This window comes from Zea mays, chromosome 1, assembly GCF_902167145.1.
Source record: "Zea mays cultivar B73 chromosome 1, Zm-B73-REFERENCE-NAM-5.0, whole genome shotgun sequence".
NCBI lineage: Eukaryota > Viridiplantae > Streptophyta > Magnoliopsida > Poales > Poaceae > Zea > Zea mays.
The window spans coordinates 3,089,127-3,160,517 of NC_050096.1; the positions used below are offsets into that span (position 1 = coordinate 3,089,127).

General features: G+C 45.3%; 3 protein-coding genes across 5 annotated transcripts; 2 read left to right on the forward strand and 1 right to left on the reverse strand.

The window, feature by feature from the left end:
- Positions 1-6,021: 6,021 nt before the first annotated feature.
- Positions 6,022-24,700, forward strand: LOC100280063 (uncharacterized). Its single transcript, XM_008674832.2, has 26 exons — positions 6,022-6,561; positions 8,974-9,105; positions 9,236-9,361; positions 10,378-10,440; positions 10,523-10,620; positions 10,700-10,907; positions 11,560-11,631; positions 11,709-11,801; positions 11,888-11,989; positions 12,112-12,209; positions 17,755-17,836; positions 17,943-18,031; positions 20,474-20,579; positions 20,661-20,726; positions 20,986-21,092; positions 21,178-21,282; positions 21,376-21,496; positions 21,592-22,095; positions 22,219-22,299; positions 22,402-22,566; positions 22,652-22,738; positions 22,837-22,962; positions 23,119-23,199; positions 23,275-23,346; positions 23,926-24,005; positions 24,095-24,700. Exons 1-26 carry the CDS (start codon positions 6,430-6,432, stop codon positions 24,237-24,239), a joined length of 3,141 nt encoding a protein of 1,046 aa, XP_008673054.1. The 5' UTR covers positions 6,022-6,429; the 3' UTR covers positions 24,240-24,700.
- LOC118473258 (uncharacterized) lies at positions 14,929-16,623 on the reverse strand. The gene is made up of 2 exons (XM_035962428.1): positions 15,512-16,623; positions 14,929-15,347 (listed from the first exon to the last, which is right to left on the reverse strand). The coding sequence occupies exons 1-2, from the start codon at positions 16,464-16,466 to the stop codon at positions 15,304-15,306; spliced, it is 999 nt and encodes a 332-aa protein (XP_035818321.1). The 5' UTR covers positions 16,467-16,623; the 3' UTR covers positions 14,929-15,303.
- Positions 24,701-26,373: 1,673 nt separating the features above from the next.
- Positions 26,374-37,720, forward strand: LOC103630728 (uncharacterized). Of its 3 annotated transcripts, none has more exons than XM_008651794.3 (13): positions 26,374-26,965; positions 27,170-27,249; positions 28,344-28,528; positions 28,803-29,829; positions 29,902-30,029; positions 30,315-30,374; positions 30,474-30,524; positions 30,611-30,681; positions 30,969-31,114; positions 31,419-34,936; positions 35,393-36,611; positions 36,695-36,849; positions 36,936-37,720. In XM_008651794.3, the coding sequence occupies exons 1-13, from the start codon at positions 26,613-26,615 to the stop codon at positions 37,365-37,367; spliced, it is 7,425 nt and encodes a 2,474-aa protein (XP_008650016.1). In that variant the 5' UTR covers positions 26,374-26,612; the 3' UTR covers positions 37,368-37,720. The 3 variants fall into 3 exon arrangements, with proteins under 3 accessions (XP_008650016.1, XP_020400489.1, XP_008649999.1); XM_020544900.2 differs by having other exon boundaries at positions 31,419-34,320; positions 34,552-36,611; XM_008651777.3 differs by having other exon boundaries at positions 31,419-36,611.
- Positions 37,721-71,391: the final 33,671 nt, after the last annotated feature.

Below are 71,391 nucleotides of genomic sequence, written 5' to 3' on the forward strand. Positions count from 1 at the left end.
CCTAGAATATGGGCGTTTGGTAGCTAGAAGCGAATTCTGGCTACCAAAATACACCCAAAAGCGGCTCCAAATGGGGCCATATATATAGTACAAGCATGTAAGCTGTCCAACTATGACGAACGCCTCCTGCCGGACGTGTCACTGCATGCAACATGCAGGTGGGCGTCGTGTGGGCTAGCTGGTTTGTCTTGTGGACTGTTGGCTAATTGGTTGGATCTAGGTAAAGCTTTACCCTAGGTAACATATAGCGCCTATATATATGCATACATATAGGTTCAATATAGCAAGTAAACATTATTCATGTTACTAAGTTACCCACTCGTTGAGACTTGGAACAAGAATAAGCCAAATCCACATTTTATGATAAAAGGACAATGTTCAAAACAAAAGATTTTAGTTGAAATGCATTGTCCTTGCGTACATATGCATTGTCCTCGAAGGAGGGTGCCACGCGGGGACGAGACACGTACATGTGTCGGTGATGGAGACCGTTGCCGGCTACGGGAGAACGAGCGAGCGAGAAAGGAGTGTTTCTACTCATGAGCGACTCCATTCGATCAAATTTGGGGAGCGAGATGATGCAACATCTGATGGGAATATTTCCTTTCGGGAGCCACTCCATACTACAAGGAATTGATCTAAACAACATAAAAAAGGAGCAAAGCGACTATGTCCCACTGTACTCCGGAACCAAACTCTACCTAACTACATGTTCATGCATTTTTTGTTTGCAACATAAAACGAATTGCTTATACAATTCTTATCCGGGAGAAGAGATGGAAAAGGGAGGACGATGACCTTAGCATACAAAAAAATGCAAGTGCAGCGTTATTACAATTTTTCCTGTCTGGCACTCTGACATGTGGTCAGACTGTCTCCAAACGGCTTCTCTACACATATTTAGAAAAGATTTCCTTTTCTATAGTTCTAACGGTATCTTCTAAAGTGTTTGAATAACTCCGGAGCAAAACTCTAAGGAGCTGACGAGAGCCACCCAATTACAACTCCAGAGTTGAAAACTCTATAGAGTTTTGAGAGTTGCAGTACAATTTTTTGGAACATATTTTATGTTACTATGATATCCTTAAAAAGCATTATAGACATGTAGTTTGAAGGTATATGTTCGTTGTTGCCACTGGTTATGAGAAAGTAATATAGACTTTGTACTTTGAAGCAGAGATGCTACCTATAATTTTGAAGTAGCTACTCTAGAGTGGAGTAGAACCATGACAAACACTAGAGAACACTCCTCCAACCTCAATGTATATATATCCTCATATTTGTTTATTTTTGTACTTAAACATTGGATTAAGCAAAAACTAAAATATGTATACAACACTTAAGGGCACGATAAATACACACACAAAAACTAAAACAAAATATTTGTGCACGTAGTCTAGGCTCTACAAAACACATCAAGCAAAATACGAGACGGTCGGGAGCCCGGGGCCGGAGAAACATTGCTAGCAGCAGGCTCTGTTTGGATTTTAGAGATAACTAGATTTTTTGCATGGTGTTGCCACACACACTGTTTCATTTATATTGCATTTTTCTCTTAGTGTCTTTCTATTTGAGGTTACCATTGTTTTTGTAATTTTTGAATGGTTTCAAAATCATAAACCTATATGTTTTTGAAAGTGATAGTATCATAGATTTTCATTATATGTAAAAGGTATAATAATGTTAACATAACATCTAAGTGAGTTTGATGGTTAAAAACACTTCTAGGATATACCTTTATACATTGATGGCTTCTTGAACATAAAGTAGGTAGGTACATATATTACAAAAGAGTTTTAACATCACAACTGGGGTAGTAGATGCATGTTTATAATGGTACCACACATGAATTTGTGTTGATCCAAAACATTACATATACTCTATGGTTGGCAACCTGGTAGAAAATATTAGTGTATTTTTACAACATAACATTGTAGATTCATTAACAACTCTATTCTTTAGTGTGCCCAAAAGAGTTGTGGTAAATCTACACAAAATAAAAGTTCCATGATCATTTTTCAAAAATGGTCTTCATAGCAGAAATTGATTTTGTAAGTCAACATGAGAGAACTAAGCTTGGAATCTTTCAACCCATTAACAGGAAAAAGTTAAATTAGAATATTTTAAGGTTATGTTGACTGGCACAGTTGTTGCTTTATTGGTGTTGTACACACTATTTTCTGCAAACTATTTAAATCTTCCAAACTTAGAAACCAAGTTAGTTTTGTGATCCCTTAAAAAGCTATGGACCCTGGAAATGTTGCTAGTGCTTTCTAAACTGTTGTTGGATGCTTTGAAATAGCACCCATGGATGTTTGCTGACTTTGGGAAACTCCCATTGTCGTCTGATGTGCGTCTCCCATCTAGATGCAATGATATTTGGATGAATACTCTATTAGGAATTGATTGGATATAACGGTGGACGTGGAGGGGAGCTCCATGCGTCATGAATGAATATTGTTCACTACTTCAATTTTTATAGGTGAATCATCTTGTCTTGAGGTTCAATTTTGTTTTGTGAATTCACTTTTAACATATGCTTCATGATAGTGTTTAAGGATCCACATCCATTCAATTAATATATTTTTCCAAATTTTAACTCGACTGTACTCAGATCTGCAGTAAGAAGTAACACTTGAAGTAGTATTGAGACAATCAAATACCAAAACCTGGGCTATGTTAGTCCACAATAGTAAGCAATTAGAGTCACACATATTCATAACTGAAATCACTAAGGTGATTCTATTGCTGATGGCTAAAGTATGAGATGTTATTTAGAGAGGGCTAAGATCAAATAGCTCGAGATTGTATTTGGTGCTATGTTGTTTTCTATTTAGCAACTCCATAGTGATGTTCACAAGGAAGGCACTTAACGTGAGCCCTAAATATAGGTATGTAAGAGGATCTACAATAGTTTTGTAAAAAACTCCCTAAATATAGATGTGAGGAGTTGCTAAATGATAATAGAGAGTAAAAAATCTGTGTTCTCCAGTTGTTCTCTATTTTTAGTTGCCAAATATTTCAAACAATACCCGTTGGAAACTCCTTCCCTCTCACGTTCTAGAAAGTGTTATGTTCTTTCCATTAAGCATGATATTGATCTTGCAATGGTTCTGAAATCTACGTATAGAGTTCTGAAATATATGTATAGAGTTTTGAATTCTATATACAAAACATACACATATCTCTATGATTCATCACTTCCAAATATGACCTAAATTGTTTGATTGGATGCTCTCTAGGGAAATGTTACAAACTATAGAAATAAAAAAGTCTAACATGTAGCGAGATTCTTTTCAACGTAGTAGATCAGTGTTTATTAATAAAAACAAAAGAGAATAAAAACAGAAGTCATATGACACAATTTTTACACGGAAAGTGCTTTAGGGAGTTCCTCTTAGCTTGCCAAATGTGGGAACAAGAAAGGATAAGATAACAACTTTCTAAATTTAGCAACATCCTTTAGGTCCCGTTTGTTTCTTTTCATTTCGAGAAATTGGAATCTTACTAATGGAATAAGCTATTTTTTTAGAATATGACATTCCACCACTTTTCAAAGTTATCATATAAGCCTACCTCAAATTCTTAGGGCGAGAGATGGAAATTGATTCTATAGATTTACATGCTATTTTTCCATATACAGCCTATAGCACATTTTTTTACTTGCGCCTCTATAACATAAATGTAGTATATAACTATCTCTCTCATATGATTTAGGATAATATACAAATATATTACATATATAAATATATAAACTTAATTAGTTTTGTCTAAATTATAATTATTAAAATGCAATTCAATTCCAACGAAACAAACGGGCCCTTAGGGTATCATTGTACACGTGTTTTTTCTAATAACTCCTTAAACTGAGATTTAGTAATCTTTGTATATAACAGTTACAGATGCTCTAATGATGCTAGTAAAATTGATTTGAAGTAATGATAGGGATAGCACGATAGCTGTCGGCGTTTTGACCCGGGGGGTCCCTGGACCGACGAGTAAATTGTCGCTGCGTGTCCGAGCCCAGATGGGTCGACGCGAGACGGGACACAAAGGGGGGAGAACAGTAAGGGGAAACCGCGGCCTTCGTGTTGTCCTGCGCCCAGGGCGGATGGATGCGCTTGCAGTAGGGGTTACAAGCGTTCGCGTGGGAGAGAGAGAGCGAGAGCCTTATGCGTCGGCCCGTTCTCCCGCGCGGCCAACCTCCTCGTATGAGAGCCCTGGACCTTCCTTTTATAGGCGTAAGGAGAGGGTCCAGGTGTACAATGGGGGGTGTAGCAGTGTGCTAACATGTCTAGCAGAGAGGAGCTAGAGCCCTAAGTACATGCCGTCGTGGCAGTCGGAGAGGTTTCAGCACCCTGTTCATGTGATGTCGTGGCCGTCGGAGGAGAGCTGGAGCCCTGCGGAAGTACAGCTGTCGGGGCTGTCGGATCCTTGCTGACGTCTCCTTGATGACGTAAGGGGTTGGGAGCTGCCGTCGTCATGGAGCGTGCGAGGTGTCATCATTACTTGTTTACTGGGGCGAGCCAGATGGTACGCCGGTCTTGTTCCCCGTAGCCTGAGCTAGCTAGGGGCAGGGTAATGATGGCCCCCCTGGCGACGTGGCCAGTCCGGACCCGAGTTTGGGCGAGGTGGCGATTCCTCTGAGGTCGAGGTTGAGTCCGAGCCCTGGGGTCGGGCGAGGCGGAGTCCATCGTCTTCCGGAGCCGAGGCTGAGTCCGAGCCCTGGGGTCGGGCGAGGCGGAGTTCGTCGTCTTCCGGAGCCGAGGTTGAGTCCGAGCCATGGGGTCGGGCGAGGCGGAGTCCGTCGTCTTCTGGAGCCGAGGCTGAGTCCGAGCCCTGGGGTCGGGCGAGGCGAAGTTCGTCGTCTTCCGGAGCCGAGGCTGAGTCCGAGCCTTGGGGTCGGGCGAGGCGGAGTCCGTCGTCTTCCGGAGCCGAGGCTGAGTCCGAGCCCTGGGGTCGGGCGAGGCGAAGTTCGTCGTCTTCCGGAGCCGAGGCTGAGTTCGAGCCCTGGGCTCGGGCGAGGCGGAGTTCGTCGTCTTCCGGAGCCGAGGCTGAGTCCGAGCCCTGGGGTCGGGCGAGGCGGAGTTCGTCGTCTTCTAAGTCGTGGTTGAGTCCGAGCCCTGGGGTCGGGCGAGACAAAGTCCATCTTCCGAGGCCGAGACGGGGGCCGAACCCTGGGGTCGGGCGAGGCAGAGCTTCCTATGTCGCCTGAGGCTGGACTTAGCCGCTGTCGACCTCACTCTGGCGAGTGGCACGACATTCGGAGCAGGGCAGGCGGCGCTATATTCCTGTCGGGTTAGTCAGTGGAGCGGCAAAGTGACTGCGGTCACTTCGGCCCTATCGACTGAAGAGCGCGCGTCAGGATAAGATGTCAGGCGATCCTTGCATTAAATGCTCCTGCGATATGGTCGGTTGGTGTGGCGATTTGACCAAGGTTGCTTCTTCGCGAAGCCTACCCGAGCTGTGCCTCGGGCGAGTCGACGGTGCGTCCGTTGCTTGAGGGGACCCTCGGGCGAGGCGTGAATCTTCCGGGGTCGGCTGTCTTTGTCCGAGGTCGGGATCGGGCGAGGCGAGATCGTGTCCCTTGAGTGGACTGAGCCTTGACCTTAATCGCGCCCATCAGACCTTTGCAGCTTTGTGCTGATGGAGGTTACCAGCTGAGATTTAGAAGTTTTTGGGGTACCCTAATTATGGTCCCCGACAATAGCTTTATGAAGTAACATTTTTAGTTTATCCTAATCTTTTGCCACTTTTCCAATCTAGAAGAAGCAGGCTCTATACCCCTTTGTCTCTAGTGTTTCTCAGGCTTCACATAGGTACGTGGTAGCAGTTGCTGCTTCACATACATTTTTAAAATTGTATTTAGAATGATAGAATAGAATAGAATATATCTCATCTCAGAGATTGCAAATTCCATTTAATATGTAAATAATTGGATATTGAGGTTTATTCTTTTATATCTAGTCTAAACTATGCTCTTTATTCGTACTAATATCTGATAATTTATCCTATTAGATCATCTCTCCCCATTTCTATTAAATATATTTTTCCACGCAGTCACTCCAAATATTTTCCCACGCAGTCTTAAGACTTTAATCCGAAGCGCACAGTATTTTTCCACGCAGAAACCTTCCAGAAACGAGCGGAAAAGCGTCCCCCAACCCAGCACACGCTGACGACACACCGGCGAGGCAGACAGGCAGATCAGCCGCACCTCCCCAGTCCCCCTTCCCCACCTACGACGACCGCCGCGGACGAATCAAAAAAGCTTCCTCCTCCCGGCGTCGCCTCCGCGCGTGGAGGCGACGATCCATTCCGCCCCCCGTAGGATTTTGCTCCTCCCGATCCGGACGTCAGATCTCGAGTGGCGGCACGCGGATCTGGGGGTTTCTCTAGAGGCGGCGGCGGCGGCCGGAACAGGGGCAGATGGCGCTCTCGGGGATGCGGGGGCTCTCGGTCTTCATCAGCGACATACGCAACTGCCACAACAAGGAGCAGGAGCGCCTCCGCGTCGACAAGGAGCTCGGCAACATCCGCACGCGGTTCAAAAACGAGAAGGTCACACGCTTGCTCCCCTTCCTCTTGCTAGTTGCCAACACATTTGCGTAATTGAGGCGTAGAGCGCTCCGTATTTTGCTGAGATGACCGTGTCCCGCTAGGCGAGAATTGAGGAACTGCGTGGCGCTGAATTGGTGCTTGGCTGTGTCTTCTGTAGTTCACCAGCGTCTATTCGGGCTGTGCTAGTTTCAAAATTGTTTCCTGTCTGACAGTACGATGTTGAACTTCCCCCCCTCTGGCGAGGCTGCAAGGGCAATGCTGTCTCCTAAGTCTTAATCGTGAAATGGTTGCAACTGTGTTTACGACACTGATAATTCTGAATGACTTAGGTTCAACCTCAACCATTTCATCCTTTGGCTGTCCGGGCTTATCTGTGACTGTGAACAGTCTGCAACTATTAAATGATCAACTCACACCGCAACTGCTAGATGTGGATTCTCTTGGAAGTTAGAGATAGCGAGCTTTGGCATTGCTAGTCTCCTTTTGAGCCCCAGGGTCACACAACTAGCAAATTTTCTTTGACCCTCTCCAGCAGTGGCGGAGCACAAACGAAAAGCAAGCTATGGCAGTGGAGAACTGGAGACGCTAGGTAGTGCAGGCGCCGTTGTGTAGGGCTGCGGAGCCGCGCATGGCGCTGAGGCAGGAGCGCTCATGTCGTTAGGTGGGGCTGCAGAGCTGCGTGCGAGGCATGAGCGCTATGGGCCTAAGGCTGCAGAGCAGCGTGAGTGCAGAACCATCGATGGAGACTTGCGGTGCGTCTGTGGCAGAGCTGAAGAGTGAGACAGCGTCGTGGACGGATGGGAGGTGGGGTGAGTTGGACAGGAAGCAGGTGAAGACCTTGAGCGCAAGGCAGTAAATCGACGGGACTAGAATGGCATGAGGAGGAGCTCAGCGGACAACGCCATGGGAGAGTGAGGAGACACGCTTCATCATCGACAGCTTCGCCTCGCTGCCTCACTCTCGGCCCTGGTGTTCTCTGCCCACTACCGCCTGAGCCTGAAGCACCGGTTCCTCACGACGGAGTAAGGTATGGCGACATAGCTCGCCATATCGAGCGCTCCGCCACTGCTCTCCAGTTTTTGCAGCATCTTAGACCGTCTCCAGCAGATCGTGCATATGGTTGTGCAAGATTTTTTTGCACTGTGGATTGTACTGTTCATATAGTGAAGTTTGAAATAGGAGATAAGATGGGTAAGCTGGTGAAGACAGCCTTAGCCTTATGTTGATTTAGAATGAACAGTTCTCCCCCTTGTTAATAAATGATTTTTGTCCAGACACCATCCACTGCTTTGACCCTCTGTTTTTCTAGTTAAGTGTTATTTAAAAGTCGTTCACAAAATATAGTGTTAACAACAATTTTGTTGTGCAATGACGGTCGAAATTTGACAAGTTTGATTGCTTACATCCTAAAGAGAGACTTGTGTTCTAACTGTGGGATTACATAATCTAAATGGTTGTTGTAAGTTCAAACATTAATAGTTCAATAACAAACTCCGCCTATGTTGTCTCAACATAGCAGGTCCCAAGCCCTGGTAAAGGAGGAGGGTTGTGATAGGCGTTGGCGAGCCAACGTTTAACCTAGCCATTCTAATGAAGACAAAACCCAAAAGAAATCCACTGGGAGGGCGTAACCCTCTTAGTGATGTGCCAAATCGTAACACTATAGACATGCTTCAATTCATGGACCTACAATAGGGACCTTTGTAGTTATGCAATAAAATAAAATAGTACCACACTGTGCTATGCGACATTAATCATGTGGGGATATCAATTTCATCAGTGCATGCAAATTGCCCCATATAGAAAAATAGACAAACATGGTGACTACTTTTCTTGTGTATGAAAAAAACCTCGACCTACAGGGGGTAAGACCGCCCCGCCGCATTACAATTGAGAAGACCTTCTCACGCAGGTTGAGTAAACCCCTGAACTTTTGCCCCACCCTTACAAAGCGGTATCGTAGTCCATGTGAGAACGACAACGAATGGAGCTAGAATTTAGACCTGTGCTTTGGCGTGCGACAGACTAGGGGATTTCTTAACCCCAACCTGAAATTCGCTCCCATGGGGAGTTGAACACAGGACCTGAGGAGTGCTACTTAGACCACCTAACCAACTTAGCTAGAGGCCTTTTCACACTTTTCTTGTCTATGAGTGTACTTATGTTTTCGCCAATGCGTCAAACTATATGGACCATGGCAGGCAGTTCTTGTTAACCTTGTGTAGAAGTAGATTGCCAAAGATAACCATTTCCATCGAAGCTAAAACTTTGATCACCAAGGACCTGCTTTCCCTTGAAGTATGTTGTTATAACATGCAGTTGTAGCCCTCCCTTTAATGTTCCTGTAACCCCTAATTCGTGGGCACTACTTTGCAACCAATGCTATAAATCATGTGATTTCTTGTCTTGCAGGGCTTATCACCATACGAGAAGAAAAAATATGTATGGAAAATGCTTTACATTTATATGCTGGGTTATGATGTTGATTTTGGGCATATGGAAACTGTCTCGTTGATATCTGCACCAAAGTATCCTGAGAAGCAGGTATAACATTCAGTTATAATATCCTTTGCCACAGGAATTTTGCTCACATGGTATTCTTAAATTTGATGTAGAATGATCAAGGTTTCTTAGTGGAGCTGTTTACTAAATGCCAGTTTAACGCATGCTGCAGGTTGGGTATATTGTGACATCTTGCTTACTGAATGAGAATAATGATTTCTTAAGAATGGTAATAAATACAGTAAGGAATGACATAATCGGACGAAATGAGACCTTCCAGTGCTTAGCATTGACAATGGTACGTCATTCAGTCTTGTCCTTCTCTGTTTTATTTGTGGACTTGGTCCTATCTTCTCTAACTAAAAAGGACAGACCTAGTGCTGGCGGCTCCCATATGAGTGGGATTTGGGGTAGGAATAACCGGGGCAAGCCTTACCCCTGCATTTGTAGAGAGGCTGTGTCGAACATAAGGCCTTTGGCTCAGTGGGAAGGCTTCTCACCATTGCGCCAGGCTTGTCATTCCTTCCTTCTCTAACTATCACATAAATTTGATTTAGAAAAGGCACTTTTGTCGTATTAAAACTATCTTGTGGTGCAATAAGTTGTTATGGACATCTAATTAGTACAAACATCATAAAAGAAAATAAACAACTCAAACTTGAAAGCAATGTCTTCAAAATTGCAGAGCATGTGTTAAGATCTTCACTAGATTTTAGGCATATTCTTGTTATTTAATGGTTTTTTATTGCTATACCTTATATTGACTTTTATTGTTATTTTTTTTGTTGTAATAATTTTTTTTGTTTCTACGTCTTGAGCTTCATAATAATTATTTTATGAGATATCATATTGCACACCTCCTACATCTACCACACTAAGGGTCTGTTTGGTTCAGCTTTCTGAAACAGATTCGCTGTCAAAAATCTGGAATCCCAACCAAAGAGGTACCAAAGCTGGATAGATTCCTGAAAATCTACAGATTCTCTAGTTCAATCCAGAATCTCCTTCTACCCTAGATTTTCTAGATTTCTGTCATCCAGATTTTCAAAAATATTATCCATTTGCTACTGTTTATAGGATCGAATCATTTTATTTTTTTATTTAAAGGTCCTCACAGCCGTCAGCTCGCCGCAACTTTCTCACAACTAGAACCAGATTTTTAGGAATCTACAACTGAACCAAACATACCCTGAATTTAGTCCATTTCATCTGCTCTAAGACTTGATAGTCTAGCTCTTATATTATCCCCCCTGCAATTACACTTTTTTCCTGTCTCCTGTGTCCTGTGTCATCTTTTCTTGAAATATTTTTCAGGTAGGTAACATTGGTGGTAAAGAATTTTCTGAGTCACTAGCCCCAGATGTCCAGAAACTTCTTGTAAGCGAATGTTCTATTGCTTATGCCCCCCTTTCACTGTTTTCTGCATGATGAAACTGATGAAACATCTTATGGTTGTCAGATTTCAAGCAGTTGCCGTCCTGTTGTCAGAAAGAAGGCTGCTCTATGCCTTCTGCGGCTTTATAGGAAGAATCCTGATGTTGTGAATATTGATGGCTGGTAGTAAAATTATAGAATACATTCTATTATAGTATTATACTCTACTTAATCAATAGGCTAATCGAATTCTGTATATCAGGGCTGACCGAATGGCACAACTTCTAGATGAGCGTGATTTAGGTGTGCTGACATCTGTCACGAGTCTTTTTGTTTCACTAGTATCCAACAATGTTGAAGCATATTGGAATTGTCTTCCTAAATGTGTGAGAATATTGGAGAGGTTAGCAAGAAATCAAGATATTCCACAAGAGTACACTTACTATGGAATTCCATCTCCTTGGCTTCAGGTACGTACTTCCCTTTCATGTCATCATCCATTCATCCAGCTTGATCTATCAGTAAAATTAGGCTAGATATGTATTTAATTACTGGTCATTAGGCCGTTACCTTCTATTAAGCTTAACCAATAATTTCAGTTAGTCTGTGTTTTGAGGTATGTAAACAGCAACACAAGCAATTAGTCATGTACTCGTGTGTATACTGATGACTGTACACGTTAGTTATGTCTATAGTTTAACGGTTGCTATGTAAACCTTCCATAAGAGTTACTCTAAGCTATTTAGGCAAGTTGTGATGCAGGGCTAGTTTTTTGAAGTTTACCACAAGCCTGAACCCATCCTACACATTCTGCACTGTGAATAATAAGTAAGCAACCATATGAATTAATTACTGAAACTAAACATGTGGAGTTGCTATTGTGAGAATGCTTCTTTTTATCGTCAGGGAGATCGAATATTTTTCCTGCAGGGGGTAGACTTAGGTAGTGCATTGGCCATGGCAGAGGCGCAGATCGTTTGATATTAAAGTCTTCCTTCACAGATTTGAATAATTTTACATCTTTGGTTCTATGTTGGTGTGTTGAAGGAAAACATACATGCACATTGGATGGAAATGGTCCATGTTTTCAACTAAGAATAACATTTTATTTTCACATCACAGGTTAAGACAATGAGAGCTCTTCAGTACTTCCCTACCATTGAAGATCCCAACGCAAGACGAGCTTTGTTTGAGGTACTACCTTTTTTTACTTCTCTACTGAACCTGTACTAAAATGTGTGGATTATAATGATATTATTGTCATCCTTCAGGTTTTACAGCGCATTTTGATGGGTACTGATGTTGTTAAAAACGTTAACAAGAACAATGCCTCACATGCTGTTCTCTTTGAAGCTCTTGCTCTGGTGAGTTTGTACTTATGTTTCGCAAAATTACAGTTTGGTATATTGTCTTTTTAATTAAGTCTTTGCACGTATAATGCTTCATATAGGTCATGCATCTGGATGCTGAAAAGGAGATGATGTCACAGTGTGTGGCTCTTCTTGGGAAGTTTATTGCAGTCCGGGAGCCAAACATTCGGTACCTTGGTCTGGTAATTGCATTTCTTATTAATGTTTACTTGATTAACACCTTTTGCTGGCAGTCTTGCTTTCACATCAAGTTGTGCAAGTGTACAATTTATCATATTGAAACAGTAATCGATCCATCTTTCAGGAAAACATGACTAGGATGCTGTTAGTAACAGATGTGCAGGATATCATTAAAAGGCACCAGGCTCAGATCATCACATCTTTGAAGGATCCAGATATCAGGTTTGACTCTCTTCCAGTCTGTAATTTTCTATACTTATCAAAAGGATTAAATGGTATAACATGAACATCCAGACGTTTCCCCGTAGATGATATGATATTCTGAATTATCTAGGGTGGCTTCTGTTACTGACCTTGATTAGCCGAGATAATCACCCCCACGGGTACTGTAGCATATATATAGGCATATAGGCCTTATGGGCCTTAACACCCCCTGTCAAACTCAAGGCGGAAGTGGAGGATTTGAAGCATTGAGTTTGATTAGATGAAACTGATGTTGTGCCCTAGTTTGTGCTTTTGTGAAGAAATCCGCAAGCTGTAATTCTGAGGGCACATATTGAAGATCAATGGTCTTCTGATGACAATGAGATCTAGTGAATGAGACATCAACACCAATGTGTTTTGTGAGTTCACGCTTCACTGGATCATGACAAATTTGTATAGCTCCAGTGTTGTCACAGCGAAGAAGTGTAGGCGAGTCACAAGAAACGCCTAGATCAGCCAAGAGCCAACGAATCCAGATAATCTCAGCAGTAGTAGTAGCCAGGGCTCGAAGTTCTGCTTCAGTACTAGATCTAGATACAGCAGCTTGCTTCTTGGATTTCCAAGCAATAAGGGATGATCCAAGAAGAATACAGTAACCAGTGATGGAGCGACGATCTGTAGGATCACTGGCCCAGGTAGCATCAGAGTAAGCGTGAAGCTGAAGTGGGGAATTTGAGTCATAAAATAAACATTGTGTTTTTGTCCCCCGTAAATATCTAAGCACACGAAGTAAGTGCCCATAATGAACTGATGTAGGAGCAGAGACAAACTGACTCAAGATCTGAACCGCATGAGCAATATCTGGCCTGGTGACAGTAAGATAAACTAAGCTGCCAACAAGATGTCTATATCGAGATGGATCCTCCAAAGGTGTCCCATCAGTCGGACGAAGAGATAAGTGTAGATCCATAGGCGTGGCAACAATGCGAGTATCACTAAGACCAGAACGATCAAGAAGATCTTGTATGTACTTGGCCTGAGAAAGATAAATACCATTTTGAGTCTGCAAAACCTCAATGCCCAAGAAATAACTGAGTGCCCCCAAGTCAGACATTTGAAATTCCTTACTCAGAGACGCCTTCACATGAGCTATATGGTCTGGATCATCGCCTGTAATCAACATGTCATCAACATATAGTAATAACAATGTGCGTCCTCGTGAAGAAACATGAATGAACAATGCAGGATCATGATCACTAGAATAGAAACCACAAGCCTTGATGACAGAAACAAATCTCTCAAACCAAGCACGAGGAGCTTGTTTGAGACCATACAAGGCTCGACGGAGACGACATACATGCCCTGATGGAACCTCTATCCCAGGAGGTGGATGCATATAGACTTCCTCATGTAAATCACCATGAAGAAAAGCATTTTTGACATCCATCTGAGAGATAGTCCAAGAAGATGAGGCTGCAACAGCAAGTAAAGCTCGGACGGTAGTCAGATGGGCCACAGGTGCAAAAGTCTCATCATAGTCAATACCCTGTGTCTGTTGAAAACCTCTGGCCACAAGACGAGCTTTATATCGCTCAATAGACCCATCAGATTTGGTTTTAACCTTGAATACCCATTTGCACGTGATAGGTACAACACCAGCAGGTAACGGAACAACATCCCATGTACATGTGCGATGAAGGACATTTAATTCATCAGTCATAGCAAGCTGCCACTCAGGTATACCAGACGCCTCTTTATAAGATGATGGTTCAGCAATGACTGCACCAGCACGGGAAAACCCATAACGTTCTGGAGCTGCAATAGTGCCACGGTCACGAAGATGATACCCCTGATTAAAAACAACATGAGAGTCATCATTGTTAGTACAAGTATCAGCAACAGGATCGTCATCAGGACTGGCCGTGGGAGTAGAGCGAGGACGACGAATGTAAGCCTGAGTGACAGGTGGTTTGGAAGAGTAAGACGGAGATGATGTGGAAGTTGAAGGTGGTGTGATGGGAATAAGGACATCTGGGGTAGAAACAGTACGTGGTGATACTGATGAAGTTTCAGAAATGGGAGGAAGGCTCATGAAGGAGGTAGACTCTGTGGAATAAAAAGAAGAATGAGTGGAAGAGTTGTAAAAGAAGGGACGATTTTCATTGAAGCTCACATCTCGAGAAATACGCATGCGACGAGAAGATGAATCATAACATCGATAGCCTTTATGTTCAGGGCTGTATCCAAGAAAAACACACTCAACAAATTAAGCAGTCAATTTAGTACGTTCACGAGGTGATAATAGTACATAACACGTACATCCAAAAACTGAAGGTGGTCATATCGTGGAGGAGTTCCGAAAAGAACTTCACCAGGTGTTTTGCCAGAGAGTTTGGATGACGGTTGTCTATTGATGAGGTAAACCGCAGTAGAAACTGCTTCACCCCAAAAATGTGACGGGACAAAAGAAGATATCAACAAAGTGCGAGCAGTTTCTATAATGTGACGATGTTTGCGTTCAGCCACACTGTTCTGTGCATGAGCACCAGGGCAAGAAAGCTGAGCAAGAGTACCCTCTGAAGTCAAAAACTGGCGGAAATTATCAGATAAATATTCACCACCAGAATCAGAACGAAAGGTTTTAATGTGAGTGGAAAATTGAGTGTGAATCATACGAGCAAAGGTTTTATAAATAGAAATCAGCTCAGAGCGGCGTTTCATGAAATAAATCCAAGTGTAGCGAGAATGATCATCAATAAAAATAACATAGTATTTATATCCACCTTTTGACACAAAAGGTGCAGGACCCCAAATATCAGAGTGAACCAAATCAAAGGGTTGAACAGAATGAGAATGACTAGTAAAATATGGAAGTTGTATTTGTTTTCCAAGATGACAACCCTTACAATGAAAATCAGACTCAACCGAAGTATGACCTAAGCAACCTGACTTTATTAGAGTAGACAATCTAGATCCACACAAATGACCTAGACGATGATGCCACTGGGCAAAAGACGCAACAGAAGCAAGGGTAGCTGAAAGCACATGCGCTGGAGATGTAGCCAAGGAAGGAAGCCGCAAAGAGTCCAAGATGTAGAGGCGAGGAGCAGCTCTACGACGACGGCCAGTCCCAATCACTTCCCCTGTGCGAAGGTCCTGTACAAAACAAGATGAGTCATCAAATCCGACAAAGCAATTATGATCCGTAATTTGGCCTACTGAAAGAAGGTCCATAGATAGCTCAGGAACAAAGAAAATATTAGGTACTGTAAAGTGTGGATCTGAAAGAGAACCCTTATGAGTAATGTGGCATACAGTACCATCAGCTGTCTGCACTGAAGCACCATCTGTGACAGGTGTAGTAGAAGCCAACTTTGACTGATCAGATGTGACATGAAAGGAAGCTCCTGAATCAAGTACCCAGGCCGACTCTGAAGTACAAGCGGACGAAGTGGCAGCAACAGCAACTGAGCCTCTATTAGATGGTCCTGGACCACGACCACGAGCAGCACGTCGTGCACGGAAATCAGTCAACTTATCAGGGAACTTGACAAAGCAAAGCTCAGATTGATGATTGGTCTTGCCACAATGATCACCAGGCTTAAAAATATTCTTAGGTTTCTGGGCAGCAGCCAACACACTGTGAGGATTACCACCGGTAGAGGATAGAGAATTAAGACGAGTCTCTTCAGCAAGTAAAGCAGACAACGCCTTAGCCATTGTGAGAGTGTCAGAACCCTGAAGTAAACGAGCACGAAGAGAATCAAACTCGGCTCGAACGCCCATAACAAATCTGTAAGTGAAGAACTTCTCAATAAACTTATGAGCCGGACACAGATCAGCAGTACAAGCAGGCACCATTGATGTCAAGGCACTCATCAGGCGATCAAAGGCTGAGTAGTACTCATCAATACTCATATCATTTTGCTCAATAACATGTGTCTGATGCATGAGAGTGTGTAATAGAGCACCACTGTCCTGAACAAAACGCTCCTTCAAATGAGACCAGATGGCTTTAGCAGTTTTGAATTTAGACAAGCTCATAATCATCGACGGTTTGACGCTGTTCACCATAGCAGCCATTACTTTACCATCATTAAGCTGCCATGTTTTGATATCAGCAGCATTGCGACGATCATCAGCAAGAACAGGTGCCGCATCAGTCAAATGGAAGAGTAATCCATGTCCTCGGAGGGCAGTCTCAACACAGAAAGCCCACTCCGGATAATTTTGACCATCAAGAGTGATATTGACCACAATAGCATTTGTCGCCATATTGAATTGAAGGAAAAATCAGGGAGAACAGGAGACCTGAGACCAAACAAACCAGGGCAGACCGACTTGGACGAGTTGACAGAGGTCCTGGGCGCGGAAGCCGAGTTGAACAGCGGCTGGCGGCTGGCGGGAGCAGCGATGTTGCAGATCCTCGGCCCTGTCCGCAACAGCAGCGGACGGTGTAGATTTTCTGCAGAGGACGGCGAGTTCTCTGCCCCTGGCAGAGAACGGCGCCCTGCCCCTGGCAGAGAACGACGGGAGAACGGCGCCCTGCCCTTGGCAGAGAACGACGCCCTGCCCCAGGCGGCTGAGAGCGCGCGGATCTCTGCCCCTGGCAGAGAACGGGCGGACGGCAGACGGCGGCCTGCCCCAGGCGGCTGAGGGCGCGCAGCTCCTGGCGCGGATCTCTGCCCCTGGCGGCGGCCGTTGAAGGAGGGAGATCCGCCTCTGGCGGACGGCGGATCGTTGAAGGAGGCGGCGGCCGAAAGCCTCTGGCGGCGGACGACGCGACAGAGATCCCGCAGGCGCAGGCCAAGATCCGGCGGAGGACGATGGCGGCCGAGATCCGGCGGACGGCGCAGGCGCAGGCCGGCGAGATTCCCTGGCGGGGAAAACCGCGCGACGGCGGCAGAGGAGGGAAGGGATGGCCGCGACGGCAGGCCGGAGAGCTGGCCGCGATGGCAGCACAACGACGGCGCGACGGCGCCAAAATTTTGGATCAGGGTCGGGTTTAGACGTAAACCCTAACCCTAACCTTCTCTGATACCATGTTACTGACCTTGATTAGCCGAGATAATCACCCCCACGGGTACTGTAGCATATATATGCATATAGGCCTTATGGGCCTTAACAGCTTCTGCATCAACTCCACACTTTTTCAAACACAACATTAAAACCTTTTGGTCCCAATCAAGCTGGGTTGGGATAAAGATGAAACCACACGTGTCACAAATACATTTTTAGTTCTAAGTGAATATAGCTGAAATGCAATTATATTGTTTTTAATCACAACAGTGGGTCCAGTCATTCCGTTTTATGTGTAAACTGCCCCTTCATTATATTGTACTTGTACTAGAATGTTTGAAGTTACTCGCAATCTCTTACATGCAGGATAGTGGCTTTGAATTGTATGTTAGTAAAGGGTGAACACTAAGAATAAACAGTGCCTACATTTTCACATGTGCATGATGTAGTTTATGTTAGCTCTTTGCCTCTCTGGATTCTGTTTTCTTTTCAATAAACTGTGCCACAATCACCTTTATTGCAACTTCATGTCATTGTATTGCAGCATTAGGAGAAGGGCTCTTGATTTATTATATGGCATGTGTGATGTTACAAACGCGAAGGAAATTGTGGAGGAGTTGTTGCAGGTAACTACTCTTTTGAGGGGGGGGGGGGGTCTTAACCACACTGTACTATTTTTTATTCATGTCATTCTTACTTTCTAAGGCTGAATCCTCTTCTCTTACCTCACAGTACCTTGATACAGCAGAATTTGCAATGCGTGAAGAGTTGTCTCTGAAGGCAGCTATTCTTGCAGAAAAATTTGCTCCGCAACTATTGTGGTAAGATTTTGATCACAACGTCTGCCAGTTTTCCAGTTACTGTGTTGCAAATTTGGCATTTTTGTAGGACATATGTGACCATTGCAACCATGCAGTTACATGTTAGAACTGTGCTTTGCCTAGTTATCTGATTTGTTAGCAACCAGTAACTGTTTGATGCTTTTTAATGCTTGCAGATCTTTCTAAATATAATTTTTTGAAAGAGGAATGCCGATTAATTAATTGAATTGATCATCTTACGAGTAAGAGTTTTTGGAGTAATATAGCTACACCTGCACATAATTTTTTTGAACGTAATGACAGGAACTCTGTCTTTCCATTAAGAAGAAGATTAGAATTGACCCAGTTTTAAGGAAAACCGGGCCCGAAACCTACACAGTGCCGGAGTGCCCAAACATCACAAGCAGTGGCAACCCCACACACAAAGCTCATCCAACGTCATAGTTGCCGAGCTCAACTCAAGGTACGAGCAGCTTCGACTTCGCCAGGCGGGCCACACATGGCTAAAAGAAACACGACGATGCCTACACTAAACGTGACGCCTTCAAGAAGGGAGTGACGTCTAGGACGCCACCGTCACATGTCCAAGATGGACCGGGCTTTCGCCTATGGAAGACTGAGCAATGTGACGCCCTCAAAGTGGGAAGTGGCGCCCACGGGCGTCACCGTCATAGAGGCTTTCGCCCAAGATGCCCTCCACGCTGTCGTCGATGCCCTGTCAACCCGCACATACCCATCTAGAGGGGCATCGACGCGCTGGCTGCCGTATCAGCCGCATAGCTGCGTCGGCCGCCATCCCCTCTGGATGGGCACATGGAACTGGGCCTCACCATGCCGCGTGCGACACACTGTCGCGAGCTGAAGCCGTTTCCGGTTGCCCCCGATGGCCCCGACACATGCGACACCCCGTCAACTGCTGCCGGGCGCGAGAGCCCCACCACCGGGTGAAGCCCCCCAACCTAAAGGGTCTCAGAACTAGCCTCGAAGACGGAGCATCCGTAGCCCCAGACCAGCGCAGCCGCCACCCAACGAGGCTGACACCACCCGCGCCGCCTCCAGACCTGGAGGTGCCAGATCCAGCCACTGCCGGCGCTGCCATGCAAGGATGGAAGAGGATGACGGAGGGAGAAGCGGGAGAGAAATCCACCGTCGTCGCCCACCCGGATGCGGCCCCGACAACTGCAGCTCTGCCCCGGCTCTGCAGACCGCACAACCGACGACGCGACATCTGTCGACCTGGGCTTCCGCCTCATCCACGCCGACGCCAACCGCGCTGAGGAGCTCGCCGACAGCGCCATGGCGCTCATCCTCGGCCTTCTCCTCCGGACCCATCTCGGCCCCGGCCGCTGGCAGGCGCAGCCCCGAGCAGCCACCAGAGAAATAGAAAGGAGATGCTCGAGGGGGCCTTGAGGTGTCGACGCCGAGGTCCAGCTCCGTCCGGCTCTGGCAGCCGCGGCCCTGCGACGAGAACTCGCCGCCCCTGGAAAGCCGTGCCAGCACCGAGAAATTCCTCGACCGCCGTGGATCCGCCCAGCCGAGCTTCCCCACAGGCCATCCTCAACCCCGCCACCGCCATTCCGGCCGGCTGCACAGCCTTGCCGGCGGCCTGCTCTGGCGGCGGCGCAGCAGGAGAGGGGAGGGAGGGGGAGAGGGTGTGGCGGCGGCTAGGGTTGCCGCCCGACTCGCCCAAGCTGGAGGGCGACGCGGGGGTCACCAAGCTGGACAATACCTGCACATAATTATAACAATAGATGAAGACAACAGAAGCATATATAAAGATAATTTGTTCCTTCTGTAGTCAGAAACATATTTATCAGCCTCAGTTTTGGAACTTTAGTAGATTGGATTGTTTTTTATCATACCATGAAATATTTTTATGTCATAATTATTCCTGCATCGCTTAAATACTTTTGAGAAACAAAGAGATCAGGAGGAGGTCACAATTATTTATTAGAATAAGTAACATTCCATCAGGGTAAACTATGGAGAAAGGGGTTAATTAGCTTGAAATTCTTAGTTGTACAATGACTTATGCTTAGAGAAAGTTCGTAAAGGCTGAACAGACTTACATATGCAACCGGAGGGAGGGATTATGATATTTCTTGTAAAACTTTCTTTACTTGTTATCCTCCTATTTTGCGACTTTTGGGGCTTCATACCCCAATTTAATTTTGATTAAAATGTTTAATCGGTTTTGCTGTTGTATTGTATTATACTGAATTGGATATGTTCATTCTTGATGTGTTTTGCTAACCAGGATTGATTTACCAGCTCCCATAGACTTCAGCTTTCTACCATCTCCCGTATAATTGTGCTCAACCTGATATTTAATTACTGGATTTAACAACTGTAGCAAATTGTGTTGTCAGTTCTGTGTGCATTTTAATTTATGCAATTTCGTCACCATTGAGTTTTTGCTATATCTGATTTGTATTTGTGTAGGTATGTTGATGTTATTCTTCAACTTATAGACAAAGCTGGAGATTTTGTAAGTGATGATATATGGTATCGAGTGGTACAATTTGTTACGAACAACGAAGACCTACAGGTTTGTGTATATATATAGTTGAGCAAAATCATCTCTACTTTTTTTTTTGAATTTATGGTTCATTTTTTGCAATTTTATCAGTCATACGCTGCAACTAAAGCGAGAGAATATCTTGACAAGCCTGCTTTACATGAGACGATGGTCAAGGTATTTTTCATCAGCTGAATTTGTGGTATTGTGAAAACTGAATTTACGGAGCTACTAGATGATATTAATTTTCATTGAAACATGATATACAATCCTTAGTAAGATAGTTTTACCTTTATGTTGAATACATATTCTGTTACATGAAATTACCTGCTGATTAAAAAGGGAATGGAATCTGCCTGGCATCTGAGTACTGTCCTATTTGTGCCTACATACTTCTTTTCTTGCATTACCTTATCCTTCTTTTGTAACTATACAGGTGAGTGCCTACCTTCTTGGGGAGTATGGACATCTTTTGGCCCGGAGACCTGGCTGTAGCCCTAAGGAATTGTTTGCTATTATAAATGATAAACTTCCTACAGTATCGTAAGTCGCGAAAGCTTGTACTTGAGTAACTTAAATGTCATTTTCTATCATGTTCTAACGCACACACTATCGTTTTTTCCATCAGGGCAAGTACTGTAGCTATTCTTCTCTCAACCTATGCCAAGATATTGATGCACACTCAACCTCCTGATGTTGGACTGCAACAACAAATCCTCACAATATTTAAAAAGTATCAAATGATTCTTCCAGCTCAAGCTTTAGCGATATATTACCACTTTATGTGTTGCTAAGCTCTTGTTCTCCTCTTTACATTGTATTCTAGGTACGAGAGCTATATTGATGTTGAAATACAACAGAGAGCAGTTGAATATTTTGAACTAAGCAGGAAAGGTCCTGCTTTGGCAGATGTGTTGGCTGAAATGCCAAAATTCCCTGAACGTGAGGTAACTCCATTGATAGGACACTTTCTCTTGGTCAACGTCAATTTATTCCATTGAGAAGGATTTTCCCCTTACTGTGGGTTATTTGCCAAATCTAGTCTGCACTGTTGAAGAAGGCTGAAGACGCTGAAATTGACACAGCAGAGCAAAGTGCCATAAAGCTACGCAGTCAGCAACAAACATCTAGTGCTCTTGTTGTAGCTGATCACCCCCCTGCAAATGGATTTGCACCACCAGTTAATAATCTCACTCTTGTGAAGATGCCAAGTCAAACTGTTTCTGACACTCAGGAGAGTGGAGTAAGTTATGAAGAAGCTCCTAAGCCTCCTGTTGAAGCTCCCAAAGAAAATGGGACTCCTGTCGAAGTGCAGAACAGGGACACAAACATTACTGAAATCAACAATGAGATTAAAGCTGAACCTCCCTCTACATCCCATTCTACCTCTCCCGGAGACCTCCTCCTGGCAGATCTTTTGGGTCCTCTTGCGATAGAAGGCCCTCCTGCTGTAGAGCAAAATCCTGCCCAAGGATTGAATGCTAATCAAAGTCCAGCTGGTGACTTGGCACTTGCTACCCTTGATGATCAGTCCAACTCAGTTCAGGTACTGGTGTACTCTTATTTTCTTTCTCAGGCTGTATGCTAGTTGAACTATTGTGCTGGTAAATTTTTATAGGGGCATGTTCTCTTCTACTGACACCTGTGAAATGAATTCTGCTTTATACAGCCAATTGTCAACGTCGAGGAGAAGTTTCATATTTTGTGCACAAAAGATAGTGGGGTGCTGTACGAGGATCCTTACATCCAGGTTTGCATAAATTGCTTGTGTTGCATCACTTCACATAACTGTACGTTTTTATCTTCACTCATGACGCACATCTTTTTTTTCCCTACTATACCTTGTGTCTAGATTGGCTTGAAAGCGGAGTGGCGTGCCCATCATGGCCGTCTTGTTCTTTTCCTGGGTAACAAAAATACTTCAGCCCTTACGTCAGTGCGGGCGCTGATTTTGCCTCCTAGTCATTTGAAAATGGAACTTTCGTCAGTTCCTGATACTATTCCTCCAAGAGCGCAGGTACCAAGTGATGCAGTATAGTGCTTTTGCACATTTGAAGTTTTCTTTCATGCCGTACTTCAATTCCTTGGTTATTTTTTTGTAGGTGCAAGTTCCCCTTGAGGTTGCGAATCTCCTTGCAAGTAGAGATGTTGCGGTTCTAGATTTCTCGTATGCTTTTGGGACTTCACTGGTGATTATTCTACGCCATCATATTTCCCCCCTAAGTGTCTGAATATTCACCTATTATTGTCACCTGGTAATAATGCTGTTCTTGTTTTGCTTATGCAGGTGGATGCCAAACTTCGACTCCCTGTTGTATTGAATAAATTTTTGCAGACTATAACTCTTACCCCTGAAGAATTTTTCTCCCAGTGGAAAGCGCTTACTGTTCATTCGCTGAAGGTTCAAGAAGTGGTAAGACCTCAATTGTATTGTTGAGGATAGGAAAGGGCAGCATGGTGGGCGGTGGCGGTGCGGAGTCGCCTTCTGAATGATGTAGAAACTGAAAGATTCTCGTAATAATTATTTGAGTACAATTTCTAATGGACATATTTTCCATGTGATGAACAGGTTAAAGGTGTGAAACCCATGCCTCTTTCTGAGATGGCTAATCTTTTCATGAGCCTTCACTTGGCGGTCGCTCCTGGACTTGTATGTAGTTTGATATTTGTCTCTCTATTTTGGGTCATTTTGTTTTTTAAACAGTTGAAGTTCTTGCTCTTTTAGGATAACAACCCGAACAATCTGGTTGCATGCACGACATTCTTTTCTGAAGCAACACGTGCCATGCTTTGTCTGGTAAGCATGATTGTTTACTGCCGTTTATATTCTTAGCTGTGCCATGTCAATTTTCCTTAAGAAACGAATCCTGTGATAATTTTTTACGGTTGCTGAATGCATTTGTGCCTGGTAATATTCTTTCAGGGCTAGTGTTGTAGTGAGCCTTTTTGTTTTATTAATAACCAAGCCCCAATTCGAACTTTGATCCACTCTTCACTCAATATTGGATATAGGCGTCAATCATACGTTGGTATCAAGCTAGCTCGTTTAGCTCTTAGACCTACTAGTCACTGACAGGCACAATTCAGTTAGATATGAAACCAGCATTGTTTAGACTTCAGAATACACGCCGATTCAATCCATTCTTTTTCTTTTAAGGTTCATTTCCATCGCTGAACAGCAGCCCATTAGGGTATCCGTCAAGTTGGATCTAGAATAGCAAAAACTATGAAAAACAGCAAAGATTAGGTTTGTGTCACTGCATCAATTATGGGTTTGATAATTGGCAACCCCTTTCAGGGAGACGGGAGACCTGTATTTTTGTTCCCCTTTTGCCAATATGTAACAGTTTGTTGCTTATCTTTTGATTCTTTCCAGATACGAGTTGAAACAGATCCACAAGACAGGACCCAACTGCGGCTAACAGTTGCCTCGGGCGACCAATATTTGACATTCGAGTATAGTCTAGCTCCATTTATTTAAATTATGGTTCATTGCTAAGTGTAATTTGTAATGCAGAAGTTGATTGAAAGATTTTGGTAAACAGGTTGAAAGAGTTCATCAAAGAACATCTGGTTGATATCCCAAGGACTCAGGTCGCCCCACCTCGCGCAGCAGTCCAGCCACAGTTGCCTACTACAGCACCTGCCACATACAATGACCCTGGTACCATGCTTGCTGGATTGCTATGAGAAGTAACCCGAAGGAATAGTGTTTTGATGTACATGACAGTTATTTAATACGAGGATCTAACATCTCCACAAGCATCTTGCTGCCAAGACGTACACGTGGAGCAACCAAGAAAGAGCTGGCGGAGTGTAGTCTCCATGAGGATTCTAAACCGAGAAAGAGCTTAGATTCTTTTTGTGCGGTTTGAAGGCCCCCTCCCTCTCCATGTAGCAGTTGCCGTATTGTGTAAGCGTAACTTGTTGTTTCTCATTATTATCATCCCCTTTTGGTCCATTTGTATAACCTGTATCGCCCATGTCTGGTGGTGGACAATCGGTAGTTTTTGTGTGTTAATATAAGGTGCTAGGTTTTCCCACCATGCCGATTGTAAAGTTGCCCTGGTGCGCATTGCACTGCGATTTGTACGGAATAGGGAAGGAAAAATTTATAGGTTTTGCTTTGTGCATGTTCTATGGTTTGCATAGCTCCCATCTCTTGATTTCCTTTTTCTTCTGCTGCTATGTGGTGGTGTGTGATGGTTCACGAGGCTCGATTGTATAATGTAACCTGGTTGGAACCGGTGCTCCTTTTCTTTTGGAGTTCCCAATTCATGGATGTACACCTGTGTCTCTCTCTCTCACGCACGACTCAATGATGGTGCGTGCTTGGTACGATAACAACAGCTGCTAGAGTAGACAGGTGATGGTGTGGACAGCACAACACTCGGCGGCTGAAAGTCGTTGAACGAACTAATAAATTGTGCTCTCCAAAAGCGAAAATTCATGGAACTGTCCTATCGATCTACGTATGTTGTACACCACGCCACGTCCAGTTACCGCGTGATTAAAAACTTATATCTAAGGAGATGGAAGAGAAGATTTCGCACTTGGATTAGGAAAGCGTACTTTTGTCGTCTATGCTAGCTCCGCTCCGAGTTGACTGCTGCACACGTGTGTGTTGGTCCACACATGATGGCGGTAGATAAGCAAGCGATGGTAACGGCACCTGACATGGGTGGATACGATGAAGGAAATCGCTGAACTTATTACACATTGCTGCAGTCCCAGTTCTAGCACCAAACTTAATTTACCACAGAACAGCGGGGGCAAAGGCAGGCAAAGCCGTGGGCGCACTGGACACGTCGCTCCATACCTAGCCTAGCCTAGCCTAGCGACGGATTACGTGACATGACAGTTGACACCAACGTACGTACGGCACAGACAGTTGCCGGAAGGAACGGCCGGCGTCGCCGTCGCCGTCGCCGGGAGATGGTCAGTTGCTGTCCCAGCTGATTCCTTGGCGCTAGGATGCGCTGCGCTGGTCTTCCCTTGGCCTCATCTGCAGTGGCTATGCTACCCGCCACCCTCTCACAAGAAACACATGTGCTACTGTGGCGGCGCGCCCCCGCCCACCTCCGATCGCGGCCGGGGCTCGGGATGCGTCGCTCCGTTTTCTTCCTATTCTTCTTCTTGTCCGGGTGTCGTTTCTTTATTTGTCTGTTTACCATTTGATAATAATAATAATAATCATAAAAACAAAAATAATAAAGGAAGCACTCGCCGTCAGCGTCGCGTTCCCTGTCACGACAGTGGGTGACCGAGACGAGCGTCCCATCCCCCTCCCCTCGTACGTGAAGCTGGACCCGCCAGCTGCGTCGTCCTTTTCTCTACGACGACGGCCGCCGGTGCGGAGCGTCCACGCGATCGAGGCGCTGCTAGGCTTAAGCCACCGGAAGAAAATATAGGGGGAGCGACGGAGATTTGGGCATCTCCTGGGCGTCCTGCTGCGCTCCAAGTTCCAACTGACCGAGTCAGTCAAAGCAACACCATGCCACCATGGGGTAGAGTAGTATGGCAGGCATGGACGGACGCGGACTCGCTCGCGAACCACGCGTGCGCTAGCCTATAGAGTCTGTCCCCCGTGCCGTCACTCGCGGCCCTCCGAAATCCCCGAACCGGGAAATCCACAGCCCCTGGCGCTGGACCCGCCCCGGCCCCCCTACCACTACCAGGCTACCACACCGTACCGGCCGGGGGGAGTCGAGACTCCAGAGAACCAAAAGCGGACGGCAGCAGCTGACGCCGACCGCACCTCCGCCGGACCGCCTTTATGCCAAAAGGCCCCTCCCCACCCCGCGAATCATTCCAGCGCCCCTACCTTCCGTCCATTCCGTTCCAGTCCACCTCCATTCCCACGGAGAGGCAGCCAGGCAGCACCAGCAGCTCGCTCGCTCGCTCGCGAGCTGGTCCACAGCGCCCCGGATTAGACCGTCGCGGCGGACGACGAGGAAGCAGACTCGTCCTCGTCCCCGTCCTTCCCCGCCTCCCACCCACCCCGGCGGTCGACGACCACCGCTCCCACGCTTCTCGGCCGCGGGCCCTAAACCCTCCCGATCCATGGAGGCCGCCGCGCCCGATGGGGCCGCGCAGGCGTCCCCGCCCCCCGCGGAGGCCGACCGCCCGCCCGAGCCTCGCCCCCCGCCGCTGCCAGCCGCGGGGACGCACGATCCGCACTTCCTGAGCTCGATCATAGGGGACGCGGCGCCCCCGCCCCCGCCGCCGCCGCTCGGGCAGAAGCGGAAGCGGGGGAGGCCGCCCAAGAGGAAGGACGGCGCGGCCGTGGCCGCGGGGCCGGTGGTGCCGGCGCCGGCGCCGGCGCTCGCCCGGGCCGCCCGGAGAAGGCAGGACGAGGAGGAGGTCGTCTGCTTCATCTGCTTCGACGGGGGAAACCTCGTCGTCTGCGATAGGAGGTGGGTGCCCGTGCCGCGCGCGCTTCTCCCCTCCGTGTTGACTGCGGGAACGCGTCGAGGGGGGGTTCTCCGAGGCGCTCTGCCCCGCACGTGTTGCCTCCGCAATTGCGCGCCGGATTTTTCTTATTCTTTTTTTCTCCCTCTTGCTGGTTGCCGGATTGGGGATTGATCCGGCCTGCGCGTCGTCTCTGTTTCTTGCTCCAGGGGTTGCCCCAAGGTCTACCATCCGGCGTGCATCAAGCGTGACGAGGCATTCTTCCAGTCCCGGAGCAAGTGGAACTGCGGTAAGTTCCATCCAATGCCTTCAATAACATGTGGCAGCGTGAGATCATTTTGCTTCTCTTGCCGCGGGGATTGGTAACAACCAAAATTATGAATCATGCATGTATTACTGGTTGTATTTGCCGACATATTGTGTAAAGCGAATATCGGTTGGTTGGCGGTTGCATACACTTGCAAACAATGCTATTTTTGAACTGATTTAGAGATAAGCACGCTTTCCACGGTACTCGTGTGCCCGCTAGCTTCTCGGACAATGCTAACGGACTTAGATTCCTGATATCGAGGCAATGATCCCGCTTCTACCAATCAGATGACTCATATCATGAGTTCGCATTCCCTTGCTTACTTTGAGTGGAGTTACCGTTCCGTACGCTCCCGTTTTAGAATTGTGAATAGCTAGCATGGTAAGTGATAACTGATAGCTAAGACAGGCCCAAAGGGAAAGTAGAATACACCACGTGTGTCGGAGAACAGTCGCATGCGCAATGACTGAGTTCCCAGGGTGATTGGGTCGAGGAAATTGGTATGCTACTTCAGGAAGGTTTTGCCAAGGCTGGGATGAGATTGTTTCCATAATTTCAGGACGAGGAACATGGTATTGTCATTGTGCCACTTTCCCGGTCACACTGGTCACGCACATGTCATGCTATAGGGCTATAGGCAATAAATAATCTTGATCACAACACCTTTTGTGTTCTTCATTGTATTCACACGTGCGATTATATTCATTAAGCTAGTATCTTCAGTATGAATGCTCAACTGCCCATCATCGAAGAATTCCTGTTTTTGTTTGGAGAAGTTTCTGGGATGTGTTTGTGTAGGCTCTTTGCGTGGTTACATTCAGTTCTTGGGATTGTGATTGTCTAGTTCTTTTCCTCCTTTTTAATACAAATGTACAAACCAATATACTTATGTTTCTGAGGTTTACCATGCTGTTGTTTTGTGAGGGCGCGACGATAACCGATGATGCATATAGTTCTGTAATGAAGCTCAGCTTTTTCAGATTTTTGGTAGTAGAAGATGGAGTATGTATCTTAATGTCATGTTTAACCTGCTTAACTCTTCGTTCTGTGTTTCTTGGCGTTTTGTATGCCAGGCTGGCACATATGCAGCAGCTGCGAAAAGGCAGTGCACTACATGTGCTACACTTGTACATACTCCCTCTGCAAAGTGTGCATCAAGCAAGGTAAATTCTTCAGTGTCAGGGGGACAAAGGGCTTCTGCGACACATGTTATGGGACTATACTTTTGATAGAATGCAAAGATGAAAGCGCAACAAAGGTAAACCTCATCAACATATTTCAGTTCAACTTGGTGTTATGCTATTGGCCTACGAGTCTTTTTAGCAACTTGGTCATTCACTCGCTACTGTTCTTTGAGAGATTAATATTTTGCATATTATTATTTCCCTATCTTTCCCACAAGCTGCAGTGTCCTGCTTAGCACTGAGCCTCATATGGTCCATGCTTTTAGAAGCTAAATATTTCACGTATTGTCTGATGCACTGCCCTACATGCTCAATTGACCCTTTCTTCATGTTATGTATCTATTGCAGGTTGATTTTGATGACATACTCAGCTGGGAGTACCTGTTCAAGCTATATTGGCTAGATCTGAAAGGGAAGCTTTCATTAACATTGGAAGAACTCACTACTGCCAAGAATAGATGGAATGTTCCTAGCACTTCTGCTAGGAAAGAAAAAGAGGAGTCGTCTGATGACCTGTATGATGCTAATAATGATGATGATGCTGGTTCTGACTGCTCCTCAGGAAAACGAAGGCGAACTAATTCAAGGAAAAAGGGTCAAAAACGCCGAAAGGTAAATAGAGATTGTAGCATTCTTGAAAAAAAGGTCGAGCTTCCACTTAGAAATACTGAGAGCATTCCGGTGGAAGTGCCAAATGAACGGGTGCCATATCCGGTACACACAAAAGTACCAAATGGACGAGTACCCATGCCAGTAGACACAAAAGTACCAAATGAACCAGTGTCCTTGGCAGCAAACACAAAATGGGCATCACCAGAGCTATTGGAGTTTATAGGACACATGAGAAATGGCGATCAATCTTTCATTTCTCAATTTGATGTTCAGACTCTTCTGCTTGATTATATCAAGAAGAATAACCTTCGTGATCCTCAAAGGAAAAGCCAGATTATTTGTGACTCGAGACTTCACTTCTTGTTCAGGAAAGCACGAGTTGCTCACTTTGAGATGTTAAAGCTTTTGGAAATGCATTTTCTTACGAATGAGACTTCAACAGTAACTAATAGTAGCCAAGTGACTATCAATCTCAATTCAGCTCATGTAGATACCAATGGACACAATGACACGGCTGCAAAAGTTTCCCCTGATAAGAGGAGGAGGATCTATAGAAAGATGGAAAGAGATACACAAGTTAATCTTGAGGATTATGCAGCAATTGACATGCATAACATAAATTTGATTTACATGAGGCGCAGCCTAATGGAGGATTTAGTTGATGATGTCAAATTCTCAGATAAAATTCACGGTGGTTTTGTGAGGATAAAAATTTCTGATGTTTGTCAAAAACAAGACATATACCGTCTCGTAAAAGTTATTGGTAAGATAATTTACTTTAAATTCTCAGACAAAATTCACAGTGATTTTTTTTCATTTTCTTTTCTTTTTGCAGGAACACATAAGGTTCCAGAAAAGTATAGTATTGGAAAGAAGATGACAAATGTTGCACTTGAGATATTGAATTTAAACAAAAAGGAGATTATTACAATGGATACAATATCTAATCATGATTTTACAGAGGTTGACATCTTTTGCTTAGTCTCCTGTCTGATGTTTAGTCCCAGAGGTAGCATTTTTAGAAGTCCTTATCTGATTGTATTGTCTAGTTTGAGTTGTTGAATGCTTGGTATCTATGATAGCGTACTTTTTGACCCAAGGGAGAGTATGATTAAATTTTAGTTCTTCCCTACAAGGTAGAGGCAGACTCTTAGTTGAACGTTGAACTATATTGTGTTTTCATTTTTACCTCTTTTTGATATTTACATTTGCTTTTTTTGAGGATGATATTTACATTTGCTTGTGTAGGAGGAGTGCAAACGTTTAAGGCAGAGCATGAAGTGTGATTTAATTAGCAGACTAAAAGTGGTACTGCTACATGGGACTAAACACTTGTGACCTAGTTTTGTTTTGGCCCATCAGATATGTGTAGGTTTGATTGGTGTTTGTTTTGTGTTATTAATGCAGGGTGATATCCTAGAGAAAGCCAAGATATTGCAATATGTAAGAGTGAATGATGTAAGGACAACTCGATATGTATACAATGATATGTTTTTCTTCAAAAGATCTCAAACTTGACTTACTGGTATTTATAATCGTGACAGTGGTTTGAAAATGAAAAGCAGAGGCTTGGGCATCTTCGTGACCGTGCAAGTGAAACTGGGCGCAGAAAGGAATATCCTATTGACTATACTATGGTGTGGTGATGCCTTTATTATCACTTATATTGTTTCTCATCGACTACTATGCCGCTGAATTGCTATTTCTTGATTTTATATCATTATTTGCTCGTTCCCAAAAATTGGATCATTATTTAACTTAGGCAATTGCCATTTTCTTGCCATAGCTCAGGAATTGCGGATGTTCATGATAATCAAGTACACCTTTATTTTTCTTATAGAACTATATGCTACTACTTGTAGTGCATGATTCATTATTTTGTGATCCTTGACTGTATCATACACTTAGAGAATATGTAGAAAAGCTGCAGCTTCTCAACGATTCTGAGGAAAGAACTCGCAGGATTATTGAAATTCTGGAATTGCATGTTGACTCACATATGGATCCTAATTATGAGTCTGCTGAAGAAACAGATGAGAAAGGAACTGGTATATATCTTCCTGTAATGTTAATGCTTCATGTTGCATGTTGATTAGTAAATATCGGAATGTAACTGTTTCTCTTGCATTGAATAAATCTTAAGCTGTAGCATAATTTCATGTGGTTTGTTGCAATATATTCTAAATATACATCTACTAGAAGTTTCTGCACTGTAATTTTCTTGCAAAGTTGCAATGCAGTACATTTGAATCAATGTGACGATAATCATCAACTCTATTAAAATAAATCACATATCTGAGTAAGCGTTAATTAAGTGTAGTGTTTGAGCATTTGCTTGTTTATTATATGCAGTTGGAAAGTCGGTAAATCAGACAAGACCAGATACAACCATATCACGAAGGATATCGAGATATCTTAGCACTGTGCAAAACCATCCTAAAAAAGTTTCTGATTCTAGCCACCTTCCAAAAAGCTTGTCCACAGAAAGTGCAATATGTGGATCAGGAGCAAGAAGTTTGGAGAACAGCACAGCAAACAGAACTATGTATGGAGCTGGACCACTTTCATCTTCTGTAGTAACAATGACAAACGACACAGAGCCAGAGAAAGTCTGGCACTACAAGGATCCTTCTGGGAATGTTCAGGGTCCATTTACTCTTTTGCAACTTTCAAATTGGACAAGTTACTTCCCACGTGATCTGAGAGTATGGCTTACATTTGAGAGTGAAGAGAGATCATTGCTGTTGACTGAAGTGCTTTCAAAACAGCAGAAAGATTTTACTCAGGCTGCATCACATACAAGTAGCAAGGCAACACTGGTTGGCACTGGACATACAAGGAACAACCCTAGTGTGGATCAGACCAATGCTTTCTCCCCTGTTGGTCATAGCGTGGTTAGTTCTTCTGGAATACCTGTTCAGTATAATAAGTATTCTGTTCCAGAAAGGGAAAGTGTGTACTCTCCAGATGATAGCTTGTCGCTGTCAACTAGTTCGGTTCCACCAAAGGATGCTTATACTGTGAATAGCCAAGCACACTGCCAGAATAAGCATTCTGTTTTCATTCAATCTCCTGGGAGTTCATATGGGCACACAGACTTGAACCATGATGGAATACAGGGAGGATGCTCTGGTGAATCAAACCACCATCACAGCAGTAGAGCCCTATGGAGTCCTACAGTGGCACATGTGAGTTGTGGACGTGGTAACGTGGAATCTCATCAGAATCAGCATGTTTCCTGGTCAGAAAGTCAACATGAATCTAAAAATGGTTCACAAGGAGGATTTGTTAAAGATCTGAATTCAAGGCAGGATCTATCGAAAAACCTACCTGCTCAACGTATTGGGAAAGATGTTTCCAGTCCTTTGTTTGCTTGGAGTCCGGCCGAGTCGAGGACAGCTTCAAGTCAACAGGAAGGGTCTTGCTTAAGTTCAACAACTAACCCAAGCTTTCTCGATGAACTTCATTCTTCTATTGCTTCTGCAAAGCCTAAGAGCTGCGCTCCAGCAACCCCCATTGAAGACAGAGGTTCTAGTTCACCATCAGATATGCTAAGTCATGAAGAAAGAGTTCCAATCTGCAGTCCACAATCAGCCCCTTTAGCATCTGCTTCTGATATGTGCAAGATGGAGGAGATCATGAATCAGCAAAGAACACTTGTGGTGGATACATCGAATGCTTCAGTTAACCAGTCTCCTGAATCAAGGGCTTTTCCTGTATCCTCTCCTGATAACCAAGATATTGACCGCGAGTTTCCTAGTCCAGTTCCAAGATCTGAGAATAAGGACATTGCTGTGGACAGCTCAGAATTAGCACCAGCGTCACCTGAAAATATTACTACGAATTTGCCTGTTTCAGATACATGCAAGATGGAGGAGGTAGTGAGTCAACAACAAGTAATTGGGGCTGTTGTATCGAATTCTTCAGATAACCATTCTCCTCAATCTAAAGTTTCCCCTGTATCTTCTAATAATGAAGATACGAAACATAAATACCCCAGTTCAACCCCAAGGCCCGAGAATAAGAATCCTGCGGTGGATAGTTTACTTTCAACGTCAGCTGCTCCTGAAAATCTAACGACAACTTCAACCCATGATTCTGATACATGCAAAATGGAGGTAGTGAATCAGCCAAAAACATTTGAAGCGGATGCATCAAATGCTCCACTTCATCAACTTCCTCATTCTCACAGTTTCCTGGTACCTTCTGACAATCAAGATATTGAGTGTGAATGTCCAGGTCCAACTCCAAGATCTGACAGTGAGGAAGCTCTTATGAACAACTCAGCGACAACTGCATCAGCCTCTGATACAAGCAAAATGGAGGAGTTTGTGAATCAGCAAAAAACCCTTGAAGCAGATTCATCAAATGCTCCACTTAATCAATCTCCTCATTCTCACATTTTCTCAGTACCTTCTGACAAGCAAGATATTGAGCGTGAATGTCCAGGCCCAACTCAAAGATCTGACACTAAGGAACCTCTTATGAACAACTCCGTGTTAACATCAGGACCATCTGAAATTCAGACGACAGCCTCTGCAGCCTCTGATACATGCAAAATGGAGGAGTCAGTGGATCAGCCAAAAGCGCTTGAAGCAGATGCATCAAATGCTCCACTTAATCATCATCCTCATTCTCACATTTTCCGTGTATCTTCTGATAATCAAGACAATCAGTGTGAACATCCTAGCCCAAATCCAAAATCTGACAGTAAGGAACCTCTTGTGGACAACTCAGTATTAACATCAGTGGTGCCTGGAATGCTAGCGACAACTTCTGCCTCTGATAAATGCAAAATGGAGGAGTTTGCGAATCAGCAAAAAGCACTTGAAGTGGATGCATCGAATGCTTCATTTAATCAGCCTCACATTTTCGCTGTATCTTCCGATAATCAAGATATGGAGCGTGAACGTCCTAGCCCAACTCCAAGGTCTGAATGCAAGGAATCACTTACGGAGAACTCAGTATTAACATCCTTGGCGCCTGAAATTCTAGCAAGATCTTCTGCCTCTGCTTCTGATAAATGCAAAACGGAGGAGTTTGTGAATCAGCAAAAACCAATTGAAGCGGATGCATCAAATGCTTCACTTAATCAGCCTCATGTTTTTGCTGTACCTTCCGATAATCAAGATATAGAGCGTGAGTGTCCTAGTCCAACTCCAAGGTCTGAATGCAAGGAATCTTTTATGGAGAACTCAGTATTAACATCAGCGGTGCCTGAAATTGCAAGATCTTCTGTATCCGCTTCTGATACATGCAAAATGGAGTTTGTGAATCAGCAAAGACCAATTGAAGCAGATGCATCGAATGCTTCACTTAACCAGCCTCGCATTTTCGCTATATCTTCTGATAATAAAGATATAGAGCGTGAATGTCCTAACCCAACTCCAAGGTCTGAATGCAAGGAATCTATTATGGAGAACTCAGTATTAACATCAGCGGCGCCTGAAATTCTTGCAATATCTTCTGCATCCGCTTCTGATACATGCAAAATGGAGTTTGTGAATCAGCAAAGACCAATTGAAGCAGATGCATCGAATGCTTCACTTAACCAGCCTCACATTTTCGCTATATCTTCTGATAATAAAGATATAGAGCGCGAATGTCCTAGCCCAACTCCAAGGTCTGAATGCAAGGAATCTCTTATGGAGAACTCAGTATTAACACCAGCGACGCCTGAAATTCTTGCAAGATCTTCTGCATCCGCTTCTGATACATGCAAAATGGAGGAGTTTGTGAAGCAGCAAAGACCAAATGAAGCGGACGCATCGAATGCTTCACTTAACCAGCCTCACATTTTCACTGTATCTTCTGATAATAAAGATATAGAGCGTGAATGTCCTAGCCCAACTCCAAGGTCTGAATGCAAGGAATCCCTTATGGAGAACTCAGTATTAACATCAGCGGCACCTGAAAGATCTTCTGCATCCGCTTCTGATACATGCAAAATGGAGTTTGTGAATCAGCAAAGACCAATTGAAGCAGATGCACCAAATGCTTCACTTAATCAGTGTCGCACTTTCGCTGTATCTTCTGATACTAAAGATATAGAGCGTGAATGTCCTAGCCCAACTCCAAGGTCTGAATGCAAGGAATCCCTTATGGAGAATTCAGTATTAACATCAGCGGCGCCTGAAATTCTTGCAAGATCTTCTGCATCTGCTTCTGATACATGCAAAATGGAGGAGTTTGTGAATCAGCAAAGACTAATTGAAGCGGATGCATCAAATGCTTCACTTAATCAGCCTCACATTTTCGCTGTATCTTCTGATAATAAAGATATAGAGCGTGAATGTCCTAGCCCAACTCCAAGGTCTGAATGCAAGGAATCTCTTATGGAGAACTCAGTATTAACATCAGCGGCGCCTGAAATTCTTGTAAGATCTTCTGCATCCGCTTCTGATACATGCAAAATGGAGGAGTTTGTGAATCAGCAAAGACCAATTGAAGTGGATGCATCGAATGCTTCACTTAATCAGCCTCCTCGTTGTCACATTTTCACTGCTTCTTCCAATAATCAAGATATTGAGCGTGAATGTCCTAGCTCAACTCCAAGGTCTGACAGTAAGGAACCTTTTGTGGACAACTTAGTGTTAACATCAGCAGTGCCTGGAAATCTACTGACAAGTTCTGCAGTTGCCTCTGATACATGCAAGATGGAGATCTTGAATAAGAAAATAACACTTGAAGCAGATGCATCAAATGCTCCACTTAATCAGCCTCCTCTCTCTAGCGTTTTCGCTTCATCTTCTGGTGATGACCAAGATAATGTGTGTGGACGTCCTAGTCCAAATCCAAGACCTGAGGGTGAGCAGCCTCTCATGGGTAACTCAGGGTTAATATCAACAGTGCCTCGAAATCTAACTTCTACTTCTGCATCTGCTTCCGACATATGCAAAATGGAGATCTTGAATGAGAAAAGAACACTTGAAGCAAACCCATCAAATGGTTTGATTACTCAATCTCCTCAACCCAAGGTTTTCCTTGTACCATCTCCTGATATCCTAGAGTGTGAATTTTCTAGTGAAACACCTAGGCATGAGTTTAAGGAACCTGTTGCGGACAGCTCTGGGTTAACTTCAGCAGCACATGAAAATTTAGGGACTAAGCCACATGTCCACTCACCAGATGCCTTTGTACCACCAAAGTCTGGTGCTCTAACTGGGGAATTAGGTGACACGAAATCAGATTTTAAAGGTGAAGAAACTATTCAAAAAGAGCAATATTTTGGAAGTGAATCTATTGCCGCTACAAGAGAGAATTTGTTAATTGATCCTTCCTCTGGTGTTGAGTCGATAGATGTGTCAGATGTACTGGATTCTTTAATGGAAGAAAGGAGTGGAACTTCGTACATGCCAGGATCAATAGAGGACTTCCTAGCCGAAGAAGAACCACAATACTCTAGCCCTATCGCATTATCTCCTTGGGGTGAACCTAGTTACTACCAAGGTGATGCTGTTGATTCTGCGCTATGGGGTACTCAAGATTTGATCAATGATATGTGGTCATTGCTTTCACCAAGACCTATGCTCCAACCTTCATCTGGTTAGTCAGTATGCTGATGATTAGCATTTTTCACAACTCTTCCACTAATTCTATTGTTGAACCATCTGTAATCTCTCCACCAGGTATTGGAACTGAGGGGAAGGAAACTTTTGATATCAACGAGGTGGCTGTGACCCATGTTAGTAGTGATTATTTTCAAAAAGGATCAATGTTTGGGGAGGAAAATGTGAACCAGGCAAACTTGAGTGCTGCTGCAGACTGGATGCTGCCTGAGCAGGTACTGGTGTTGCAATATTTGATTGTCATTGTCATTTATTTCCTGTGTACTTTTCACATGGCAATTGTGGTTTTTCACTATTTCAGGTCCCATCAATACCAAATGGTATGTCAACATCGTCAGTAGATGAGAGCACCATAGTTTTAGGTTCTCAGCCATCAACCAATCAGAGCTTAGACTGGGGTGGTACTACATGGAGTATTGGCCAGAATGCCAGCGTGTATAGCAATGAAAAAGCAGAGCCCTCGAGTAAAAGCTATTGGGAAGAACCAAGGAAGCAGGAAACCGCCAAATCCAGTGTTTCTATTTCAGGACAGGCCATTGGAAACAACAAGGGCTTGGACCCTCGTGATAATGCTGCTAATCGGGGCAGCCGGCTGAGTCATCATCACCGTGGCAGGTACTCCCAAATCAGTGAATCTTGGCTACTTAGTTCAAGTCACTCTAGGAGTAGGTCTGATAGATTTGGCAGCGGTGGGTCATCAAGATCAACTTCAAAGGGGCAATCTAGGGGCTAATGTAAATTGTCAAGTGCAGGAGAGAAATGATGCATCTTGTAGCTAACCTGCATCCTTGATCTCTGCAGCAGGAATAGTTTTCTTTTTAAAATTCTTTGTCATATCTTTGCAGTTTGTATAGGCTAATTACAGTTTAGTCCACTCAGACTGTAGCAAGGAGCATATATGTTTAGCATAGAGGTATTTGACTGCCCATTGCCCAAGGAGTAGATTCAGCTCTTGGGCATGGTCTGTATCATCCTGACATTCTGTTGGATGGAGCTCCAATTGTACCACCGGCATCTCTGTTGACACCGAAACGCCTGATGCGTTGGAAACAATTATATCTGATTGATTGGTTTAACTTCGTGGAATCCCTATTTTCGAAGATCACGAAACGACAGAGCTACTGTACGATTAATCATCATAGCACTTGGTTCCTCTGATTCCCTGCCACGTCGGATGATTATCAGAGCTTCATCTGGTTCCACGCCACCACCAGCATGAGCATGCCCAGTACCTACGTGAGTACGTGTCACAGTCTACTAGACTACTAGTCTACAGCGTCCCTTCCGGCGCCCAACAAACTCCGGTCGTGCTGCAGCTGCTCCAGGACCCGCACCGCGTCGGCCATTGACGGCCGGAGTCCCGGGTTGTCCCCGACGCACGCACACGACCGCCAGCGCCACCACGGCGGCCGCATCGCGGGCGTTGTACTGGACAGCCACTTACCCGGTTCTCATGAAGGCGAATTACAACGTCTGGACTCTGCTGATGATGAAAGTAAAGATGCAAGCATTCTATGAGAACTTGTGAAGACCGGCGACGTCGACAAACACGAAGATCGGATGGCGCTCGACGTCATCTACAGCACCACGCCACTGGAGATGGTCTCCACACTGGCCATCAAACCGGCGACGAATGAGGCCTAGGAAACTCTAAAGACGTGTGGATCAGTGACGAACGAGTGAGGAAGTCAACAGCACTGAGGCTACGTTGTGAGTACGAGATACTCTCGTTCTGGGGCGACGAGTCGGTGGAGGCGTTCACGCTCCGGCTCACTGATGTAGTGGCTCGACTACCCGGAGCCGCCAGAGAAGGTAGTGCAGTACATGTAGATCACACGACCAATGTACAAGCAATTGTATGTTTCAATCGAAGCTCTTCTCGATGTTCTCTGTGGAAAATGTCACCGGTCGGCTCAAGGCGGCCAAGGATGACGATGATGTGCCCCCACCATGAACAGAGGGTAAGCTGTACCTGATGGAGGAGCAGTGGGAAGCCTGCTGCAAGGAGAAGCAGGAGAACGAAGTCGGCTCATCGAGGCTAGCAACCGAAGGCAACGTACGCGCCGTGGTGCGGGAAATGGTGCTGGGAAGTGGGAACGAACGCGCTGGATCGGGGACTGGACGCACCATCGGCCAGGATCAATATTGAAAGTGCGACAAAACTGGACATTGGGCCAGAGACAGGCGTTCCAAGCCCAAGAATATCGAGGCTCACATAGTCCGGATGAGCCGAGTCAACAAAATCGGAGGGCGGAGTGCAGTAGACCGTCTTAGAAAGAATGTCATGCAGGAAAGCATTCTTAACGTCGAGCTGATGAATTGTCAATTTCTAGAGAGAGCCAAGTTGGAGACGATATAGATGATGGTGGGCTTGACGACCGAACTGAAAGTCTCGTCGAAGTCGACGCCAGGACGCTGGGTGAAGCCACGAAGGACCTAGCGAGCTTTATACCGATCCAAGGTACCGTCAGATAGGAGCTTGTGCTTGAATATCCATTTGCTGGTGACGATGTGGGCGCTCGGCGACCGAGAAACGAGAGTCTAGGTGTTGTTGTGGACGAATGCCTAGAACTCCTCATCCACCGCCACGTGCCAGTGCAGGTTGTCGAGGGCGTGACGATATGTCGAGGGCAATGACCTAGAGCAGTCGAGGCTGAGCGAAGCCACTCTTTGCACGAGTGCGCATCAAGTGAATGTTGACGATGGGCATAGTTGGTACGACACCGTAGGGGAGAGGTACAGGTATAGATATCCAAACGGGCCACCCGGTACGGACCCAGCCCGAACCCGTTTCGGCCCGGTACGAATAGGGTTAGGCCAGGCACGGTCCGTTGATGCTTCGGGCCGGGTCGGACTGGCCCACGTGCCTAGGGACATGCCCGAACCCGGCACGCACAGGGAAAAATCGTGCCGGACCGGCCCGTTGGCCCGGTGGGCCTCAACGTACCGGGCCGGCCACTGGCCCGAACCAACAGTAGAGCAGTATATAAATACATACATTTAACAAAATTAATCATATATAATAACATATTATTTATATATATATATTTATATATATTAAGACAACAAAATTCATTTATCAATTCACAAGATAATATTATATTAATACAAATATGAAATGATCACTCAGTCTGCGTCTGTATTTATGTATGCATTTATTCTGCTTAGAATTAAATGTATCAATATTTATATATGCATTTTATATTTATGTATGCATTTTATATATGTTTGGTCGCGTATTTAGTATTTATATATTATGAGAGAATTAAATGCATGTATTTATCAATGCATTTATATTATGTTTGGTCGGGCTGTTCTCATGCATTTATATTGTGTTCAAATATGCGGGCCGCTGTCGGGCCGACCCATTTATCGTGCCGGGCCGGACCAAAGCACGCGGGCCACCGTATCTGCCCATACCCGGCCCGCTAAACAGGCCGTGCCGGGCCGTGTTTGGACCGGGCTAAATTCGTGTCGTGCCACGGGCCAAACGGGCGACCCGCACTGTTTGGACATCTATAGGCATAGGTACGAGCCGCACAAGGGACCCTCACGGACCGTTGATCGAGTGCTGGAACCTATCCCTAGTGCCACAGTAGTCCAGCAGGCGGCTGCCCAGGGTCTCGAGGCCCATTGGCTATGGGGGTCGGCCCACTCGAGGCGTCTGGTGGAGCAGATGCCAGAGGGTTGCCTGGTGGGCTTGAATGGCGAGGCACAGTTGAAGGCATCCCAGGGGAGCGACCATGTAGGCCATTTGGGCCGGTTGAAGTGGGAGGTGTGGGGGATAGACATCCCCGAGTCCGCATGAACACATAAACACCTCATGAGCCACCTGATGTGCCTCCCGATGGCCTGTCTAGCGAGACATGCTCTCGGGCCACAACCAGGCCGGACGTCCGAGACCGAGTTATGCGCAGACCAAAATGCTAATATCTTGCGCAAAGAGATTGCGCGCACCCAAAGGGCTAAACACTTGGCGCTAACTCGACCGAAGAAGCGACAGAACTACGAATAAACAGGACTGCATGCCACGTTAAAGGAGGATTTATGTAGAGTAGAACTGATCACAACTTGTAAAGGGATAACTCTCTGGTCATCTATATAAGGCCAAGAGGGTACCCCTACGAAAACATCTCTCACCCATCTCATCCGGTCACATCCTAGCACCACCTCATAGCTCATTAGCCTTCCAGTAGCAATCACACGCTGCTAGATCAATAGGAGAACTCATCCTCCACCACCCTCAGCTCGCTTGTAATATGTGAACACCAGTGAAATTTCAAATATACATCCTCAACAGGAAGTAGGGTGTTACGCGTTCTAGCAGCTCGAACCTGTATAAACCCTTGTGTGATCCGATGTGCTCCCGCACGTACCATCGAGTTGTAGTCAACGACGCTGTCCTATTCAAAAGCATCACATGGGGAGTCCCGTGGTGCGTAGTCGGGTCATAAACACCGACATCTGGCGCGCCAGGTAGAGGGTGCGACATTGATCCACAATGACTCCATGGCTATCATCTTCAACACTCCGGTCACCTTCAATGCTGGGGAGGTGTTCCACTTTGGATCCCTCTCCTGCATTGCAGATCAAGAAGGCGTCATGCACCGCATTGTGGATCCATCCGAGAAAAGATCTTCTCCGGTGGCACTAATTGCGGGGGTGGGTTCATCTCGCCTGACTCCAGCGAGGACTACACTAACGAACTCCAAGGCGCGGAAACCTCAATCAACTTCTGCCCCATGCAGGATTGCGCCCACATCGGGCGGACCTAGGGCCATAACAACACATGTGGCTCGACCGACCAAGGCTGCACTCCTGTCACGGCGGTCCCCTCTGTCCACGTCACCCACCCGGGTGTGGACCCAGATCACTCGGTGAAAAGAAGTGGATGGCCCCGGCACTGGTGTGGCCACGGGAACAAGACCGATGACTGTCTCGGCCACTCCGCTCACATGGGAGATGGCCAAAACATGGGACGCAGCCCTAAGCTCTTTATTCCTGGATGTCCTCTTTATCTAGGGAAGAGTAGAGGATGCACCCATCTCCGATGATGAGCCCACTGTACTGGGGGAGGAGACCCTACAATACGAGGCACACCAACGTCGAAACAAGCACCGTAACATTCGACTTCACCAAGAGACCGGGGAATAGGATCTCGCTCAGCTTGTATCCCGGGACTACTATGGTCAATGTAGTGCTTAAAAATTTGTGTGGAAAGTGATGTCATCATACAGTCTGGTGCCAAGGTAAGTTCTTTCTGCGAGGTCTTTCTGAAAGTTTAGCTGTGTAAAATTTTGCATTACTTATTGGTATCCACAAGTTTAGTGCACTTCATTGACAAAACATGTTGTTCTAGGATCATGCATTGAGTCGAAACTCTACTCCAAACATATGCCTCCAATTCACTTGTTATTCAAGAAATTGTTACCTATAGGATAGTAGTAGTGCTTAAGCTTTGTAGTACATGTTCAAACATAAAAGAGCACACTTTTAACTTTACTTCCAAGTATTTATCTCATAATAAATGGAGATACAACAGTCACATTCCAACAATATATTGATAATATAGTAGATGCCTATTGTCAGCAGATTATTTAAAATCATTGACTTTTGTGTATCTATAGTTTGTCTTGTCATTATCTCTTTTTATTGGGTTTGTATTAATACAAATCTATGTTTGTTCAAGACCAAACCGAGCATCGCTATTACTTCTAGTTTACCCAAATTATATGTTCAGTGTTGTCAGCATTCGAGGAAGGGCATACCCTGATTGTCACCGATACACACTCAAAAATCCCGGTATAGGAGGCTATCGTGGGGCCTAACATGCTGGGACCACCGCTCCCTGGGCCCTATGCTCTGGGTACCTTTCCTGGCCCTAGCTCGAAAAGGGGCTTAACATCGGGTAACTTGATAAATAGTGCACCCCAAAGGAATGACTCCACTAAGTCACAATTAGAGCTACTAAAAGATCTAGTGGCCCTTTAGCCCCTAGGGCGCTCTAGCGACCAATGGCTCATAATGCCTCGGGACAACTAGGGTGAAATAATCTAAGTCCCCGAGGCTCCTTATTTCTTGAGGAACTAATTGGCCATCCAAGCCCCTCGTGGCCCTAGGGCACTCGTGTAACATCCCAAAAATCCTAACCTAGGTTTGAAACCCTAATCTACCCTTTCCCTTCTTTTCATCCTTTAATTCCAAGAACTCCCTTAGATTTTCTTTCATCATATGCATACACCTTGGTTGATCACGAGCACATCACTTAGATTCTATCTTCCAGCACCTAGATTACCCACAAAATAATTTGTTCAAAAGAAAAAGATGCAAAAAGGGAAATAGGATTTGGAAAATAAAAAGAAAAAGAGAAAAACCCTTCTCCCCCCCTGCTGGGCCGTTTCCCAGCCCAAACCCGCGGCCTCCCCCCCTCGCGCCCGCGCTCCCCTCCTCTTTAGGCCCATTTTCGGCCTGCTTCCGCGCGCGCCAGCCCGCCCTACGCCCTCCCTCCCTCTCTCTGGCAAACCGTCCCCACCCGTCAGCCGCCCTTGCTCGCTCGCACGCTCGCCCCCACTGGCAGGATGGCCCCGCTTGTCAGCCGTTCGTCGTCCTCCCGCCGTCCCTTCGCCCCGGTCACCTCCGGCCATCGCCTCCGTCCCCTCCTCCGTCTTCTCGCCGCACAGGGAAGTTTGGCACCGCTCCGTCCTCCCCTCCTCCCCTCACCCGCGCACAATTCGCGAAACACCGTCATCGTCCCCCTCTCCGGTGAGTTTCTCCCCCCTCTTCTCTCTCCCTCTCCGTTGGTCCCGCGAGCAATTAAGGTAGTTCACTAGTTTCCTCGCACTGCCGCGAGCTCAGCACACCACTCTTCCGCCCCAATCCCTCGCCCAGAGGCCACTGGCGGCGATCCCCGCCGCGGAGCTCTGCCACCTCCCCGCGGACAGCTCCCTCCCAGCCCCCTCTAGCCAAATTGAGCCTACCATTGGAATCGCCAGACCCTGCCCGTACTAGGACACCTCCCCGTAGGTCGAAAACCGGGCCACCGGCGGCGAACCGCCGCCGAGCCCACAGGCGGCCGGGTCCTCCCCGCGGATGGCCGATTCATTCTCCCCCCGTCAACCTGACGCCGTTCTCTTCCCCCTCTCTCTCTGGCACGTGGGGCCCATGGCGACGCCGTCGCCCCTCGCGCACCCGCGCCGTCTCCCCTCGCTCTTGGGCCACCGCTGGGCCGAAAGCGCTTCCGCGCGCGCGCTCGCGCACGGGGTGGGCCAAAAGCGCTCCCCAGCCCAGCAAGGAAGAAATCTCTTTTCCTTTTTCTTTTTCCACCCCCTTTTCTCATTTAAATAGTTTTCTCAATATTTTATGCACCAAAAATGATCAAAAAGGATTTCCAAGGTTACATATTATAATGATGTTAGAAAATGACACACTATAAATTGTAAACCACTGTTGATGTATTGTTTTTTTTGCCTATTTCCTAGAAGAAGCGGGGGCCGCGGATCCGGATCCCGTAGCCCCGGGAGACGGACCGGAGCCCGAACTTCCGGAAGTAGATCTTCTGTGCCAAGAAAGCTTCGACGAAGGCAAGTCCATCCGTCCCTTGATGCATAAATTACATATTCTCTCTACCACTGCCTAGGCCGGGAATCATGGGGGAATATTGCATCGTGAGTGAGAGATGGCCCGCATTAACATATATACTCTGGATACGAAGGACGGATTGGGAAGAAGGGAAATGTGTTCTTCAAATAAAATCTCTTTTTGAAAAGCTATGCGATGAAGGGTATTCACCCTCATCACCTTGGGAGTGGGATGATCAAGGACTCCCTGGTTTAGGGGAGGGCCTAAGGTGTTGGCTCAGCTGGTTTAGGCGTGAGCAGAAGGATTGTCCCCTCATATAAGGACCGGCTTGTCATTTTCACTACCTGTACTCCTCTTCTCGTACAACCACTCGAGACTGTGTGGGCAGTCACTCAATCCGAACTCGTGCGGTCCAACCCCAGGGTTAAGAAGGCTGGGGAGCACCGGGAGGATAAGGAGGGGGAAAGTTTTGTCCGGTTTGGACATGGTGGTGGCCTGACTCCTTCCGGATAACCGTTAAGGTTAGGACGTACGAGTAAGGAAAGAGATCCGGCATTCGGGTCTCGCGACGGTGAGATCGCAGAAACCGGACTAGTGGGTAAAGTGTACACCTCTGCGCAGAGTTGAAACCTATTCGAATAGTCCGTGTCCACAGGAATGGACGAGTCTGGTATGGTATGACAATTAGAGGTTTTCTCTATAAGTTCCATGAGCAGGGAAACATGTGTGTAAGGGTGTAGTGAGAAAGAAAACAAGGCCACGGGAGCAGGAAGCTCAGTGAGGGTTAAGCATTTTTGTCATTTTGAGTCTATGGGAAAAACCTTACAGCAACTGCCTTCCTCTGAGGAAATAAAGAGTGACTTCAACCCCACCAAATAAAGCATGTATGATATAGGTCTCTTTCTCTCTACGGGAGCGGGGTGGGCTTGCGGAATACCTAGTGTATTCACCTAGATTTATTTATGTTTTTCAGCAGCCGAAGACTTCTTTTCTGCTATGCTTGATTGAGAGGGTTGTGTCTGCACCCAGTTCTGCCTGTGGCTTGGGCTAGTATATTTTGTTTTACTGCGCTTCCTATTTTGGCTCTCTTGAGCTTGTACCCCGGTATTGTAATAACCTTTATCTAAACTCTGTACTATTTGAAGTAAGGAGTGTGTTTACTAGCCTCCTGGGACTAGTAATTGTATCACATTTGAGTCCCAAAGGATCGGGACGCTTCAACTCGTGAGAATAAGTCCCTAGGCCTCTCATGCCCTATGGCGTTGTGAAGAGTACGGATGCTCCAGACAGCCCGTCCCCCGAACACTAATGGCACTTCGATGCTTGAGGCCCTCTACTGGCCCTAGGGTCCCTAAAAGTTATCGGCCTCACATCGCGAGGCCGAATGGACCCCAAAGCCCCGTGAGGACAAGGGACTCAATGCAATTAAGTGTAATCACGTCACAAAATAGAGGGATGTGGTTGGAACCACCAGGTGCAGTATGGCCCTGAGATGGGCCTACATATAAAAGGCCTACAGACAAGTCCATTACATTAGCTTAATAGATAAGTCCCAAATACAACACATTAAATGTGTGATGTATGCCATTACAAGTTTGACAAGCATGATGAGAACACTATACGGTACATATATACATCGATTTTGTAGCCACACGTGCATTATACCATAAAAAGTATAATCAAGTACAAAAGGCTACGCTGGCTATCAATTACACTATACTAAACCGTACGACTCCCAATGCCCATGGATGCGACATATCATACTAGCCACTGCGGAAGGTTTGGCGTCCACCTGGAGAAAGGACATCCCTGCCACTGTGCTACGACTGAAGGCGTGCCCCCCGTATGACTCCAAGAATAGGATAAGAACATGATAATTGAGCTTTGCTAGTGGAATTCGAGGTTGATGTAACCTCTTCCATCCTTTGCACTATAAAATGGAGGGACAGAGTAGCGTTTTGGAGGATTCGGATGAGGAGATATAAATCCGTTAAATAAGACCCACTTGAAGGTTTATTTGGGCCTTCAGATCAGATTCCAATATGGGGACCCTGATCCAGTATATATAGAGAGAGCTTTCTTGTTGGATAAAATTAGAATCTGAGCCTTAGCCAATATACTCCCTTGAGCTAGAGAACAACAGTTCACCAGTTTCCCTGAAAGGCTTGTTAATTGGGCTCTGCAAAATGCTGAACAGGATCACACTTGCATCCGCATCAAATTTCTGTGTCTCTAGTTGCTTGGAATGTCAACGTGGTTTTATTTTCCTTCTTAGATTCGTAGGAACAAGTTCATATTTTGATAATTGGAGTTTTTCGAAGTTTATTCTGGGTCAAGTCTCTTAGATGGGCATATGCTGATTGAATACCTACTTGGGCTTAATTACATGGCAAACATGGACATATCGGCCCATCATACACCAGTTGTGCTGTGTTTGGAGTTCCTTTTTCCTCGTGGGTTTCTTCTTTAATACAAAAATACTCAGCTCCCTGCATATTTGAGAATAAGAAAAAAACAGACCATGGTGACAAGAGTCCATTATGGGCTAATAGATTTGATCCAAGACTAAAGAGCAGATCCAGTGTCGAAGGCTCCTACATGAGTGAGCTCCAGTGAAGTGATAAACCGAGGCAAGCTTTTTTCTGGTAAATGCGAAGAGGCTACTTCGAACACATGATTTTATTTAACTTGGTTTGCATTTTTCACTATTGAATCTACCAGAATGGTGAGTTTGCCTGTATATGAGTGATATCTCAAAAGACTACTCCACTCATGTGGCTTGCGGTCCTGCAGAATTTGGTTTCTCAAACCCTCTTACTGTCCATGCTAGAGGTTTTATATATATTTTTTTTATCACCTTGGGATCCTTTCCCCTGTACTTTTGTAGTTATCTAACAGAACACCTGGCCCACTTGCCCAAATACCTCTCGCATCTTATGGGTGGCATAATGACAACGTCCCAAAGTTTGCCTGAAAACGAAGGGTGTGGTACGGATGGCAGAGATGGGCATCGATCAAGGCGAAGTGATAAATCCCGTCACTTTCATAAGAATGGGAAACTCCCAGCAGTAGTGAATATTTTACATAATTTCCATCACCCATCAACTAACATACTGTTCTGAGTTCAGTATGCATTGTGAATACAACGAAATTTAGCAATCTCTCTGATTGCGGTTTCGGTTGTTAACTAGGGGAGAAGTGAGAGCGTGATGGGGGTTAGTTATGAGGCCATGTGCAAAGGAAGTGGGGAGCAACAGTTGGATGGGGGGGGTAACATGGGAGGGAGCAATGTCTGTCCATGTTACTAAGTGCATGTATATTTGTGTATATAGCTTTCAGTCTTGGCTGGACTCCTCTGGCAAGGGAATAACAGCCACCAACTTAATATCCCCACTCTTCCACTTTATCACTTTGATTCTTTATCCTTTTCTTGTTCTTCCGTTTGGAAAGGTAACAGCGGGGCTACAGTGATGCCTTTCTTTATTTTCATTTACTGAATTTAGGCACACACCAAGTATTTGCAATGTCCCTTTCATATTAAACCCAGCTGAGTCAGTTTCCATGCTTACGGTTGTTTTTTTCGATAAAAGAAGCTTTATTAATCTTAGACAATTACATCAATATGATACAAGAGTACTAAAAAACGTTCTTGTTCATAGTAAATAAACCTTTGTTGTACACTCCAGTTAGTCTGGGAAGAGGGAGAGGTAGGTTTCAGTGTGATGCAGTGCAGTGGTCCTACCCTGGTGGACAGGGCTTTCCTTGCAGGACTGTAGACGTTTACTTGCGCACTGAGGCAGGGCAGGACAAGGGAAGGAAAAGATATGTCCAGTCCAGATCGTCGTTCACGATCATCCATCCATCCGTCCACCGTCGTCATGGGACCATGTATTATAGCAATAATGCTTCACTTGTTAGTCTGTACTGTGTCGAGGAGCACCGAAATGGACCCCCCCCCCCCCTCCTCCCTTCCCACCCCTCTTATGATCACAAGTGAATGATCGCCACGGCTTATCTGCAGCATGGGTGCCCTTGCATTCATTCTGCTTGGTTTATTTGCACTATACATCCATTTTTTGAAGGACCGGTGAGGTGACTAGAGGAGATGAATGAGAGCCAATCAAATGTTGCTTCCAAATACTAAAAATGAACACTTTATTTTAATTGAAATGAAGTAAGCGCTCAAACCAAGAAAAACAACAGCGAACCAGTGAGCTCATCATTACAAAATATTTCTAATACTCACATGAGACCAGCAAAACAAACGGATCACAAATCGGACACCGAAAAGTCCGAATCGGTCCAAAACCGTGTCGCGAATAAGTGCTGATTTCAGCAGCACGAAATTCTGTTCTCGGATGTAAAACTTAAGCAAACGAACTCCGATTGATATAAAATTTTACATACACCTGGAGAAATATGTTTCCAAGATCTCCACAAATTTTACGCTCAATCGGACTTGTGAATCAAGCGCAGATCGTGAAAATACGAACAAAATGAGGTTTTGTTGGAGTTTTCACAAAACGAACTCAAAGAGAACTCAACTCGGACCACGACCAAAACTGCATCACAGGGGTGTACGCACTGATCCAAAGAGTCTATCTTCACACAAATCAATCCCCAACAGCACCCATATCAAAAGAACTCAAAGGTTCTCCACAAAACCACAAGAAAAGGAAAAGGGAGAAGCAAAAAACACAAGACTTCAGAATTTTAGCAAGGATGAAAACTGAGGTTGAGGCCAAAGAACGTTGTGGGCCAAACCGGTAACCCTTTCTCGGATTAAACTTGAAGATCAAAACGCAGTCGATAGTTATAAAATCGCTGCGGATCTCTGGCTAGCCTAGAGCTGAGCAGTCTAGGGATGAAGATGCACTAAAACCCTAAGCAAAAAAAGGCAGCCAAGAGATACTAAACTAACCAGCCCCCTCTATTTATATAGGGTTATTCTCACTTTCTAAACTACCCCTATTTACATATATCATATCTACTCCACCGGGGGCGAAATGGACCAACTCCTAGGTTTTCGACCAGACGACCATATCCTTCACACGGAGTTCCTTCTCCTTGACGCACCCTCCATGATCATGTCACGTACCGCTACCAGTTCCCTTCGGAATTGCTGTTGCTGACTTTTGAGACCGAAACTCAGCAAAACCCGCCATCTGTAGCACTGGGTGGTTGAGGCCCAAACCACCAAACCTTCTGTGAGCACTGCACCTTGTGCTTATCCTGCATGACCAGACGCGTGTCTCGCCAATCCTCAACCATGCCAACAACACGGTTCACTCCACCACGTCCTTGCGCGAGTGTGTGTCCCAGGTGTCAGCCACCGCGGCTGGTCACCAGCCGCTCTGGTCCATCAGTCAAGACCCAACACTCGCCCTTCACCGCTCCCGGTCCATCAGCACGAGCCCGCATGACCTTCACCTCAACTGTCAACCACCATCCCTGTGCTCCACACCTGCACACCACAAGCTGACCGACATGGTTGCACATGCATAATCTCACACTCTAGCCAGTCCACTGACTACCCTAGAGTGCTACCCATTGATAATCACCCATCATCAACACGAACCACAAGGGACAAGTCAACATTGTGTTCCCAATCTCCCCTTTGATGAGTGCATTGTCAACATCACCATATGAGCATATGTAAGCAGAAAGAGGAATAAAAAGATAAACTCACTCAAACGACCAAAAACCAGATAAAAGTCAAACAAGTCATTTAGAGTAACCAAAGCTTGGTCCACAAAGAAATGATCAATGGCTCAACACAACCAAGCAAGAAAAGGCTAGCCCTCAATAAGAGGCAAAAGCAGGCCTCAACACCACTAGCCAGAAGCCAAAAGCCCATAAGCAAAAAAAATCTTTATCAGAGCATAAAAACCAATTTAGAGCATAAAATTAGCACAAAAGCTAAAATCAAAGCTAGTTCCTCCAAAAAGAGGCAAACGACTCGACACAACTAGCAAAAGCTCTAAAAGGCTCAATTTTCCTCCCCCTATCACAATACTCTAAAAATCTCTCCCAGAGACCAACAACTCCAAATAACACATCTCCCCCCCTTGGATGAGAGGAAGCCCGAAAGACCAAATTTCTCCCCCTTGATAGAGGAACCAGGAAATCTCAAAATCTCTCCCCCTTGTTGACAAGTGAACTCATTAAGCACAAACAAGGGTAGAAAGAAAAAACTTCCCCTCGACAAGAGAACCCCCCCTGAGAAAATGTAGAAATGCAACAAAGAGTAGGAAATGGAGAAAATGCAGGAACTTCAGGAGTATACTAGTCAGAGTTTAAAATTATTCTAAGTGGTGTCGTGCTAAATGTGCAGCAATAAATGTATGTGCTAGCAGATGTTCAAACTGATCATATGCACAAGATATGTGAAGTGTAAGCATTTTGATTCAGTTTTAAGCATTTCAAAGAGGTGTTCACCACAAAGACAACACTAAGCATTTGTAAGCAGGAAATCAACTAAGTGTCAGTCACAGGTAAACAAGGTGAACTACCCTAAACATCGGTCACTCATCATGCTAGAAACGTACCTGAAATAGATACCATTTGAAATTTTCAAGATTTATCATATTTTGCAGCGGATTCCAAATTTCATTGAAAAGCATGTGAATGCGAAAGGTTGTAAGCATTGTCTTGTCTAACTTTTCAACTGGGTGTAGCCTATGTAGAAAAGCAATCAGAAGCTAAAAACATCGGTTCGATTTTCCACTATACTGCTCAAGTTCATCCAAAAGTGCAAATGGAAACAATCTTGATAAAGTGATATGCTGACAAATGCAAACTCATCTCGATCTTTCTAATTATCACTTATCTTGATTTTGATTTTTAGCACATAATGAATGAATCAAGACAAGTGAATGACTCAAAGCATGAGACATAGCCACCTAGCATACTAGTAATAGCAAAAAGGATTTCAACACATTCTACACATGCTAGGTGCTAATCTCAATGGTGAACAATTTTAGATTGAGCAAGTAATAGTCAAGTTCACAAATTTGAAAATGACTTAGCTCAACAATATTGTATCAATATGAGAAAAAGGAGCCTAAGCATGCCATAGCATCATCATGTACACAAAGAACATACTACTAGGAGCATAATCACATTCTAGCAGTTATACAAGTGAAGCTCAAAATAATATGATATGCAGGTATAATACAAAAGAAAATGAAAGACTAAAATCTACATGATAAAATAGAAGATAAGAAGAAAAGACCAAAAGGAAGCCCTCAAATAAAAAAAGGAAACAAACACCCAATTCCCCTTGCAAATGAACAAATGTTTTTTGATCAAGGGGTTTGGACAAAATGTCAGCAAGCTGTTGATGAGTATCAACGTGGCGCAAATCGATGTCGCCTTTCTCATAATGATCACGAAGAAAGTTAAAGCGAACCTCAATGTTCTTGGTTCTCGAATGCAGCACAGGATTCTTGGCAACACTTACGACACTCGTGCTATCGCAAAGCAGAGGCACATAATGAAAATCCAATCCAAAATCCTGTATGGTAGCCATCATCCAAAGCAACTGCGAGCAACAACTAGCGGCAACAACATACTCAGTCTTTGTGGTAGACTAGACAACACTAGACTATTTGCGAGAAGACCAGGAAACCAACGAAGTCCCCAAAAACTGACAAGTCCTAGAAGTAGACATGTGCTCCGAAAGGCAACCCGCAAAATCAGCATCAGAGTAACCGCACAAAGACAAAACGGACGATGAGGAGTACCATATACCAAACTCAGGAGTGAAACGTAGGTACCTCATAATCCGCTTCACAGCCTTTCTGTAAGATGTGCGTGGGGAAGCCTGGAAACGAGCACACAGACACACTGCGAAGTGTATGTCCGGCCTTGTTGTACTCAAGTACAGGAGATAGCCAACCATGCTCATGTACTCCTTCTGGTCCACGAGTTCGCCATCCTCATCGGCATCAAGCATCGTCGAGGTGGACATGGGCGTCTAAAGAGGCTTGCCCTCGCCCATGTCGAACTTCTTCAAGACATCCTTTGTATACTTGCCTTGATGCACAAAGGTCCCGTCTTGGGTCTACTTGATTTGCAGCCCAAGAAAGAAGTTCAGCTTGCCCATCATGCTCATCTCAAATTCTCTGCTCATAAGATCTAAAAATCTAGACATAAGAGCATGAAAAGAACCACCAAAGATGATATTCATCCATGTAAATCTGGACTAAAAGGGTGTCACTATCATGCTTGAGGAGAAAAAGAGTTTTGTCCACATAGCCCATTTTAAAACCCTTTGAAAGCAGAAAAGATTTCAAACTCTCATACCATGATCTAGGGGCTTGTTTCAAACCATACAAAACTTTTTGGAGTTTAAAAAACATGGTTAGGAAACTTGGAACTCTCAAAACCAGAGGGTTGCCTAACATACACCTGTTCCTCTATATACCATTCAAAAAGGCACTTTTGACATCCATTTGAAAAACCTTAAAACCCTTTGAAGCAGCAAAGGCTAAAAGAATCCTAATGGCCTCTAAATGGGGAACATGGGCAAAGGTCTCCTCATATGAATTCCCTGTTTTTGGCTATACCATTGGGCAACCAACCTCGCCTTGTTTCTCACTACCAAACCATCCTCACTCTGTTTGTTTTTGAAAACCCATTTGGTACCGATGGGATGGCAGTTAGAAGGAGGTGGCACCAAAACCCAAACCTGATTTCTTTCAAAATTTTCAAGCTCCTCATGCATAGCATTAACCTAGTTATGATCAAATAAAGCATGTCCAACATGCCGGGGCTTAAAAGTAGCAACAAAAGCTGAGTGAGCAAAGTGAGAAATCTGCTGTCACCTAGAGCGAGTGACTCGCTCGTGAAGCTCTCTGATCATCTGCTGAGGTGGGTGACGAGGCTAAATGTGATGTGGAGCCTCCCTTGACGAAGGGGTCTCCCCCTCAACAGCAGCCTTAACTCCTCCAGTCTCAGCAGGAGCTGGCTCGAGCGGACCCCAAGTGGTGGAAGAAGTGGGGTCGGGTCCGTCATCCGAAGTAGTGGAAGCAAGATCAACTGGTGCAGCTGGTGGAGTCGACTCAGGATCACCCCAATCGGCATCGTCGTGCTCCTCCTCCATAAAGATGGTCTGTCCCATCTGATTTGGACCTACAGGCTCAAAGACAGGGGATGGATAAGGTGCAGTCTCATCGAATGTAACCTCACAAGTCTCCATAATGTGGTTAGTCTCCATGTTAAGAACACGATAATCACGAGAATGTAATGCATAACCTAGAAAAACCCCATCAGAAGATCGAGACTCAAGTTTCTCCAAATTTCCCTATTTCAGCACAAAGCATCTACAACCAAACATCTTGAAATGGTTAGCCTTGGGTGGCCGTCCAAATCGCAGCTCATAAGAAGTTTTGTTGAAAAAAGCCCGAAGAAAAATGTGATTGGACACATGGTAACCAGTGTTGATCGCTTCAACCCAAAAACGCCTAGGAATCCTATGCTCATCAAGCATCGTCCTGACCATCTCAACAAGGGTCTGATTCTTGCGTTGAACAATGCCATTCTACTGGGGCACATACGAAGGAGAAAACTGATGCTTGATGCTTGAGTCCCAAAGAAGCACAAAAGGTTGCACATTGAGTATTTTTTAATTCTGAGCCATTGTCACTGTGTATAGCTCTCATGACATTCTTAGGAAACTCATTATGCAACCGAAGAATCAAATCTTGAGCATGAGTAAAATCCTCATCCTTCGTTGCCATAAAGAACATCCAAGAGTACCGAGAGTAGTCGTCGACAACCACAAGCACATATCACTTTCCTCCAAAAGAGCAAACCCTGGCTAGACCAACAGTGTCCATATGAAGCAATTCACTAGGATGCAAGGTCATCACCTTGGTGACTGGGGAATGGGAAGCGACAACCATTTTGCCATGACGACAAGGGTGACAGATAAGATCTTTCTCAAATTTTGATTTGGGCAATCCTTGGAGGAGGTCAAGTGAGCTCAAACAACACAAAAGATTGAAGCTCAAGTCACTTAGCCTCCTATGCCACTTCCAAAGAAAAGAGGAAGATCCTGCCAACAAACATAGAGAAGGGCCAGAAGAATGTGAAAAATTAGGACTGAAAACTCGACCAAAAGGGGAAATCTGGCAAACAAGATCCCCACGGGCATCTAAAACCCGAGACAAGCCCTTTTTAAAATGCACTTCATAGTCATCCTCAAGGAGTTGTGAGACTAAAAGCAACTTGAAATGCTTATTCGAAACCAAAGCAACATCCTTGAGAACAAAGCTCTCGTTCACCTGAATGGTGCCACGAGAAACAACCTTACCTCTTGACTTATCCCCGAATGTGATGTATTCCTTACCAATCACGAGGTCGAGGCTAGAGAACCATTTGGAGCTTTTGGTCATGTGGCGCGAACAACCGGAATCCATGAGCCACGTGTTCTCTAGGCCTATGTCTTGCATTAATAGTAAGACATGGGGTGAGCAAATGGCACATCACTAGGGTAAGTAAACTGTGGAGAATACCGGTGCTGAGGCATTTGGCCTTGAAAAGTGTTAGGGAAAACACCAAACATCCCCGGTCCTTAAGGGAAGCGATCACCACAAGAAGGAAACTGTGGTCCGCTGGGGAAGTAAGAACCAAAGCCTCTGTCACGGGGTCCTTGGCCATATGACACACGACTAGCACCCGGCGGGCATGACCACCACGTGGTCTCACTCCTTGAGGCCTAGCAGCAAGAGTCAAAGCACCTCTAGGCCTCGCTGGACATCTCTGAACAGGCTAAGCATGAACACCATGAGAGGGGCGGTTCATGTCCGTCCTACTCGACTCAGAAACCCGCTACTCATCTCTCTTACTTCTAAAGCAAAAAGAAGCTAGATGCCCATCCCTCTCACAATACTCACAATGGTACCTCACCTCTCTCTTGGGTGGATTTTGTTTGCAGGAGGGGGCTTTCTTTTTGGATGGCTGAGGAGCTCTAGGAAGGGGATCACTAGAGATGTCAGGAAGGGTGTCAAGTGTGTTCCCGAGATGGTTAGGTTTTGGAAACCACACTTGTTTCTGAGGAGGGGCTTTCATAGGCTCCTCAATCACACCATCTCTCATAGGGGTGATAGGCTTAGGAGGGGTGATTTTGATAAGCTTGGGAGTGGATCAAGGTTTCTCTAAAGGTGTCAAGCCACTGCACTCACCAACCTTCCCAAAGCGAGCGACACTCACATCCTTAGCAGTAAAGTCTAACCTCGGTCCGCTAGTTCCCCTCTTGAAATGATTGACCATCACGCCCAACTGGGGCTCACTGCACGACACCCATCTCAAGACAAATCGAAGGTATGTGTTTTCTTCCTCGACCCTTGTCTTGTCATGCCTACAGGACTCAAAGGTAGACCGCAAACCCTCACAAAGTGCACACAACATAAGTGTAGGGGCACTCACTAAGATAGCCTTCTCAAGCAAAGCTATCCTAGTGTCTCTCTCTGCTAGCTCAGTCTGCAAGCCAGGACAAACGGTACACGCACCCAACAGGCTAGACCTATATCTCAACTCGTCGCTCTCATATAGCAAGGTCACATACTTGGTCTACAAAGTGGTGATGTTCGACATGTGTAGGCGCACTCATCACATTCAGCCTCGTCGGACTACACAATTGAAGCTCTAGCAGACTCAAGTTCCCTAAGCATGCTCTCGTACTTGGATCTAAACTCTCTCCTCTCGCGAGCAGCCTACCTAAGAAACTTATCCTGGCATACCAAACCAACGTTTAGCTCTTCTACCTCAGCGGTGAGATCATCGGTGGAATGTGATACCTTAGAAGCAGAGTCGTCGCCGATGTCCTGCACGTCGCCGCCCACCGAATCATCACCAAGAGCCATGGTGCAAAGACCTCCTGTGATGTCGGCGAAAAAGCACAACCCGTTCAGCTTGTCCTCGACCCGCCTCTCAGTCTCCTCGTCGCTCGAGGAAGATGTGGTGTCATCAAAGGCGTGGTCGAGGTCGCTGAGGGACGCGAGGAAGGCATGCTCCTTGATCTTTGCCTTCTGAAGGTATTTCTTCTTGAGCGCCTCCTTGCCGAATCCTCTCTTGGACTTGTACTTTCTGAAGGTGTACTTGAAAGGGAAATAGTCTCAATATTTCCTATAATCGATTTTGGTGTTTGACGACCATCACAAACCTTGTGGACTAACCAGTTTGCCTAGTTGATCATTTCACAGGTGCATAAGTTCATCTACAACTATTCCGGTCAGGAGAAGCTTTTTGGAAAAACAGACTAAGCGCGGACCGTCCAGGCCCGTGCGGCGGACCGTCTGTGACAACAAGGTGACCCTCGGACAGGAACACTGCATAAACGCGAGTCTATACTACGGACCATCCAATGGAAAAGCAAGCACCGTCCGAGACCAAGAGCGGACCGTCCGGCCTCAAGCGCGGACCGTCCGGTCGGCGCAGAACCGAAAGACCCGAAGGTGACGGGATCAGTAAAATGAATTATAGCATCCTCGCGGACCGTCCGGGGTGCACGACCGGACCGTCCGTGATAGCCTTTATCTGACATCTGATGACGCATTAAATGCTATATAGCCGTTGATATAGCAGTTACTGCTGACCGTTGCGATTTTAGCCGTTGATGTGCAGGAGCGGACCATTCGGACCAGGGGATACAAAGAGATCACCCCGTGAACTCCATCCTCGGCGATATTCATAAGGGTGTAACAACTCGATCTTGAGTTGCTCATTTTTGTGAACATTACTCTTTTGTGTCTTCTATTGAGCCATATAGGGTGGAAGATGCATTAAGAGATTCGGATTGGGTGTGGGCAATGCAAGAGGAGCTCAACAACTTCACGAGGAATGAGGTATGGCATTTAGTTCCACGTCCTAACCAAAATGCTGTAGGAACCAAGTGGGTATTCCGCAACAAGCAGGATGAGCATGGTATGGTGACAAGGAACAAAGCCCGACTTGTGGCCAAGGGATATTCACAAGTCGAAGGTTTGGATTTCGGTGAAACCTATGCACCCATAGCTAGGCTTGAGTCAATTCGTATATTACTTGCCTATGCTACTTACCATGGCTTTAAGCTCTATCAAATGGACGTGAAGAATGCCTTCCTCAATGGACCAATCAAGGAAGAGGTCTATGTTGAGCAACCTCCCGGCTTTGAAGATAATGAGTACCCTAACCATGTGTATAAACTCTCTAAGGCGCTTTATGGGCTCAAGCAAGCCCTAAGAGTATGGTATGAATGTCTAAGAGATTTTCTTATCACTAATGGCTTCAAAGTCGGAAAAGCCGATCCTACACTCTTTACTAAAACCATTGCAAATGATTTATTTGTATGCCAAATCTACGTTGATGATATTATATTTGGGTCTACTAACAAATCTACTTGTGAAGAGTTTAGTAGGATAATGATTCAAAAATTCGAGATGTCTATGATGGGGGAGTTGAAGTATTTCTTAGGATTTCAAGTCAAGCAACTCCAAGAGGGCACCTTCATCAGCCAAACAAAGTACATTCAAGACATACTCATCAAGTTTGGAATGAAGGATGCCAAACCCATCAAGACACTCATGGGAACTAATGGGCATCTCGACCTTGACACGGGAGGTAAATCCGTAGATCACAAGGTATACCGGTCGATGATAGGATCTCTACTTTATTTATGTGCATCTCGACCGGATATTATGCTTTCCGTATGCATGTGTGCAAGATTTCAAGCCGATCCTAAGGAAGTTCACCTTAGGGCCGTGAAAAGAATCTTGAGATATTTAGTTCATACACCTAAGTTTGGTCTTTGGTACCCCAAGGGATCCACCTTTGATTTAATAGGTTATTCAGATGCTGATTGGGCAAGGTTTAAAATTGATAGAAAGAGCACATTAGGGACTTGTCAATTTCTAGGGAGATCCCTGGTGTCTTGGGCTTCAAAGAAACAAAATTCAGTACCTCTTTCTACCGCCGAAGCCGAGTATATTGCCGCAGGACATTGTTGCGCGCAATTACTTTGGATGAGGCAAGCCCTTAGGGACTATGGCTACAAATTGAGCAAAGTCCCTCTCCTATGTGATAATGAGAGTGCAATCTGCATGGCGGATAATCCCGTTGAACACAACCGCACTAAGCACATAGCCATTCGGTATCACTTTTTGAGGGATCACCAACAAAGGGGGGTATCGAGATTGCCTATGTTAGCACAAAAGAACAATTAGCCAATATCTTTACCAAACCATTAGATGAGAAAACCTTTATCAAACTTAGAAATGAGCTAAATATACTTGATTCTCGGAACTTTGATTAAAACTTTGCATACATAGCTCATTTCTATACCTTTGATCACATCTCTTTCACTTTGGTACAAATACATAATTCTTATTATTTATGTACCAAGACTATGACTAATGTGTATTCAAGTGTATTTCTACTAAGTCATAGATTTAAAGGGAAATGGAGTCTTCGGCAAAGACAAGGCTTCCACTCCACTCCATCGGTATCATTTACCCTTCGCCGTCACTCCGTATCACTCTCCACTTTGGTATAATATTCGCTCATATTCATATGTACCATTGAGGGAGAGAATAAAAGGGCTCTCAAAAGACTCATTTTTTGGCGATTAATGCCAAAGGGGGAGAAAATATTAGCCTAAAGTAAAAGGACCGCACCACCACAAATTTCAAAACTTTAGTTTTCAATTGGTATCTTGCTATTGATATATTTCAAATGGGTATGACATTTTAAATTGAAATAAGTTTTATCTAGCATCTCAAATATATTTCCAATTGGTAAAACCCTCTTGAAAACTAAGAGGAGAATTTTATTCAGGGGGAGTTTTTGGTTAAGTCAAAGGAAAAGCATTTGAAACAGGGAAGAAATTTCAAATCATATTCATATACCTTAGACTATTTGCAAAAGACTTTGAAAAAAATTTCCCAAAAGAATTTGCAAAAACAAAACAAGTGGTGCAAATATGGTCCAAAATGTTAAATATCAAATCAAACTTATATACTTAGAAATAGTTTCATTTCAAAATAACTTATGCACATCTGTCAAAATGCAAACTAGTTACATTTCTATACTTTATATTTGCTTTGGTTTGTGTTGGCATCAATCGCCAAAAAGGGGGAGATTGAAAGGGAAATAGTCTCAATATTTCCTATAATCGATTTTGGTGTTTGACGACCATCACAAACCTTGTGGACTAACAAGTTTGCCTAGTTGATCCTTTCACAAATGCATAAGTTCATCTACAACTAGTCTAAATCGACTGTCCAGAATACCGTAGATTATTCCAGAGAGGAGAAGCTTTTTGGAAAAACAGACTAAGCGCGGACCATTCGGGCCCGTGCGGCGGACCGTCCGCGACACCAAGGTGACCCTCGGACAGGAACACTGCATAAACGCGAGTCTATACTACGGATCGTCCGATGGAAAAGCAAGCACCGTCCGAGACCAAGAGCGGACCGTCCGGCCTCAGGCGCGGACCGTCCGGTCGACGCAGAACCTAAAGACCCGAAGGTGATGGGTTCGGTAAAATGAATTATAGCGTCCTCGCGGACCGTCCGGGGTGCACGACCGAACCGTCCGCGATTGCCTTTATCTGACATCTGACGATGCATTAAATGCTATATACCCGTTGATATAGCCGTTACTGCTGACCATTGCGATTTCAGCCGTTGATGTGCAGGAGCAGACCGTCCGGACCAGGGGCGCGAACCGTCCGCGGTCGGCAGAAAAGGAGCAACGGCTAGGAAGTGGTTGGGGGCTATAAATACAACCCCAACCACCTCCATTCACATCATCCAAGCATTCCAATCTTCCACATTCAGTACAAGAGCTAGCAATCCATTCCAAGACACAATCAAAGCTTCCAATCTCTCCAAGTTTCACAATTGAGACAAGTGAACATTAGTGTTAGTGACTTGAGAGAGAGTGATTTGTGTGTTATTTATCGCTCTTGTCGCTTGGCTTTTGCAATCGTGCTTTTTTCTCTTCCCATTCTTATTATCAAGACACTTGTAATCATAGCAAGAGACACCAAGTTGTGGTGGTCCTTGTAGGGGTCTAAGTCCCGTTTGATTAAGGAGAAAGCTCACTCGGTCTAAGTGACCGTTTGAGAGAGGGAAAGGGTTGAAAGAGACCCGGTCTTTGTGACCTCCTCAACGGGGACTAGGTTTGCAAGAACCGAACCTCGATAAAACAAATCACTATGTCACTCGCTTTATTTCTTGGTTGATTTGTTTTCACCCTCTCTTTCGGACTCGGTTTTATTTCTAACGCTAACCCCAACTTGTAGTTGTGTTTAAAGTTGTAAATTTCAGTTTCCGCCTATTCACCCCCCTCTAGGCGACTTTCAATTGGTATCAAAGTCTGGTACTTCATTAGAGTCTATCAACTCGAAGTGATGTCGGGAGGATCCGTCAAGAGGGAGATGGAAACGGCCACAAGCCACGGGAAGGCTCCATCAAAGAAGTCCGGCGCCAAAGGAAGGGAGGAGTCACCTCCCCGCGTCAAGTCGCATCGGAGTGGCGACAAGAAGAAGAAGATGAAGAAAGTGGTCTACTACGAGACCGACTCTTCGTCGCCCTCCACCTTCGGCTCCGACGCTCCGTCCGTCACTTCTAAGCGCCATGAGCACAAGAAGTTTAGTAAGATCCCCTTACACTATCCTCGCATTTCCAAACGCACTCCTTTACTTTTCGTCCCATTAGGCAAACCACCGGGTTTTTGATGGTGAAGATTATTGTATGTGGAGTGATAAAATGAGGCATCATCTAACCCCACTCCACGCTAGCATTTGTGACATTGTTGAGTTTGGAGCGCAGGTACCATCCGTGGGGGATGAAGGCTATGACTCGGACGAGGTCAGCCAAATGTCATTTTATAGCTAAATGTCCATTATCTAGTGATAGTGACTAGGGATGACAACGGGTACATACCCGTCGGGTATTACCATTCCATACCCTTACCCATCAAAAAAATTCTACCCGTCGGGTTACCCATATATACTCGCGGGTATAAAATCTTACCCATACCCGTACCCGCGCGGGTATTTTTACCCGTCGGGTAACCCGTACCCGCTAGGAAAGTCTTAAATTCCAATATATCAATCACTCAAAATATTAAATAAACATATAAAAACAACTTCAACTTCACATGTTGTTATATGATTACATAACTTGGTATCTAGACAAATGATAGCTAGAGAAGGGTTTTATTTTAGCTAAGATGGACTCTATTAGATAGTTATAGTTGTATTGATGTGGGTATATTTTACCCATGGGTAAACGGGTATGGGTAGTTCCAACCCGTACCCGTACCCGTCTACCCAAAGGGTAGAGGTTTTTACCCATTAACATACCCGCGGGTAGAGAAATCATCACGTACCCGCCTTCATATCGGGTAAAACCTTTCCGATATTCGGGTTTCGGGTACCCATTGCCATCTCTAATAGTGACAGGGGCGACGACAAGAAGGGAAAGAGGAAGGAAAAGAAAAGATACTACAAGAAGAAGGGTGGCGATGCCCTTGTATGCCAGGAATGGGACTCTGATGAGAGCTCCACCGACTCCTCATCCGATGAGGATGCCGCCAACATCGCCGTCACCAAAGGCCTCCTCTTACCCAACGTCGGCCATAAGTGCCTCATGGCAAAGGACGGCAAAAAGAACAAGGTAAAATTTAGAGCCTCCACTAAATATACAACATCTAGTGATGAGGTTAGCTCTAGCGACGATGAAGATGATTTGCTTGCTCTTTTGCCAACTTAAACATGCAACAAAAAGAAAAATTGAATGAATTGATAGGTGTCATTCATGAGAAGGGTGAACTCTTGGATAGCCAAGAGGAATTCCTTATTAAGGAAAACAAAAGGCATGTTAAAGTGAAAAATGCTTATGCTCAGGAAATAGAGAAATGTGAAAAATTAACTAGTGAGCTTAGCACTTGCCATGACACTATTTCCAACCTTAGAAATGAGAATGCTAATTTACTTGCTAAGGTTGAAAAATCAAATGTTTGTCATGATTCAATTGTCAATCTTAAAAATGATAATGCTAGTTTGATTACTAAGATCGATAAATTGAATGAATCAATTTCTAGCCTTAAAATTGAAGATGCTAGTTTAATTTCAAAGGCTAAAGATTTAAATGTTTGCAATGTTTCTATTTCCAATCTTAGAGACGAGAATGCTATTTTACATGCTAAGATTGATGATTTAAAATCTTGCAAACACTCTACATCCACTATTGATCATGTTTCTATTTGCATGAGATGTAGAGATATTAATGTTGATGCTATCCATGATCACCTAGCTTTAATTAAAGAACAAAATGATCACATAGCACAACTAACTAGTAAAATCAATGAGCATGAGATAGAAAATGAAAAAATTTAAATTTTCTAGGAGCATGCTCTATAATGGGAGACGCCCTGGCATTAAGGATGGCATTGGCTTCCAACAGGGAGACAATGTCAAGCTAAATGACCCTAAGAGATTGTTATTGATATATTTCAAATGGGTATGACATTTTAAATTGAAATAAGTTTTATCTAGCATCTCAAATATATTTCCAATTGGTAAAACCCTCTTGAAAACTAAGAGGAAAATTTCATTCAGGGGGAGTTTTTGGTTAAATCAAAGAAAAAGCATTTAAAACCGGGGGAGAAATTTTAAATCATATTCATATACCTTTGATTATTTGCAAAAGACTTTGAAAAAAATTTCCCAAAAGAATTTGCAAAAACAAAACAAGTGGTGCAAATGTGGTCCAAAATGTTAAATATCAAATCAAACTTATATACTTAGAAATAGTTTCATTTCAAAATAACTTATGCACATCTCTCAAAATGCAAACTAGTTACATTTCTATACTTTATATTTGCTTTGGTTTGTGTTGGCATCAGTCACCAAAAAGGGGGAGATTGAAAGGGAAATAGTCTCAATATTTCCTATAATTGATTTTGGTGTTTGACGACCATCACAAACCTTGTGGACTAACCAGTTTGCCTAGTTGATCATTTCACAGGTGCATAAGTTTATCTACAACTATTTTAAATCGACTGTCCGGAATACCGTAGATTATTCCAGACAGGAGAAGCTTTTTGGAAAAACAGACTATGTGCGGACCGTCCGAGCCCGTGCGGCGGACCGTCCGCGACACCAAGGTGACCCTCGGACAGGAACACTGCATAAACGCGAGTCTATACTACGGAACGTCCCATGGAAAAGCAAGCACCGTCCGAGACCAAGAGCGGACCGTCCGGCCTCAGGCGCGGACCGTCCGGTCAGCGCAGAACCGAAAGACCCGAAGGTGACGGGTTCGGTAAAATGAATTATAGCGTCCTCGCGGACCGTCCGGGGTGCACGACTGGACCATCTGCGATGGCCTTTATCTGACATCTGACGACGCATTAAATGCTATATAGCCGTTGATATAGCCGTTACTGCTGACTGTTGCGATTTCAGTCGTTGATGTGCAGGAGCGGACCGTCCGGACTAGGGGCGCGGACCGTCCGCGGTCGGTAGAAAAGGAGCAACGGCTAGGAAGTGGTTGGGGGCTATAAATACAACCCCAACCACCTCCATTCACATCATCCAAGCATTCCAATCTTCCACATTCAGTACAAGAGCTAGCAATCCATTCCAAGACATAATCAAAGCTTCCAATCTCTCCAAGTTTCACAATTGAGACAAGTGATCATTAGTGTTAGTGACTTGAGAGAGAGAGAGAGAGAGTGATCTGTGTGTTATTTGTCGCTCTTGTCGCTTGGCTTTTGCAATCGTGCTTTTTTCTCTTCCCATTCTTATTCTCAAGACACTTGTAATCATAGCAAGAGACACCAAGTTGTGGTGGTCCTTGTAGGGGTCTAAGTGACCCGTTTGATTAAGGAGAAAGCTCACTCGGTCAAAGTGACCATTTGAGAGAGGGAAAGGGTTGAAAGAGACCCGGTCTTTGTGACCACCTCAACAGGGACTAGGTTTGCAAGAACCGAACCTCGGTAAAACAAATCACCGTGTCACTCGCTTTATTTCTTGGTTGATTTGTTTTCACCCTCTCTTTCGGACTTGGTTTTATTTCTAACGCTAACCCCGACTTGTAGTAGTTGTGTTTAAAGTTGTAAATTTCAGTTTCTGCCTAATCACCCCCCCCCCTCTAGGCGACTTTCAGTACTCCCGCTTGCCGTTGCGCCGACCAGAGTGGTGGTCGAGCGGGCCAGTCTCCTACTTTCCCTTCTTGGGGCAACTAGCGATGAAGTGGTTAGGGTCGCCACAGTTGTAGCATCCATCCTTCGACCCATCCTGTCGCCGACTCATACGTTTGTTGTGGAACCGCGTGAACCGACTTGCCACAAGTGCTAGCTCCTCATCCCCAAGGCTCTCCACCTGCTCCTCTGTGATAGACAATAAAGAAGATAGAGCAAACATAGGAGGTGAGGGGTTAGAAGCAGAACCACCTCCAGAGACCAGGGCCATGGTGGGTGCACTAGGGTTCTCGATCTTGGCCTGAGTTTGGTTGTCAATCTCGGTGGACTTAGGCTTGCTGAAAAGCTCGTTCACGACAAGAGTCTCGTAATTGGGCGACTTGATGATCGCCTAGACCTTCACCTCCCAAACCCTCTGATCTAGAGCATGTAGCAATTTTAGCGCTCTCTCATGATCATCATAGGGACGATGTGCCTTTTTGGCACGCATCTTGTTCACAATGGACTGGAACTGAGAAAACATAGTGTCTATGGTCTCTCCAGCCAACTGAATAAAATTCTCGTACTCTCGCTGGTACGTCTCAAAGAGTCTGGTCTTCACATGATCATTGCCCTCATGGAATCTCTCGGGGGTGTAGCAAAGTGTCCAACTCGCTCAAACTCAGCGTTCCGAGCCTTGTTGTTCGAATCATGGAACTCCATCTGAATTGGAGTGATCCGAGGGCTCGTAGCATCGAACGCAGCGCCAAGGCAAATCTCCCAGACGTGGTACCCAATACTTTGAAGGAATGGCGACATACAGATCTTCCAGTACGGGTAGTTCATCCCATCGAAGAACGATGGCTTGCCAGAACCACGTTCCATGTCGCCTTCGTCGTCAAGGCAAAACAACTCCATGTGAAGGACATGGTCGTCGGATTGAAAACATAGGAGCTGGTCCATTTCGGCCCCGGTGGAGTGGATAGGTTCTTTGTAAATAGGGGTAGTTTAGAAAGTGAGAATAACCATCTATAAATAGAGGGAAGGGCTGGTTAGTTCAGCATCTCTTGGCTGCCATTTGTTTTTGCTTAGGGTTTTAGTGCTTTGACATCTTCATCCCTAGACTGCTCTAGTTTAGCCAGAGATCTGAAGCGATTTTATAACTGTCGACTGTGTTCTTGATCTTCAAATTTAATCCGGGTAAGGGTCGACAGTCCAGCCCACGATGTTAATTGGCCTCAATCTCAGTTTTCATCCTTTCTGAATTCTGAAGTTTGGTTTCTCTATTTTCCTTCTCTTGTGGTTTTGTGGAGAACGTTTAAGATCTTTTTGTTGCTCTATGAGCTTTTGGCTTCTGGCTAGTGGTGTTGAGCTCTGCTTTCGTCGTTGTATTATGTATACTGGAACTTTCAGCAATGATTCTTTTTTCGACGGGATGACTAGTAAATCTGGTGTGTCTGATTTCATGTGTATCTCTCTTGTCTTTGCAGTACCAAACTTTGGCGATGGTTAAAACCATCTCGTTATCCTTTCTGTACTTGCTGGCAGGGCCGTGCAAGCCTTGCGACTCACGCGACGCATGCCACACACTTGAATTCAACGCCCTCCCTTGGCGGCGGCGGCGGCGCTGCTGTTGGAGTGAGTGAGGCCGTCCCAGTACCAAGGATGAAGATGAAGGGCCTGTTTGGTTCACTACCTCAGTTGCCACACTTTGCCTAACTTTTCTGCCTAAGGTTAGTTATTCAATTCGAACGACTAACCTTAGGCAAAGTGTGGCACATTTAGCCACAAACCAAACAGGCCTGAAGACCACGACGACGCGCCGCTACCAGCTCATGCACGCATCATTGCTGTCTGTGACCCCATCGTTTTGGCATCACGTCCCCCCTCTCCCTCCATGGCCTTTTTCCTTTGCCGGTTTGTCGCCGTGGCCACGCGAGGCGCCTTTTTTAATTTGTTCCATGCTTTCACGCAGGTAAACGAAACGAAATGGAACCTGTTACTTTGTCTCTCTTTTTTTTTCTCCTGCTTCCTTCACTTTTTTTTTTGTTGCAAAAAACAAAAACAAAATCCAGATCTCCTTGTTAGTAGTAGCGGGCAACTACTATTTGTGGCGATTTATTGAGGGAGGAAGAAACGATGGACCTGCCGGACGGGACATTTTCATGTCTGAGCGTTAATGGAACAGTTGGTTGCCATGTAGAGTAGTAGTAGCTTTCTGAGCAGCTAACAGAGTAACTATAAATGGTGACATTTATACGATACAAGCGAGGCAAGTGCAATTATCAATTCACTTTATTTATTTTCTGAAAGAAACAAGTGGCTGCAACTCTGCCTTACAGTTCGGGCAGAAGAAGAGAGTTCAGTGCGTACTGAGAGAGACCCGTGTCACGACAGGAGCACGTGCGGGGTGCGCGAGGTGCGTGGGCACGTGTGGGGTGGTAGCTCTCGTACGTAGCTCTCGTATTGTGGGGTGGTAACATTTCTAGGGGACTAAACTAAAATCGTGTTTGTATGTGGGTTCACGTGATTAGGTTAAAACGCTATTTATTATTATGTTTAGATCTACCGCAGACTAACTTGAATTGTTATCTTTAGGTTTTATTTTGTTATTTATAATATTTATGGTCTGTTTGATAGAACTTTTAACGTCAACGGTTTTTAGCATTTCCACGTCCAACAACAGTTTTTTCACACCCACGTCCTAACTAAACATACACTTAATTTAGTTAGTTAGTATAGGTTATATGTTTATATTTCATTTAAAGTAATTATTATTGTTATTGTTATTATTATTATTATTATTATTATTATTATTATTATTATCTATACCACTATATAATTCACCAGTTTAAACTTTGCAAAAACCCACCCAATCAAGTCAATCCACACCCATAGGCCATAGCCTCCACTAAATCCATCATACAAATAGTACCCAGACTTAACGCACCATCTAAACCAACGGTTCAGATCCCTAGATCACCCTGTCTCTCTTACTCAAATCCAATAGACAATATTATTTGGATCATCTCACATCCCTCAACTCTCACCCTCATTGGCGACCCCGCCTCCCCCTCCCCTGCGTCCCCATCCCCCTCACTTGTTGCTGCAACCTCTCCCATCGCGCCGCCGGCAACCATCCCCTTCGCACGATCGTAGCGTTAGCCCGGACTATATGCTAGTGGAAAATAGGTAACCAATGCACTGCTAGTAGAGGGTAAATAGACTTGTTTTCATAGAACTCTCGTTGTTGATAGAAGTAGGACATACAGTGAAAGAAGAAGTGCGAAAATAGAGTCATTCTAAAGGTTTATACCCAAACATGTCTCGCATTGTATTTAGACCAATATTTATTAAAATGTAATATATTTAATAGACTGGGAGGAAGTAATGTCGATATGGTCCATAGCTTTGCAGTATGCACCTGTGTTGGTGCACACACCATGTACATACCCACGATGAATTTAGTAACTTTTGTTTTACCTCCTAGAATCCACTGATCTATCATTCATACTAACAACATACCAACACAACACAAGGCATTCAAGACAGATTGGATCCATGCGGCACTCATACCATACTACTCCTCTATGCTCTTTGCTTCGCATACACTACCGAAAACGGCTTCTTTGCCTAGTGCAAATGACACTCGGCAAAAAAACTAAATGCACTCAAAAAATTGATTGCTGAGTGCCGCACTCGGCATAGAGCCCTCGGTGAACCTAATGTTGGCAACAACCTCTTTATCAAGTATTTTAAGTCGAGCACTCAGCAAAGAAAAAGCGTCGCGATGGTGGGTGATGACGGTGACAGAGTCGTTGCGAGTGTTCGGCCAGGCACTCGACAAAGAGTCCACCTTTGCCGAGTATCTTGCTCATTCGCACTTGGCAAAGAAAGTTTTGTGGGACCCATTTGAAGTTCCTGTGTCAAGTGTGTGGGCTGGCACTTGGCAAAGGATCATGGTTTGCCAAGTGCTATGGCCATTACACTCGGCAAAGCAGGTTTCTTGATGCCCTTGTATGCTTTATTTGCTAAGTGCAACACACGACAAAGTGACTAGAGACCTCCTGTTTATTTGTTTTAATATTCCTTCTAAGCAAACATGAGATATATATCATCAACACCACATATACATCACAAATATCACATAAGTCACATGTATCACAAAATAGTTTAGAAAACTCGTAAGTAGTCGCACAAATAAGTTCACAAACATCAATGTATGTCACAAACATGTCTCACTAATAAGTTCTGAAGAGAATCAGCGAGGTGGCTAGTTGGATTAGTTCAACGAAGGATTGGGCGAACCATGAGGGTCATTTGATTTTGGCGATTGATTCTGCATAGAGAAGACATTGCATGGGTGAGACAAGATATATATATATATCATACATGACTAAAAATTTAATACTCCACAGCTTAAGAATTAGTAATGTTTGAGCTCAAACCTTGGACAGTCCATAGTATGACCTGCCAAAAACACACAGCTCTTGCCTAGACCATTTTAGGTACCTACAGACGGTCCATCGTATTTAGAAATATTTGCTGGCACACATACCTTTGGGAGGAACTACACCTTCCTATTCTCATGTTTGAAGGCACGCAGTCTCGGTCCAGGTGGGTAGAGGTTGTGTTCATGCCTTCTTTCGTGTGGCTGCTCGACCTTTTGCTGCTTCCGATGCCTGCTGTCGAGGATGTGTCGAGCGTCATGGATGCTTTCGAGGTGGTCCTTCACAGGGGCGCGTGTCCTCGTGGATCGGGTGGGTTGTGCCCCCCTGCTCCAAGAGGAGGCCGTTTGTGGACTGTAGCTTTTCCATGCCAGGCGGGAACTGCCGATCGATCTCGGTCAGCTGCAGAGCGGTTCTCTCCACAAAGTTGTGGAGGTTTCCGTACATCACCTTCGCCTGTGGCTCACCCGGCTCTGGTATGGATCGGAGAATCATGGCTGATGTGGACATGTTCTACGTGGGATTAAGGAAATATTGTGCGCCGTCACTGCACTTAGCGAGCTGGTCACATACCTTCCTCGACCAAGGCTTTTTGGCCTCGATGCGCCTCCGCTCGACATCACCGCAGACGTGGTCGAGTTTTTGCACGAGGGCATCAAACTCCTCCTCCTGCTAGCGGAGGGAGGTCTCGCGAGCAAGGATGCACGCTTGGCGCTGGAACTCTTCTTCTTGATTGGGAGCCTCCTTGTCCTCTCAGTCATTGTCATTCAGTCATTGTCATTCAGTGGGGGATAGCCACGAAGCAGGCCCATTTCGACACTTCTTCGACATTGGAGTTAGCACTGGTCGAGCTGCACCTTGAATTATCCTCGAGTAAGTCGAGGACATAAGTCGGTTGGTGACAGATGACGAACACCACAGTTGAAGACGGGGCTTCCGTCGCCTTCCTTTTGGTGTGTCTATTGAGGCGTCGCTTTAAGGCAGTGGTGCGCCGTTTTAGATGTTGCTTCTCCGCCTTGCTCCTGGTGGAGCGTGCGAGTCATGCGCCCATGGTGTTGGGCATGTCGGGGCGGCGAGGATGAGCTCGCTAGTGACGGTGGTGAAGAAGTTGAGGGCGTTGAACGTGATGCGGCTCCCTAGGGCAAAGGTCTCGCCTCCGATGAATGTTGTCGATTGAGCCATCGAAGCGGAAAGTGTCACTTGGTACGCTAGCGCTCCCCTACTTGGCGCGCCAGCTAGCATGGTTTAGGAAACCAGGTGACAATGATATTTGTGTTCGGTACGGGGTGCTAGCGCGGACTCACTCCGAATGGTGAGTTGATGGGACTCGAACGACGAACTTGGGACATGGGTTATACTGGTTCATGGAATTGCAGTAGAATGTGTTACATCTTATGTGCTTGTGTGCTAGAGAGAAGGTTGTCTGCCCTTTTATAACTCAAGGGAGGACTTTACAGTAGGATCTTGTATTCTACTGGGAGGGATCTTGGCTTGCTACCTCTGGGTGGCGTGGTCCTCCTGATGTCATCTGTAAGGTCATGCATTGTTGTACCTCTAGTATGGCGCCCTATCTTGTTCATCCGCAATACAGGTCCCTATAGCAAGTCTGATGCTAATGTCTTCATGATAGTGTATGTGGGTCTTATGGACCAGTCTCACGGCGGGGTCGTACGAAACGTGGCTCCTCCTATCATCATGAGCCCTACACCATCCTTCAGCGTGTTGTAGACATAGACCCGATATGGCATACTGTCCAGTCCTTGCAGGTATTCGGGTCACTGCTAGGAGTCCGGTATTGAGGTCATCCGACGACCGGGCTTGACTGGCCCCACAACGCAATGGTGGCACGTCTGAGTCCGTACTCCCTGATGGCGACTACTTGACGCATCTTCGGCGCATCGCACGCTTACTCGAGCGAGGCCTAAGGATGGTGAGTCCCATCGTAGACGACGTGGGCCAACTGTGTTAGGCTGGGGTTCCTTCCTTGTGGGGCCACTTGGTGGGAACTTGGTCGCTCGCCTCTCCTTGCAGACTTACTCGGCAGGGTCTTGGTCGTCCACTTTGCCATGTGGACTTGCTCGGCGGGCACTTGGTCGTCCGCCTCACCTCGCAGACTTGTTGGGCGGGGATGTAGGCGTCTGCCTCACCTCGCAGACTTGTTAGGTGGGGACTTGGTCGTCCGCCTTGCCTCGTAGACTTACTCGGCGGGGACTTGGCCGTCTGTCTCACTTCGCAGACTTGCATGACAGGGACTTGGTTGTTCGCTCCACTTCGCAGACTTGCTCAACGGGAACTTGGTTGTCTGTGTCGCTTCGCAGACTTGCTGGGCGGGGACTTGGTCGTCTGCCTCGCCTCGTAGACTTTGCTCCAAGGGGACTTGGTTGTCCACCTCGCTTCATAGACTATCTTAGTGGGGACTTGGTCGTCCGCTTCGCTTCGCAGACTTGCTCGGCAGGGACTTGGTTGTCTGCTCTGCCTCGCGGACTTGCTCGACAAACGAGCAGAAAAGAGGTTATGGGCCTTACCTTGGGTACCCTGTTCCTAGGTACCCGATAT

Excerpts from the sequence above, each read along its gene's own strand:
- LOC103630728 (XM_008651777.3), top strand. The coding sequence starts at position 26,613 with ATGGAGGCCGCCGCGCCCGATGGGGCCGCGCAGGCGTCCCCGCCCCCC. Across the intron at positions 30,525-30,610 it reads AATATGTAAGAGTGAATGAT|TGGTTTGAAAATGAAAAGCA; the intron begins GTAAGGACAACT and ends TAATCGTGACAG. Across the intron at positions 31,115-31,418 it reads AACAGATGAGAAAGGAACTG|TTGGAAAGTCGGTAAATCAG; the intron begins GTATATATCTTC and ends TATTATATGCAG.
- LOC100280063 (XM_008674832.2), top strand. The coding sequence starts at position 6,430 with ATGGCGCTCTCGGGGATGCGGGGGCTCTCGGTCTTCATCAGCGACATA. Across the intron at positions 11,632-11,708 it reads CAAGACGAGCTTTGTTTGAG|GTTTTACAGCGCATTTTGAT; the intron begins GTACTACCTTTT and ends GTCATCCTTCAG. Across the intron at positions 17,837-17,942 it reads TTGTGGAGGAGTTGTTGCAG|TACCTTGATACAGCAGAATT; the intron begins GTAACTACTCTT and ends CTTACCTCACAG.
- LOC118473258 (XM_035962428.1), bottom strand. The coding sequence starts at position 16,466 with ATGGCGACAAATGCTATTGTGGTCAATATCACTCTTGATGGTCAAAAT. Across the intron at positions 15,348-15,511 it reads TTCAGTGCAGACAGCTGATG|GACCTTCGCACAGGGGAAGT; the intron begins GTACTGTATGCC and ends TGTTTTGTACAG.